At 44.0% G+C, this 69,796-nt stretch overlaps 3 protein-coding genes and 1 pseudogene across 3 annotated transcripts; 2 read left to right on the top strand and 2 right to left on the bottom strand.

The window, feature by feature from the left end:
* Positions 1-12,547, top strand: part of LOC146202449 (cholesterol 7-desaturase nvd 2-like) — a 42,960-nt pseudogene extending 30,413 nt beyond the window's left edge.
* LOC146202450 (uncharacterized) lies at positions 2,768-7,410 on the bottom strand. The gene is made up of 2 exons (XM_084588193.1): positions 6,454-7,410; positions 2,768-2,996 (listed from the first exon to the last, which is right to left on the bottom strand). Exons 1-2 carry the CDS (start codon positions 7,384-7,386, stop codon positions 2,967-2,969), a joined length of 963 nt encoding a protein of 320 aa, XP_084444319.1. The 5' UTR covers positions 7,387-7,410; the 3' UTR covers positions 2,768-2,966.
* An 11,296-nt stretch (positions 12,548-23,843) lies between the features above and the next one.
* Positions 23,844-37,638, top strand: LOC146202448 (cholesterol 7-desaturase nvd-like). Its single transcript, XM_084601297.1, has 5 exons — positions 23,844-23,996; positions 25,059-25,185; positions 27,398-27,586; positions 29,750-30,354; positions 37,327-37,638. Exons 1-5 carry the CDS (start codon positions 23,844-23,846, stop codon positions 37,489-37,491), a joined length of 1,239 nt encoding a protein of 412 aa, XP_084457423.1. The 3' UTR covers positions 37,492-37,638.
* Positions 37,639-41,764: 4,126 nt separating this feature from the next.
* On the bottom strand, positions 41,765-64,399 carry LOC146202447 (cholesterol 7-desaturase nvd-like). Its single transcript, XM_084584659.1, has 5 exons — positions 64,276-64,399; positions 54,177-54,365; positions 48,234-48,661; positions 43,436-43,609; positions 41,765-41,929 (listed from the first exon to the last, which is right to left on the bottom strand). Exons 2-5 carry the CDS (start codon positions 54,274-54,276, stop codon positions 41,765-41,767), a joined length of 867 nt encoding a protein of 288 aa, XP_084440785.1. The 5' UTR covers positions 54,277-54,365; positions 64,276-64,399.
* Positions 64,400-69,796: the final 5,397 nt, after the last annotated feature.

Here is a 69,796-nt window from a genome sequence, read left to right as displayed (position 1 = left end):
GTTTCAAAACGCCTTCAATCGCATTGCAAAAGATAGTGGTGGTTGGGTGTGTGTGCGTTAAACGATCGAGGAAAAAACGAACCATTGCTTTTTTTTTTTTTTTTTGACAGTTATATATGTGTAACCAAAATCAGACTACTTGGCTCAGCCAGAAGTGCGATAAGGGTTCTGTCTTGAACGCGAGTCTGATCGGTAGTGGGCAATTCACGCAGACATATTTATGTACAAAACTACAACGCTCACCTCGATCAAATTTATGTGTATGCGGTGCTCAATCATAGGCACATTTAGAGTGAGGTAAAGCGTTTTTTATTTACTGGACTATTACACAGCTATTGCATGTATTGCAGAAAGAGGCTGTGCTATATTCCAACCAAAATGAGATCTTTGAAATCTTAGTCTTCGCTCATAAACGAAGGGAATTTAAAGAAAGTTTGAAGAGAGCTTTAACTCACAAGTCGGTATATTACGTGAAGTTTTGCAAACGATGTTGAGACATACTAATTATTATTGCTTCGATAATGTTTTATCGAAAGAAGGCACAAGAAAAGCGAGCAAGTTCAGGATTCAGCTTTTAATTGTGAGGCTGTTTGACATTATAGGATGCTGTCATGCCGGCGTTGGCGAGAATGGTCTAGCTTCAATCTGTGGCAAAAAAAAAAAAATGTTTTAAATTACTCTGCGTTCGAACGGGGATGATAAAATTGGCGTAGGAAACCGTCAATGAAAATAATTGTGTGACAACAGTCAATTACTGCAAGATGCCTTCTGTGAATATATTCATAAAAATGGTCTAAGCTTGATATACGCAGAAAAATGTTGCTTCTGAAGTTTGTGCTGCGCTCACAACAAATAATTAAGACTATCATAAAAACTAGTGATGCGCGTTTTTAAGTAAATGTGAGGAGACTCTAGAACTGGGCAGATTACCTTTATCAACATACTTAAATAAATTTATAAGGTATAGATGCACCGAAAAAACATATTTCTGAAGTTTCTCCGGCGCTCATAACGAGTAATTAAGACTGTCATAGAAAGTCAATGAAATATAAGTTATCCCTTTGGCTCGTAAAAATACGTCTCTCTACGCTCATTGTCCAACTCTGCACATAATAAAGATATAAATTGGTTATTACTCTTCAATTAACAAGGCCCCAGAATGCCCCTGCGCCGCCTTGGAGCGTTTCTGTGCTGCCTCGCCAAGCTCCACGCCTAAACGCTTATCGTGAATCCCATCAATACTGGGACGTTGCGCGTAGAAACGTGGCTTCAAAAACTGCCATGTTCGTTCTGTGCTTGAATAGTCTTTGTGACAGTTCTCACGATATTTCACTTCGTTTATCAGGGGGAAAGATGCTATGCTTTTTGTGGCTATCTTCGATTAGGCTTTGAAGAAATACGTCAACTTTAATTCACATACGATGAATTCTCTCACTGCACAATCCTGCGTTGATGGACCCCTAGACATCTACTTCCTTATTGAACCTCTAATGGCCATTAAAACTCCTACGCTCAACTAACAGTGTCAATCGCTTGCTTAATGAATATCATGCCTTTACTAAATCAGTGCTCCACTCACAGATGACTGAGGCCAAACTGACTCAAAAAACCGAATCGGTTGCCTGCCCCCTTCTGGTCACCTACTTAGCCTTTGCTCCCTTCTAGTTTGTGCATGTATATATGTATTCTTGATATGTGTTTCGTGTTGTGAGGCTAATTTGGTGTTGCTTATTCGTTTCTTATAGATAGCTCTTGTAGTAGACACATTTTTTTCCACGATAATAAATACCATAGTAACAAAAAACGCCGCGGCAACATAGCAGCATTCTCCTCATATCCAAAAGCAGCCAGGTTCGATCACCAATGCCAGCGTACACAATAGTACCTGTCGATTTTTCCGTTGGGTACACCCAGAGCACTCTTTGGAAAGCGGAACTTGCACCTTCAAAATTTAATCACCAGTTATAAATTTAAACCTCGGCTTATGGCGCGAAAAAGGAGCTTCTTGGTATGTGATGGCTTCTCTTTGCATTGGATTTTTGTTGCTGCAAAGACGTTACACGAAAAAGCGAAGTACGGTCGAAGTTTTAGATTGAGTTCTCTATCAAAGGGTCAGGTGATCGCGGCGATCACCCAAACCTTCTTATAATGCATATAACTATTACTCAATTATTACAGCACTTTGCTGAACCATCAATTATTGTTCATTTCTTATGCTAAGAGAGTGAGAGAGAAATAGAAATAGACAGGGAAGGTAACTAGGTGATTCCCAGTAGGCTACCCTGCACGTGGGGAGGGGAACAAAGGGAGAAAAAGCAAAGAAAGAGCACTAAGGAAAGTAGTCTGTTACATGTCCAGATGTCTATAGTAAAACGGAGTAGAGAGCGCACACTTAAAAACTAGAACTCAACCCCGAGTCCTTTAAAAACTTAAGGAGCACCTGCACTGCTTTTTTTCTGATGAAGGTGTCGTCCAAGGGCTCAGAATTTTAGCTTCAGTAAGAGCGCCAGATTTCTACAGTGGTTACGACGGGGAAAATGTCGCCATTCTCGCCCTTCTGGTAGCCGTCCAATATCTTCTACATGCACAATGATTGCCACAAACGGCCATTGATCGTAGCAGACAATATGACCTTGCTCTCTTTATTTATTTATTTATTTATTTATGAATACTGCAATCCCATGCGGGATTTTAGCAGGGTGGGATACATCCTTATAGACAATAACATAGGCAACAACAAGAAGAATACAAAGTTCAATAAGAGGCGGAAACAACAAACAAAGTAAGTCATGGCAAAACAGATGGTTGTAATGATTACACAAAACCGGACAGATTAAGGCGTGAACAAAATAAGTTTACAGATGGCTGTGAAACAGTGTCATTGTCTAATTTATTCCATTCGGTGATAGTCCTGGGAAAGAAAGAATATTTGAAGCAGTTATTGCGAGTGGAATAAGGAGCTATTGTTAGGGCGTGTCTTTGTCTTGTGGCATATCCTGTAGAGAAAGAAATTATATGTGACACGTCAACTTTGTAATCACCCTTTATCAACTGAAATAGAAATTTTAGGCGCAGTGCTCTGTTCCTTTCGGTAAGAGAAGGAAGTTTGGCCTTTGCTAAAAGTGTTGTCATTGAGGTGCGCCCAAAGCTATTGTAAATAAAACGGACTGCCCTCTTCTGCAAATTTTCAATCATATTGGTGTGTTTTTGTGTATAGGGATACCAGATAATAGAGGCGTATTCTATGCTTGGAAGGACAATGGTTTTATAAGCCATTAACCGGACAGCGGGTGTGGATAGTTTTAATGCTCGTCTTAGAAAAAAGAGTTTTTGATTAGCATTACTTTCTACGTATTTAATATGATTTGTCCAGCTAAGATCTCTTGAAATCCAAAGACCGAGGTATTTAAACTGCTCAACTTCAGATAGAAAAATATTCCGGGCTGAATACCTGAAATGAAGAGGGTTCTTTTTATGGGTTATTTTCATAAATACTGTTTTCTCAAAATTAACCTCCATTTGCCATTCTTCACACCATGAAACAGCACTTTGAAATGATTCATTTAGCTTTAACTGATCATTAGCGCTGTTAATTTCAGAATAAATGACGCAATCGTCGGCGTACAGGTTAATCTTAACATCAATGTTATTTGTAATATCATTGAGAAAAATCAAGAATAAAAGAGGTCCAATAACAGAGCCTTGCGGCACGCCGGAGTCAACTGAAACCTTAGAAGAACTCTGATTCTTAAAAGAAACATATTGTTGTCTGTTCGAAAGATAGCAAGAGATCCAATTAATGAGCTGTGGGTTTGCTAATATTTTATCTAACTTGAATAGTAACTTTTTATGTGAAACTTTGTCAAAAGCTTTTGCAAAGTCATAAAGATTGCATCGATTTGTTTACCTGAATTTATTGTAGCTGCGAAATCATGTACGGTAATAGCTAACTGTGTGGACGTGGAAAAACCTCTTCTGAAACCATGTTGAGCGCTTGATAGAATGTTGTACTTGTCAAGAAATTCAGAAATATGTTTGTGTATTATATGCTCAAGAAGCTTACATGATGTTGAAGTTAATGAAATGGGGCGGTAATTTGTAATTTGATTTTTCTTACCACTCTTATGGAGAGGCTTTATTTTTGCTGTTCTCCAGTCTCTTGGAACTTGACTGTCACACAAAGACTTAGAGAACAAAGCACATAAATACTTTGAAGTCCAGGGAGCATAACGTTTCAGAAATTCATTGGGAATGCCATCTGGCCCGGGTGATTTTTTAACCTCTAGATTTAAAAGTAGATTGAGTATGCCTTGTTCAGTGATGTTAATGTCATGTATTGGTGGATATGAATTATAGAAGTTTGATAGAATGCCATTGTCTTTAGTGAAAACAGACTTGAAATGGGAATTAAAAGCACTTGCAATTTGACAACCATCTTCACATTCAACACCATTAATTTCAAACACTTCATTCGTTCTACATGTAGGTGTAATCAGCCTCCAGAATCTCTCGGGGGACGATGAAATGAAATTGGGAAGTTTTACACCATAGTATTGATGTTTGTCAAAAGCTACTTGTGCCTTTAGCTGAAAAGAAATTTCAGAAATTTTCTTCAGTAGTGCAGGTAGATCCTTAGCAGTACCTTTCTTATGCTTTAAACGCTTAAGTTGCCTTTTCAGTTGCAAAGTCCCACGAGAAATCCAAGGGTTCCGACTTTTCTTTTTCAAAATTTGAGGAACAAAACGATCAATGCAATGGTTTATGAGGCACTTAAATCTTTCCCACAAAACATGAATATCATCGGTGCTGTTCAAAAAGGACTCAAACTCAAAAGATAGCATATCTATTATTGACACATCATCTGCACGCGAGAAATTGGGCACGGATATTTTCATAGGCTGCTTACGTAGAGAGACATCGGAAAGCGTTAATAACACAGCCTGGTGATCTGAAATACCAGGGAGAACTTCACAGGTGCTGTTTGTTCCAATTGCTCCACTTATGAAGAATATATCGAGTATTGATCTCGAGTTAGTTGTTATTCTCGTAAAATTTTCAACGACTTGAAGTAGATCAAACTCAAACGCTATGTCTATCATCATTTCGCCACATTTATCTCCCCGAACATTTTGTGAGAAGGAAAGCCAGTCTACGTATGGCAGGTTAAAATCTCCGGCCAAAATAATCCGATCACCAGGCTTCACATGTTCAATCATATAGTTTCTAAGACCATCTAGTACTTCAGGGGAAGAGTTAGGTGGCCTATAAATAGCACCTATAATATACCTAATGTTGTCATGATAGGCTTTGCAGAATATTCCCTCGACGTTTTGTATGTCGGGCATTCTTGCCATCGTTAGACAGGCTTTGAAAAGGACACCCACCCCACCCCCTTTGCTACCACGATCTTTTCTATGGATATAGTAACCGCGAGGCACAAATTCGCTATCGTAAACGCTTTTGCTTAACCATGTCTCCGTTAATATAGCAATGTCCGGGTCACAGGCTTCCAAGAGTCCTTCTAATTCTGTGCATTTATTAACAACGCTCCTACAGTTCACGTTCAGGATTTTCAGTACGCGAGTGTCACGCATATTCCGTCAAACTGCCATTTTTCTTTACTTTGACTCGCATGCCCTTTACATCATCCCAGTAATAAAGCACACCATTTACACTGAGCTTGTCGTAAACTAGCTTTACTTTTGCTTTATCGCCCCTTTCTTTTTCTGAGCTCTTCCACAGGTTTTTGCGCTTTTCACGAATTCTAAGCGAGAAATCTTCTGAAATAGACTCATTAGAGCCCTTCAGCTTGTGTGCAGCCGCTAATACCGACATCTTTTCACGATGATCGAGGAATTTCAAAATTACAGGTCGGTCTTGATTTGCATCGTTTTTTCGCCCAAGTCGGTGACATCTTTCAATGCTTGATGCTTTTATCTCTAGCTTAGTTTCGAAAAGCACACCCACTGTGTTCAGGAGTTCTTGAGGTGTTTCGGTGCAAGGTTCTTTTATTCCATAAATAATTAGATTATTCCTGCGACTAAAATTTTCCAAGTTATCTATTTTACTTGTTAGGGAAGCTAGTGCAGATTCAATTCCGTTCATATTTCCTTCCATATCTTTTACTTGAGCAGTTACCATACTAAATGCGTTAACCTGTCGCTCCACACCATCGACACGTTCCGTTAAAGAAGAGATTTTATACACTATGTCTTTCTGGGTGGTTTGTATATCCTGGATAGCTAACTGCATTGCGTTTTGACCAGCTAGCAACTGTTCTAGCATTTCTTTTTCACTAGGGCCAGGATTAGATTCTATGTCCCCACAAGCTAACAGGTCAAAAGGAATCGAACGAACACATGTAACAAGGTATTTCACACATGGTGGGCAAGGCAGCAGCAGCAAAAATCTGTTGTCATTACGATAACATTTGACCGGTAAGTACCTACTGACCTGGATCATGAAGCAAAAAGGGTTGCTAAGCATGTTGCCTGCACGGCTGCTGCCAGGCCCACTGGTTCGATGCGGCATCCACGGTTGTTTTATACCCATCGGTGAGCTGTCGTAAGGTGACGTCACTTTAGATTGGTCCCAGGGGGGCGCTACGGTGGTTAAACTTGGCTGTCCATTGATGACGCAGCAGTTGACGGGAGGGGACGGTGATACCATAGGCAAGCGTAGCTTCTCGGTGCAGATAGCGGCAGGATAGCAGGTGCACGTGGAAGACGCCTCCCAGCTGATAAAAGCCACGACCTGGATCATGAAGCAAAAAGGGTTGCTAAGCATGTTGCCTGCACGGCTGCTGCCAGGCCCACTGGTTCGATGCGGCATCCACGGTTGTTTTATACCCATCGGTGAGCTGTCGTAAGGTGACGTCACTTTAGATTGGTCCCAGGGGGGCGCTACGGTGGTTAAACTTGGCTGTCCATTGATGACGCAGCAGTTGACGGGAGGGGACGGTGATACCATAGGCAAGCGTAGCTTCTCGGTGCAGATAGCGGCAGGATAGCAGGTGCACGTGGAAGACGCCTCCCAGCTGATAAAAGCCACGACCTGGATCATGAAGCAAAAAGGGTTGCTAAGCATGTTGCCTGCACGGCTGCTGCCAGGCCCACTGGTTCGATGCGGCATCCACGGTTGTTTTATACCCATCGGTGAGCTGTCGTAAGGTGACGTCACTTTAGATTGGTCCCAGGGGGGCGCTACGGTGGTTAAACTTGGCTGTCCATTGATGACGCAGCAGTTGACGGGAGGGGACGGTGATACCATAGGTAAGCGTAGCTTCTCGGTGCAGATAGCGGCAGGATAGCAGGTGCACGTGGAAGACGCCTCCCAGCTGATAAAAGCCACGACCTGGATCATGAAGCAAAAAGGGTTGCTAAGCATGTTGCCTGCACGGCTGCTGCCAGGCCCACTCTTTCAGCACTCCATATCACCAGGACAAACTTTTCTGCTTCATTTGTTGCCCCGTTGGACTGCTGGGACTGTAAAATTGGCTGTACCACTTTCTGAATTGCTTAATACTCTCGTCTTCTTCCACCAAAACCGGGTTGTTGAACGCCTTTTGATTCCATACTGCCACATCCCGATCCATCTGGAAACGAAGAAGCAAGAAAAATGGTAAGCATACCGTCAGGGCTAATTGCGCTTGTTGTAATAGAGCACTAGGACAATATTACCGCTGATACTTTCCGATGAGAATGGTGCGGCTATTAAAAATGTTCCAAAGCTTGCGAATGGAAGGAACAATGTGTAGCAGCCAACCTTAAAGCCAAAGCAACTGCCAGTCAGACTGAAGCCGGAAAGCTGCGCTCGCAAGTTTTCATTTCACGATACTCAACATCAAGAAACTGCAGCCTATTTCATCCCCGATAATATGTTTGTGAGCATTAAATTCACTGCAGGACAGATATAGCACATTAAGGGCCAGGTCATCGATGGTGATTGCTCCTCCCTGTAAGAGGAGCAATCAGGACATTTAAGTACTTGGTTAAAATAAATTAGTATTAATTATGCAAGTATTTGGGGCTGTACCTGGGACTTCTGGTTGCAAGACGGGCATACTATATGTATACGCATATGCCACGAAAGCTTTTTTGGTTCAAGCGTGTAGAGAAGAATCTAGTGAATATGTCGTGATGTATGAAGTAGTAGCGTGCGTTCGAGGTGCAGTGGTTGCACGGCAATTACCAGCATGCTAATAAGCGTTATGTAATTGTGCGAAATGAATGGCGGTTTTACGGTGATTCATTGTACGGAAACTAATAAGCGCATAGGTACGGGTAATGCAGCGCCGTAGTCGTTTTGCAATTTAACCTTGTGTGCAACTGGCATTTGTGAAGGGTAATCGGTAACCGTGAGCGGCACTCGGTAATTGTGATTAATTAAGGATAACTGCGGTTTGTAATTGCAAGTCTAATATTGTGTTTGCTGTTCGAACCCGTAACAGCTATCTCCTTTTGTTCTACAGACGTAGCTGAAGCGTCTCCCAGGTTCTTTTCTTTTTGTGTTTCGACTCCATAAAAACATGATTGCCGCGGCCTAGACTGAACTCACTGCCCTGAGGTTAGCCGCCGAAAGCCAACGCCACTCAGTGTCTACGGTGGGTTCAAGCAAATTTTATTTGTGGTATTTCTTGTATCCGCACTACCAAGAAAATGGCAAATGCTGATGCTGCCGTTTTGCAATTTTATAATAAATGCGAGATGGTTGGAGGGTGAGGTTACGGACCCAGCCGCATATTAAACATATTGCTTCGTGTTGTGTCGATGTCGATTCGTGTCGATGGAATTGCATATTCCATTCGTGTCGATGGAATGTTCGTGTCGATGGAATTGCATATACAGGTTTGGGGTGCGACCTGATGCCGGTGAACACCTCCGGCAACGCACTCCCTCACCAGAACAGGAGTTGGCCACCCTGGTGCAGTAATTGGCCACAACCTCCTATGATAAGCTCCATAAAACCCCGGCCCTCAGTCACCAGCGGCTGCGGAACAACTGACCACGGCGGCGGTCAGACCTGTGACGCAGCAGGGGGTGCTAAGAAAGCCTGGCTCCGCTGGACAGGCCGCCATTGGAAACTGACCCTGGCAACGTTTAATGCTAGAACCCTAGCTAGTGAAGCTAGTTTAGCAGTGCTGTTAGAGGAACTAGAGGGCATGAAATGGGATGTCATAGGGCTTAGTGAGGTTAGGAGGCCGAATGAGGCATATACTGTACTGAAGGATGGGCATGTACTGTGTTATCGAGGTTTACCAGAGAGGCGACAACTAGGAGTAGGTTTCCTTGTCAATAAGTATATAGCGGGTAATATAGATGAATTCTATAGTATTAATGAGAGGGTTGCAGGCATCGTAATTAGGCTTAATAAGCGGTATAAACTGAAGGTTGTACAGGCCTATGCACCTACATGTAGTTATGATGACCAGGCAGTTGAAAGCTTCTATGAAGATGTAGAATCGGCAATGCGAAAAGTAAAGACGCAGTATACTGTACTAATGGGCGACTTCAATGCCAAGGTAGGGAAAAAACAGGCAGGAGGCAAGGCAGTAGGTGACTATGGCATTGGTTCTAGGAATAGCAGGGGGGAGTTACTAGTTGAGTTTGCAGAGCGCAATAACTTACGAATCATGAATACCTTCTTCAGCAAACGGAAGAACCGAAAATGGACATGGAAAAGTCCTAACGGAGAGACTAAAAATGAAATCGACTTCATAATGTGTTCAACCCCCGCCATTGTGCAGGATGTAGAGGTAATCGGGAAAGTTCGATGTAGTGACCACAGGATGGTGAGGTCCCGAATTAGCCTAAATCTGAAGAAGGAACGCAATAGATTAGTAAGAAAGAAACCCATCAACGAATTAGCGGTGAGGGGGAGGGCAGAAGAGTTCAGGATCTCGATACAGAATAGGTATTCAGCTCTAACTGAGGATGGCGACATTACCCTAGAGGCAAGGAACAATAATTTCAGAGATATCATTACTGAGTGCGCGGTAGAAGTAGGCGGTAGGATAGTTAGAGAGGATACCGGTAAGCTGTCTAAGGAGACAAAAGATTTGATTAAGAAACGGCAGAGTATGAAAGCTTCCAATCCAACAGACCAGATCGAATTGGCCGAGATATCAAAGCTAATCAATAAGCGCAAGGTGGCCGATATAAGGAAGTATAACATGGAGAAAATTGAGCATGCTGTAAAGAACGGGGGAAGCCTTAAAGCGGTAAAGAAGAAATTGGGCATAGGCAAAAACCAGATGTATGCGATAAGGGACAAGGCGGGCAACGTCATCACTAATATGGACAAGATAGTCAAAGTAGCCGAGGAGTTCTATACAGATCTCTACAGTAGCCAAAGTAGTCAGGACCGTAATGAGATTGGCGGTGGGGAAAAACAGTCAGATGTTCCACCAGTGACGAAGGACGAGGTCAAGAAAGCACTAGAAACTATGAAAAGGGGGAAATCAGCTGGAGAGGATCAGATAACTACAGATTTGCTGAAGGACGGGGGGGATATCGTGCTAGAAAAACTGGCCACCCTGTATACGCAGTGCCTGGTGTCATCGACGGTACCGGAAGCATGGAAGAATGCAAACATTATCCTCATTCACAAGAAAGGGGACTCTAAGGACCTTAAAAATTACAGACCAATCAGCTTACTGTCTGTTACGTATAAGGTATTTACTAAGGTAATCGCTAATAGAATCAGGACAACCTTAGACTGCAATCAAGCAAAGGATCAAGCAGGGTTTCGGAAACGGTACTCTACTATCGATCATATCCATACCATCAATCAGGTGATAGAAAAATGCGCGGAATATAACCAGCCCTTATACATAGCATTCATTGATTACGAAAAAGCATTTGACTCAGTTGAAACCTCGGCGGTGATGCACGCATTGCGAAATCAGGGGGTAGACGAGCCATACGTGAAAGTGCTGGAAGATATATATAGTGGCTGCACAGCAACCATAGTTCTGCATAAAGAAAGTAACAAAATTCCCATAAAGAAAGGTGTTAGGCAAGGAGACACAATCTCCCCAGTACTATTCACAGCTTGTTTAGAGGAAGTATTCAGAGACTTGGAATGGGAGCAGTTAGGGATAAGGCTAGATGGAGAATACCTCAGTAATCTGCGATTTGCTGATGACATTGCCTTGCTAAGCAACTCGGGAGATGAACTGCAAATAATGATTGATGACCTAGACAGGAAAAGTAGAAAGGTAGGCTTGAAAATCAATATGCAGAAGACTAAGGTAATGTTCAACAGCCTCGGGAAGGAACAGGAGTTTACATTAGGTAGCGAAATACTGGAAGTAGTAGGCGAATATATCTACTTAGGACAGGTAGTAACCGCAGATCCGGACCATGAAAAGGAAATAACAAGAAGAATAAGATTGGGATGGAGCGCATTTGGCAAGCACTCGCAGATTATGACTAGCAGCTTACCGGTATCGCTCAAGAGGAAAGTATACAACAGTTGCATCTTGCCTGCACTCACCTATGGGGCTGAAACGTGGAGGCTAACCAAGAGAGTTCTACTTAAGTTGAGGACAACCCAGAGGGCTATGGAACGAAAAATGGTAGGGGTAACATTAAGAGATAGAAAGCGTGCAGTGTGGGTCAGAGAAATAACTCAAGTTAACGACATTCTAGTGGAAATTAAGAAGAAGAAATGGACATGGGCAGGACATGTAGTGCGAAGAGAGGATAACCGATGGTCGCTGAGGGTAACAAACTGGATTCCAAGGGAAGGAAAGCGTAGCAGGGGGCGGCAGAAAGTTAGGTGGGCGGATGAGATTAAGAAGTTCGCAGGGGTCAAGTGGATGCAGCTAGCACAGAACCGTGTTAAGTGGAGAGATATGGGAGAGGCCTTCGCCCTGCAGTGGGTATAATCAGGCTGATGATGATGATGATGATGTCCGTGAAAGCCACTCATTTCATCGCCGATGGAAGCAGCTGCAAGTCCATCTTACGTCCATGTCCGGTCTCATGTCCAGCAAGCTTTCTGCCCAATACCTAATGAAAAAGTGCGCGTACCACCATCGATGACCTGGCCCTTAATGTGCTATATCTGTCCTGCAGTGAGTTTAATGCTCACAAACATATTATCGGGGATGAAATAGGCTGCAGTTTCTTGATGTTGAGTATCGTGAAATGAAAACTTGCGAGCGCAGCTTTCCGGCTTCAGTCTGACTGGCAGTTGCTTTGGCTTTAAGGTTGGCTGCTACACATTGTTCCTTCCATTCGCAAGCTTTGGAACATTTTTAATAGCCGCACCATTCTCATCGGAAAGTATCAGCGGTAATATTGTCCTAGTGCTCTATTACAACAAGCGCAATTAGCCCTGACGGTATGCTTATCCATTTTTCTTGCTTCTTCGTTTCCAGATGGATCGGGATGTGGCAGTATGAAATCAAAAGGCGTTCAACAACCCGGTTTTGGTGGAAGAAGACGAGAGTATTAAGCAATTCAGAAAGTGGTACAGCCAATTTTACAGTCCCAGCAGTCCAACGGGGCAACAAATGAAGCAGAAAAGTTTGTCCTGGTGATATGGAGTGCTGAAAGAGAGCAAGGTCATATTGTCTGCTACGATCAATGGCCGTTTGTGGCAATCATTGTGCATGTAGAAGATATTGGACGGCTACCAGAAGGGCGAGAATGGCGACATTTTCCACGTCGTAACCACAGTAGAAATCTGGCGCTCTTACTGAAGCTAAAATTCTGGGCCCTTGGACGACACCTTCATCAGAAAGAAAGCAGTGCAGGTGCTCCTTAAGTTTTTAAAGGACTCGGGGTTGAGTTCTAGTTTTTAAGTGTGCGCTCTCTACTCCGTTTTACTATAGACATCTGGACATGTAACAGACTACTTTCCTTAGTGCTCTTTCTTTGCTTTTTCTCCCTTTGTTCCCCTCCCCACGTGCAGGGTAGCCTACTGGGAATCGCCTAGTTACCTTCCCTGTCTATTTCTATTTCTCTCTCACTCTCTTAGCATAAGAAATGAACAATAATTGATGGTTCAGCAAAGTGCTGTAATAATTGAGTAATAGTTATATGCATTATAAGAAGGTTTGGGTGATCGCCGCGATCACCTGACCCTTTGATAGAGAACTCAATCTAAAACTTCGACCGTACTTCGCTTTTTCGTGTAACGTCTTTGCAGCAACAAAAATCCAATGCAAAGAGAAGCCATCACATACCAAGAAGCTCCTTTTTCGCGCCATAAGCCGAGGTTTAAATTTATAACTGGTGATTAAATTTTGAAGGTGCAAGTTCCGCTTTCCAAAGAGCGCTCTGGGTGTACCCATCGGAAAAATCGACAGGTAATATTGTGTACGCTGGCATTGGTGATCGAACCTGGCTGCTTTCGGATATGAGGAGAATGCTGCTATGTTGCCGCGGCGTTTTTTGTTACTATGGTATTTATTATCGTGGAAAAAGATGTGTCTACTACAAGAGCTATCTATAAGAAACGAATAAGCAACACCAAATTAGCCTCACAACACGAAACACATATCAAGAATACATATATACATGCACAAACTAGAAGGGAGCAAAGGCTAAGTAGGTGACCAGAAGGGGGCAGGCAACCGATTCGGTTTTGAGTGAGTTTGGCCTCAGTCATCTGTGAGTGGAGCACTGATTTAGTAAAGGCATGATATTCATTAAGCAAGCGATTGACACTGTTAGTTGAGCGTAGGAGTTTTAATGGGCATTAGAGGTTCAATAAGGAAGTAGATGTCTAGGGGTCCATCAACGCAGGATTGTGCAGTGAGAGAATTCATCGTATGTGAATTAAAGTAGACGTATTTCTTCAAAGCCTAATCGAGGATAGCCACAAAAAGCATAGCATCTTTCCACCTGATACACGAAGTGAAATATCGTGAGAACTGTCACAAAGAGTATTCAAGCACAGAACGAACATGGCAGTTTTTGAAGCCACGTTTCTACGCGCAACGTCCCAGTATTGATAGGATTCACGATAAGCGTTTAGGCGTGGAGCTTGGCGAGGCAGCACAGAAACGCTCCAAGGCGGCGCAGGGGCATTCTGGGGCCTTGTTAATTGAAGAGTAATAAGCAATTTATATCTTTATTTTGTGCAGAGTTGGACAATGAGCGTAGAGAGACGTATTTTTACGAGCCAAAGGGATAACTTATATTTCATTGGCTTTCTATGACAGTCTTAATTACTCGTTATGAGCGCCGGAGAAACTTCAGAAATATGTTTTTTCGGTGCATCTAAACCTTATAAATTTATTTAAGTATGTTGATAAAGGTAATCTGCCCAGTTCTAGAGTCTCCTCACATTTACTTAAAAACGCGCATCACTAGTTTTTATGATAGTCTTAATTATTTGTTGTGAGCGCAGCACAAACTTCAGAAGCAACATTTTTCTGCGTATCTCAAGCTTAGACCATCTTTATGAATATATTCACAAAAGGCATCTTGCAGTAATTGACAGTTGTCACACAATTATTTTCATTGACGGTTTCCTACGCCAATTTCATCATCCCCGTTCGAACGCAGAGTAATTTAAAACAATTTTTTTTTTGCCACACATTGAAGCGAGACCATTCTCGCCAACGCCGGTCATGACAGCATCCTATAATGTCAAACAGCCTCACAATTAAAAGCTGAATCCTGAACTTGCTCGCTTTTCTTGTGCCTTCTTTCGATAAAACATTATCGAAGCAATAATAATTAGTATGTCTCAACATCGTTTGCTAAACTTCACGTAATATACCGACTTGTGAGCTAAAGCTCTCTTCAAACTTTCTTTAAATTCCCTTCGTTTATGAGCGAAGACTAAGATTTCAAAGATCTCATTTTGGTTGGAATATAGCACAGCCTCTTTCTGCAATACATGCAATAGCTGTGTAATAGTCCAGTAAATAAAAAACGCTTTACCTCACTCTAAATGTGCCTATGATTGAGCACCGCATACACATAAACTTGATCGAGGTGAGCGTTGTAGTTTTGTACATAAATATGTCTGCGTGAATTGCCCACTACCGATCAGACTCGCGTTCAAGACAGAACCCTTATCGCACTTCTGGCTGAGCCAAGTAGTCTGATTTTGGTTACACATTTAACTGTCAAAAAAAAAAAAAAGCAATGGTTCGTTTTTCCCTCGATCGTTTAACGCACACACACCCAACCACTACTATGTTTTGCAATGCGATTGAAGACGTTTTGAAACATGAATAGCCATATGTCCACTCGGTACACAAGGTTGTACTATGGGACAGTCGTTTGTTTTTTTGTTTTTTGTTTTTAAAGAAAGAAACTGCCGTACCGCAGGGAGTGACACGCAGACATTGTCATCTAGTGAAAAAAAAAAAGAAAAGCGTTTTAGAGCCCCCGCTGTCGCCTTTTAAATTTAATCTCTCTTTTACGGCGGCAAAGCCTGGCCAGCTGTCTGAAACCAACCGTCACCGCTGCACGTTTTTGTGCCGAGAACGGAATCCACAAACATTGAAAATTGCGATGTACTGCTGCAGCTCGTTTCCCTTGATGGCCACTTTGCTCTTAAGTCAGACAGTTAGGAATTCTGGCAGCGAACGAGAGGATGGGCGCACTGCTCCCCTATCTCGAGCACCGGCATATCTTCTTATTCGTCGATTTCACATAGCCAGGTTTGTACCTGACGCAGGTATTACCAGATTCACGAGGAGAAACGGAGATAGACGGTTCGAACACTGTACTAGACACTGCGTCAAAAAATAGGCTGTGTACTGCAGTCGGGACACTAGGGTTGCATCCTCGCAGTGCCAGCCGCATTTCAATGGATGCGAAACACAACAAGCGTTCGTGTGACGTGCGATTTCAGAGCAGATCAAAGATTCTCAGTTCTTCGAAATTGTCGGCATCTTTCACTACGGCGCTCTTGATAGCCCGTGTGCCGCTAACGAGCATTGCACAATATATACCCTGCCACGTCATGCCATATACCATACCATACCATACCATACCATACCATACCATACCATACCATACCATACCATACCATACCATACCATACCATACCATACCATACCATACCACAAATAAATAAATAAATAAATAAATAAATAAATAAATAAATAAATAAATAAATAAATAAATAAATAAATAAATAAATAAATAAATAAATAAATAAATAAATAAATAAATAAATAAATAAATAAATAAATAAAAGGAAACTTAATTTATGTAGCCTTTACAATTTGGTAGAGTGTCGCCCGGCAGCAGCGACAATTATGTGCTCAGTATGCTTGTTACAGACCGAAGCAAAGCAAAAGAGAGAACACTACAGGTGCACTAATACTTGTACACTAAAATATGCAATGCATAACCAATGTAATGACTTTATACATAAAGTGGAGGAAAGGAGAAAAAAAAAACGCATGCAGCTGCAAAGTTTGAAGCGCTTTCCTTACAATTGTTCTAGTGACAATGCAGCATTTCTTAGCTCATTGCGAGAAGTCTAAGAGAATACCTATTCTGGTAGCTAATTAAAAATAGAAGGGACGTAGTACCATCATGCTGCTTCCCCGAAATGAGTGCGCACCCTTAGTGCAACGTAGCGTAGTATGTCGTAATGGTATAGCTTCAACTGTTTTAATAACATACAAGCGTTCAAAAAATTATTTCAAAACTACTATGGTTGTCAAATGAACGAAGTCTTGTGGCTTTAAGCACACCCTCCAACCGTTGCTTATTGGGTTTATTAAGCACTTTCAGCAACCATGCCATACGATACCGTACCATACTGTACCGTACCTGATCATGTCAGTTGATGCATATGCGTTAGAAGCCCTATTTGGAAAAAAAGCCAGCGTCACCTGTCACCTGCCATGTCGCGGTTGACAGGTAGCTAACTGCAGAGAGAGAGGGAGAGAGAGAAAACTCTATTGTCGGGAGTAGTCTTAGTGGAAAGGCCAAGTGGCCTGGTGGCTTGCGGCGACTACTTCAGCGCGGTTTACGGCGCCCAATTGTATATCGGGGCTTGCGTTACGCAGCACTTCCTCCCAGGATTCAAGTGAGGGAGCTTCTATGAGAGCCTTGGGAGGTGGGTCCTCTGAGCAATCCCACAAGATATGATTAGTTCGGCTTTCTCTCCGCACTTAGTGAATGATGAGCTTATGCTGTCCGGAAATATGTGTGAGTAAACCGCAGGGTTGGGAAGGAGTTCGTTTGTAGTTTACTCCAAACAATTTCTTGTTGTCTTGTTAGTGATTAGTTTGGTGGTGGGTATACTCTCCTAGAGAGTTGTGTAAGGTCGCTGTTTGTGAGCAATCCTTCCATTTCAAGTTGAAAACATCCCCCCTCTTCAGTGGGGGAGAGGAGGGAAAGTAGCCAGTCAGTGGCTGCCACGTGAAACCCCCCCCCCCCCCCCAAGAAAAAAAAAAGTTTCAATTTCTAAACTTGGTTATCAAGAATAGTGACTACGTAGGAATAAAAAATGATAATGACAAATGATTATTCAGCAAACAAAAAGGCAAAGTTGGTTAGCAGTTTGTTCAGAATTGTTGAGCAAAACATTTACTGTGGAAATAATATATGGCTAGGCCGGAATATAGGAAAATATGAAGAGAAGATGAAAAGTTGAGAGACATTGTATGTACGAATAAAATGTAATGCTAACCCATTGCAGTCGTGTACGAAAATTCAAAGCCCCCACCATTTTCTTGCGTGTGTGTGTGTGTGTGCGTGTGTGTGTGTGTGTGTGTGTGTGCGTGCGTGCGCGTGTGCGTGTGCGTGCGTGCGTGCGTGTGTGTGGGCGGGGGGTAGCTGATGGCAGCGAAAAGAAATGCTAAAAAAAATAAGTTTTCGTGCAGAGAGTAGAGAAAGAAGCAAATGAGAGAAATAGAGAAATAGATAAATAAATGACAGGGTGAAGGACAGCAAGAAGCAAAAAAAAAAAGCCCAAACGAAACAGTACAGCTGCTTTGCCAGTCCAGATGCGGCATGCGTGGCTGCATAAACGCAATTCGCTTGAAGCAAAGCTTACTTCCTACGTGCCTCCACTATCTGCTCGTCACACCGCGGTTGTCCAGCGCATTCAAACCGTAAAATATACGGCGGGTGAATATACTGGCGTTGCATACCGCGTTTTCGTTTGAAGCCAAGGAGGTGTTCGCCTTCGACTGTGCTTGATGTAAGTTTTGTTTTAAGATGCCCTTCTTGAGAGCTTTGAAGCTCACGTACACGATATACGCCCTAATCGCCGGCGTTTGACTTACTTGCCTGCGCCTTTATTTGGATATACGAGATCAGCGTGAACCGACCTATTCTCTACATGCTAAGAAAAAAAAAAGTATCCTATAGTTTCCTGGTCACCATACGAAACATTTTATCTGTCTGACCGCCTTCATTGTTACGTGTAGGAGCTGCACCCAGGAGCGTAGGTTTGTTTACTTATTTTTCATTGGCTGGTCTGTCATAACGTCATCGCTTGATCGGATCAAAGCTTCGGTTCCACTCATCGTTCGTGCCGTTATTAAACACTTCTATCCGGTATTTTGAAAAACCAGTTATTTTCACACCAATGAAATCAGACTAGGCAATTTGATTATAAAATTAAACACCTAAAAGAACCTCAGAACTAAACTGTCATTTGTAAAAAAAGGAATAAATACCTTAAAGATCCCTCTCGTGCCAATGACTTCTGCATAGGAGAATATATAATAGGCTGTCTGACTGAAACTGATGACAATGATGTCTGCGTCCCTTGGGACCGCTTTAAGCGGGTGAGGACTATGTGCCGATAAAAGGAAAGTTAAGAAACAGGCATTCTGGATGACACGCAACATTATACACAAGAAATGCAAAATAAAATGGTTAAAAAAAGCGGTCGCAACCTGGCGTAATCCAAAATTTATAGGAGACACATGCCCATTTAGTCAATGCATCCAAACATTTCTACTTCAGGACGTCTTTGGCAAACTTCATAAAGAGCACATCAGAAATGTTTTGAGATTACATAAGTGAAAAAAAAAATGTGTCTAAGATATCAGTCAACAATTTCATAATCACTGAATAAAGAGCTATTTTAGAGCATTGTAATACGCACCTTCAAAGTGTACTTCCAAATTGTAGCTCAAGTACCCCTTAAGCTGCGCAGTTTCATGACGCAGAAGTAAACATTGTTTCTTACACTAGAGCGTTTTCTACGGTCCTTTATACCCACGATTCATCCATTTACCCACGATTCATCCAGGTGAATGATTGTCCTGCGCGAAATGGACAAGCTTGAGAAAGCGTCTAAACTTTAGGGACAAGAAAACGTGCAAACAACAAATAAAACGCTCATTAAAGCGCGTATTGCTGGACCGGAGCCATTAAATTTCAGTAAAGTTTCCTCTCCTACCTTTTAAACGCTAATGAAACTCGGTTTGGTGTATACGAGTGTTAGCGTCCCCCAATGACTCGGACTATGAGGATCGCCGTAGCGGAGGGCTCCGCATAATTTCGACTATTTGGGGTTCTTTAATGTGCTCTCATATCGCATAGTACAGAGGCCTCTAGCATTTCGGCTCTATCGAAACGCAACCATCGCGGTGTGTATCACACCAGCGTCTGACGAGTGAGCAGCCGAGCGTTACTACCTCTGAGCCTCCAAAGCGACGTGGCTAAAAGGGCTGGACTCATTTAATTAGGAACAAAAATCTAAAGCACGCTGCGTATCTGCCATGCTACCGGAATTTCTTGATGGGTCTCAAGTACCTCCAACGTCAGGCAATATGTCGTCGCGCTCGGTGAGCGCACACTTCGTTTTGTTCTCTCCAAACTGAAGCTGATGTCACGCAGTATCCTCCATATATTGTTGTCTTCCGATCTGCGGAAGGTCGTCGTCTTTGTTAACCGCTTTGAGAACTTTATGAAACGTTGGAATTTCTTTTGTAGCGTAAAGTTGCGCTACGCGGGTCAGAGCCGAGTTTCGCGCGAGCGTGCCCCGCCCGTTATGCGCATGCGCGAGAGCCGCGTCTAATTGCGGAGAAGCAGAAGCAGAAGTAGAAGAAGAAGAAGTAGAAGAAGAACGCTCGGTCACCCGCAGCTAATGCTTTCGCTACATATTCGGTTCAGCAGCGTTGAACCCTTCTAATGTTTTCAGCGAGCATGCGATGCAATTTCAAACGAACGGCGTGTAGCGTAAGGATGTCGTGTTTGACAGAGGGCGAGCTTGACAGAGTCACTTTGCGAGATCGTCGCTTTGATAAGGTCAGCCGTCCAAAGCAGAGAAGAGCATTTGACCTCAAGCACCTCGGCTTCAAAAAATAAAAAAAGGTGACTTTGCTCAAATTCAACAAATGAGGTTGAGGTCGCCTCAGATGCTTTCACACCATTTTTACGGCTGCTGGCAATCAATCTACATCAAACTAAAATTGTAAGGTTGAGATCGGCCGCTCGACTGCAGAAAATGAAAATAGTAATGAGATATTAAAATAAATCACAACTGAAAGCGAAATTGCATTAGGCGATAAATCGTGGGATATAGGCAAGCCAAATAGCTATGTCATGTGAGGGTTCTGACTTACTGCTAATTTTCTACAGCAAAGAACATCGGCCTAGCTAAAAGCAAGAAAACTTAACGACTTCATGCCCAACTCTGTGGTAAGCCGAGCCCTACCCAGGCGTTGAACAAAAGACAGCGTAAACACCCTTACATACTGCTCGGCACAATTTATTCAACAGTCTCGGACGAATTGCCTTGAAGCATCCACTCGTTTCCCTGCACAAGTAACGAGGCACGCCGGCACCTTCGACGTTGCTCAGCCGCGTGCATTGTGTAACGCCGTTTACTCCGTTAGGGTGGAAAAGAGAAAAAAACACCAACGAGCCCCCCTACACTTGCGGCAGCGTGACTCATCATAGGTTTTACTTCCCCCTTCCTTCGCATTTTTTTTTTTTTTCACAATCATTATACGCGTCACTGCTGTCTAAGGCTGGTTAAAGGGGCCGTGATACACTGTCCATTCTCACAGCCACTTCTGCGAGGAATCCGATGAGATATTTGTCATGATTTATCACGCATACGTCCATCGGCATACGCTGGAAATGATTGTGCTGCACTCTTTTCATTGAGCCACGTTTGTCACAGCGCGGTATGTTCACTTGTCCTAAACCGAACCATAAGCCATTTGTGGACGGAATAAGCCTCGAAGCATTTCTGTCTTGAAGGATACCATGCCCTGCATGCGTTTAGAAAACATTTGGTTTGTGGAGGGCAGATATCGATCACGGGAGGAACTTTCTCGTGAAGTTGAGCCATCATGAAAAGTAAAGCCGCTTGTGGCTTTTCGCATTTACATCTTGCATCTAGTATAAACTGCTTGCTCTTGAGAGACGAGCGAGTCCAGGGAGGAAATGTCGAAGCCAGTGATGTTCTTGGCTGGGTTACATTAGGGAGGCGAGAGAGTTGTACAACTTGGCCAAAAATTGAGTTTTCGGGGGTTGCATGGACCTGGTATGTGAGGTGTTTATTTCCTTGCAGTACATGGTCGAAGGTGGAATCACACAGTTTCCCGGGAGGAGATGAGGTCAATCGCGAGGCACCCTGCTTCCGCTGCAGTTTGCGAGGCAGATCAACCTTTGGGAGGCCAATAGAGATGCACAAACAGTTGATGCGCGCTGCGTCCAGAGACGCCCTATATTCTGGAGCTAATGCGAGTAACTGGTAGCAGTATCACAATATTCCTTCAACTTAGGCAGCGTGAAGTAGAATCATGGAGTGGTGGTCCCATCGTGCTCCTGTGATGGATATGAAAACTTCGAATTTTGTGGCAATTTTTACGCGGAGTATTTTATTCTGAGATGTAGGGATTGCTGGTCATCATAAGGCCAAATACGCGATAGGATCGTGCGTAAGGTAGCACTCATAAACCTAGGAAGAGCGGTTATCTGGCCATTTTTCTTCCTCCTGAGAGACACGGCCGCACACTTACTGTTTTTTTTTTTTTTTAATTTGCAAGAGAAGACTTCGGATATCAAAACACATGACTATGTTCAGTTGTGCCGCAAGCACGCAAGGCCGTGCTGTGATCTCTCTCTCGAGGTGACCAAAGGGTTCCTTTGAGAGAGTGTGGGCAACCACCGCAAGGTACGCCTGTCGCGGATCATTGGATCACGATCGACAGGCTCGAGTTGCGCTCTCAGGTACAACCCAGAGCGGGCGAACTCGTATACCCACTGGTCTGCGCGGACAAAGGCCGGCAGACAAGAACAGTAGTGTACGCACCTTGCGATGTCTCGGAGGGGTCTCTCCCTGGGCCCCGCTCGGACGGTCGTGCGAGCACGGCCTTCGAAGCGGTGCCGTGTTCCCGCCAAACGGGGTCAATGAGATAAGCCATCGGGACGCAGGGGTGGAGCTTTGGCCGAGCTACAGTGACAAGTCGTCCGTACACCCCTCTGCCGCTTGATACGGGAGAAAGGGTATGAGTTACGTAAAGAACAGGGGAGCGGGGGCGGATGCGCAAGGGCAGCCGCGAAAGCCCGAATCCCAGAATGGTTACGCTCAGTATGGATGTCCTCCTGAAATGATGAGACGAGCGCGACGACTATATGAGTCACAGACCAGTTTTGACGAAACGCGTTGATTTCTTCTCAGTTTGTTTCTCCACGAGCCATGTGAACCGTTTGCAGATCATGCGCCGCATAAGCTGACCTACACAACTCAATATAGCGATGACCGTAGAGAAGCGTAGCTTGTTCGCTGCCAAGTTTCGAAATGGGCTACAATTTTCGCCAGTTTGCCATTCGTTAATCGACATGTTTGTTATATCCCGTTAAAATATTAGACGCTGAGTGCCATTGATAAAATTGACGTGCTGAGTGCATCCCTACTGCAATCACTAGGTCCTGGCGCTTTCATATGATGTTAGGGTCCCATTCAAACCTTGTGCGTGCCTGCAATATTTTTATAATTTGTCGTTTACCTGGCGGGAGAAGCAGCTAATTATGGCAATAAAAAAACCCAGGAATGTACAAAAAAATTCAGGACATAAACGGTTAATGTCGCTAAGTGTCAAGCAGGTAGCAAGCGATATTGTAGTAGAGGGATAAATGCTAAATTTAGACCACCGCGCGGTTCTTAAACGAACCGACAGCGAACCGAAAACAACATTTTTTACGTTTAGATTGCGTACAAAAGCAGCAGCTTTCGCCTGGATTTGATTCTGCTTCATTGAGCTTAAAGCTTACGCCATACAGCCGCTGAGCCACCTGGACAGGTAAACTATGGCATCACTTCTCTGCAAAGAGTAAGCGTTGTTTCTCCTACCCTCCATTCATTTGTAGATAAACGTATGTCTGGTACTCAATGTTTTAGCCATATAGCTTAATGTTTAGTATACCATAGTGGTCAATATTGGTTTGTGTTCTATGCTCGACGCTATGCTGTTCGATTTTGTTACGAGTTTACTAACGGCTCGCGACAGCCTATCTCGCCTTATTGCGCCGCGCCCTCCTCTCGCTGCGAAGTGGGAAAGTACCGTTTTGTGACGCGGCCTTGGGGTGCAAGGCCGAGTGGCAATGCCCGCTACCTAATGGGGCGCTTATCTCATGAGCGGCAAAACATCGCCGTTATTCCTGCTTCATGCTGCGCCTCCGGTCACTTGAGCGACAAAACAAACATGGTCGTCACAACAAACAAACAAGCAAACAAACAAACAAACAAACAAACAAACAAACAAAACAAACATGGTCGTCATTTACCGCTGCGTGAATGTTGTTTTGTTGGTTTCTGCATGACGCTGTTTCCACACCCAGACTGGTTGAAAGAGGCTGGAAAATTCGATGAAAGAGTCATTGCTGTATTCCTTTTTTTTTTTTTTTTTTTGCCCCATCCGGCAGCAGTGAGGCTGTGACATGGACCCGACGCTGGGGAACGGTCGCACTTGCGGTGAGCCGGGAATATGGCTTGCCGAGGACTGGATCCCTTTCGTTCCGTGGACTGTGCTGGCAGTGGTTCTCGTCTGGATCGGTCGCCGCTTTTTTACGCGTGAAACAGATCTTCGAAAGGTACGATGTTTGCAAGCTTTCGTGCAATTTTTGGCGTCAATGCGTTGAGCTGGCGATCCTAAGTGCAGATCCTTTCCGCGAAACCAAATCTTTTTCCCACTGTTCCTTGAGTCGCAAACAAGGCTGTTTCCACTGCGAGTTATGCTGTCTGACCTCTGTGGCATGCAGTTAATCGGTCTGTCTTAGTCCACGTGGGGGATTTTCTTGAATCCATCTCGTGCTTGGGACGCCTAAGCTAGGCTTCAGCTACAGGCCTGGTCAATGACGCATCATCGCAGTCACCTTGCAAACCTAAGCAAGGCTCCGCTAACCCCCCCCCCCCCAATTGATTGCACAAAGCTGTCAGCCTTCATTTCATTTCCTATGTGTCCATAAAAACCTACTGTTTCTTTCGTCCACGAGAGCTGGTGCGAGCTTAGGTTTCTATATAGATGCATAAAGCGAAACGCTGATCAGCCCCCCCCCCCCCCCCCCCCCCCCCCCCCCACTGTCGTCGTCAGAAACACTAGTCTAGTCGCCAGCTTTGTATGAAGCTCGCCCAGCTTCTGCTAAGCCGCCTGTTAACAAAACATCGATGAAACACTAGCAAGGATGTTGACGCAGGAGGGAAGAAATCAATGTGGCGCGTTTCGCTTGGCTCCATATTGTCAGAATTCAGTGTTTCAAGAGCCATATGTCAGCTCGATATTGAAGAGCGAAAGTGTGGTGCTTTTTCTGAAGGCGACACATTTTTGTTTTGGCTTTTTACTGTGTCAGCTCTGTCGCTATAACACCTGGTGGCGATTACGGTGTCAAGTGCGTGAACCGCCAGCGCACAGCACGATATGGTTGCCCTAACCGAACCCTAGATGCTTTTTTTTTTCTTTGGATCTATAATGCTTAATATAATTTACCTGATAGATACTCTAAAGAAACACAGGAAATGAATGCTACATTATTCATTTTTTTATTGTCCCTACAGCAGGATATTTGTAGAACGAACAAATGGTTCCGTCAACCGTACCCCATTTTTTGCTGAACTTAATTCTTGGGAAGTGAATATGTATTGTTTTCGGCCCTTAGAAACCATACAGGCACGGAAGAAAATGCATTCCTTCTTCGGCTCCTCCTGTCTTCCCGAACGGATGGATTCCACTGCTGGTGTCCGCGGACCTTCGAGTCAATGAAGTGAAGCCGATTGCTGCCGCAGGTCAGTATAAATTTCTAAGCCATTTTGAAAGTCGGCTGAGCTGTGGAATGATTTACATTTGTTTTTTCTTTTAAGTTGGCTTGGTTTGCATTATAAGGCTTAACGACCTAAACCGACTCACACTATGGAGACGCCGTATAGGGAAGGGCTCTGGAATTTCCGACCACTTGGGGTTCTGCGACGAGCACTGGCATCGCGCAGGACACGGGTGCCGTGCTTTTCGCTGCCGTCGAAGAGCTCTCACCGCGGCCGATAGAGATTTGATCGCCCGTCCTTAGGGTTAGCAGTCAAGCGCCCTGGCCACTGAATTTTCGGCTATACAGCAAATTAGTTTTCTTTTTCTTTTGGCTAAATGTACAACCTTTCCTGGGAACTTTAGCTTTCAAGTCTTTAATATGGACTTTATGCTCTTTAGCATGGAGTATGTGTAAGTGGTGTGTGTTAGATTAAAATTTGGTTCAACTTGCTTGATATCAGATCGCAACATTCTGGATAGTACCGGAGACCAAGAAATCGTGTTTGTTATATTTCTGTTCTTACACTTTCAATGTGATTATGCGCGTCTGTTGAATCACACGCCAGATTAACCGGCGAGTATGTATTAACATGGCCGTCCATAAAACAGGCATCTTCCGCCGTTTTTTTACCTCTCTAAATGTGTTTTGGTGTCCGATCCCCTTAATCACGACTGATGTCTCTATATGGTTCGAAATTATAAAAGTAAGCTTGAAATACCGCCGGGAAGAATGCAGTCCGTGCATGGCAAAATTTGTGGCTTATTTAAAAGGCACGTTTCAAGACAATAGAACTGATGCTAACTATATATCGATCACGGAGGTGGTAGGACAAAACTGCGCCATTTATTTTCACTGGACAGAACGTTCGTCGCTATTAACTTCTTGTTTTGACAAACCACTAGAATTCTATGTTAGCGTTTTATCTTGAAACATTTTTGCGTTTTTCAATATTTTTCATTTTAACTGTATCACCAATCCGCAGATTTCTCTCACGCTTGTGAACTCTTGCTCTCGATTTGACACAAAGACGTAGTAATCATCTGCATTCATCTGAGTAGTGCTTTACTTTAATTGCCTTCATGGCTGCCAAATCCAGGTGGCATTTACAATGTTTCTTGTGAGGCTTTATCTTAAGTTGCGGTCTCAAATGCGACGATTAGCAGCATGCTGTTGGGTGCAGTCAATATTGCGCGACCACACTGTGCCATACTGAGTTCTAACATTCCTCTCGCGGCATTATAGACGCAACTTAAATATAGTGCCGCTGCTTCTATGGAAGCCCGCATGTTCAAAACACGGCGGACTTGGGTGGGCGAACAGAGGAACGGATGAAGCGTCCAGTTTATTACGGGGGAATCACAACTGCGGTCTTCCGAAGTTTCAGTATTTTTTTTTCTTTATTTTTTCTTTAACCAATCTGTCATATCGACAATAATATCCATAGACAGTCAATTTCTCTTTGCATATAAATTCTATGAGAACACCGGTTTTTGATCCTAACCTATCTCTACGTATAGTTCCTTTGTTAAAGCCACCGATCTGCACGTCGCCTTGTGCAACGTCTACTGCAGATCCAGTCACGTCACTTTTTCCATCTCTAAATTGTAGTGCCTTCTGACAGGCAGCTTCTTATGTAACGACATCCGGGTGGATTAAGCCTACCGACTGCCCTCGTCTGCAATGCGGAAACGAACATTATGATCATCGTATTGAGTGATTATTTTATCATGGTTGGCAGATAACAAGATTACCCATGTTATAATAAGCAGTGGAAAGTTCCAAAGCAGCGTTAAATGCCGCTTCAGTGGTTGGTAGGCTAGACCAAGCAGCTCCAATGCAAGCAGTGCTCCACCATCCCAATGGCTGGCGGCTCGTCGCTGCAAGACACGTGCTGCCATAGCGTGAGTGCTATGTATTGTTTTTTTTTCCTGTTGGTTACAGATAAGCTTATTTAATGGCATTTTTTAATATAAAATTATTGATATATTAAGCGGTTTTGAAATTACCTTCGAGTTCGTTACATCCGGATTCGACTGCGTTCGCACGCCTCAATGAAAAACCCTCTGCTAATAAATATATGCTCTGCGTATCTTCTGTTCCAAGTGAAAAGCGGACTATTGCGTCTCCTTGGTGATTTGTTTCCGTGACTATATTTGCTTCCATTTCTCCTCCCGCTTCTTTTGTGCCATGTTTAGGACAGGACCTGGTGACCTTCCGCACCGGGGACGGCGTGGCGCACGTGATGGACGCGTACTGCCCGCACCTGGGCGCACACTTGGGCGTCATGGGCCGCGTGGTGGGTGATTGCATCGAGTGCCCTTTCCACGGTTGGAGGTTCCAGGCGGACACTGGAGCATGCGCACACGTGCCTTATGCCAGCAAGGGTACAGTACACATGGAGTGCACTTATCAAGGGTCTTGTTGAGTATACGTATTTTAAAGCAATAGCATGATGAGGATAGTCGGCGGCGTTCGTCTGTCGTGCTCGCGACATGGCCATAGAAATCGAAGCAATGGCAAGAGAAATACTCTGACGCTATCAAATGACGCCCAGAGCAAGCCGGACATCCGCGATGGATCATTAGTGGTACCCAGCCCCATCCTCGTCCGATGTCACCAGCCCTTCAGACCATCTTATACTTGTAGTTCGTTTGTATATATTCGCCACTCACTGACCTCTACGTAGCGCAAGTTTTCCCTGTTATGGTATTAAATTTAAAACGCAACCGCGTATCATGCAGCGTTCGGGGTGGCGTCCTACAATTCCTTATTGCATATAGCATAAATCTATGCGTAAAAGTGGAGCTCGCTCCGGTATTTGAACCGACGACATATATATACACCTCAATAAGCATGCCTTCAAACCGAGGTTTCGGCGAATACGACTCCTAGACGCGCGGGAAGCATGGCTGTCTGCTGTGTCTAGGTGGAATAGGCAAACACATATACATCGAATACAATGCCAACAGAATTTAGTGCATGTTGAAAACCTTCCCCGAAAACATTTCGCCCGCGGAACTGTAATGCTTTTGCATTCGTGTACATAAGCAGTTTGAAGCATCTCTGCTGAATTTTAGTTACCGTGCCTATTGTGTATTTATGTATTCAGACTTAAGTGTGCCTGTTTAGGCATGAAATCCATGCGCATATTTTCGCAATGAAGACTATAAAACGAGGTCATGACCTCGTTGCTTACTTGATTAGCATGATTTGAGCAAGAGCTTTCAAGAACCAAATTGAAAATTGAGCTTAATAGTTGTCTCCACCCGATTACCATCTAGAGTGAGCAAGTCATTGCGCATTTTCCTTGCCTGAAAACCAATTTCCAGAAATAATATTCGGACAGAAATGATTTCTGCGAATGCTGTTGATGACAAATGTTCTGCAAAGTCGTGATGCCCGCAGGATCCCAAGAAAACGTTTTACAAGATTGTTTTAAATGATAACTACCCAAATCACACTGATAGTTATGACGCCTGCAGAGCGCAACCCATCGATAGTTGGCGGCGGTGGTGAATGCGCCGTTTTCCGCTCAAGAGTGGCACTATTTTCTTTCAGACGCGAGTACGGCACATGTACTCACCTATGAGGCTGAAACTTGGAGGCTAAAGAAAAGGATTCTGCTTAAGTTGAGGACAACGCAGGGGGCTGTGGCACGAAAAATGGTAGGTGTAACGTTAGGAGATAGGATGCGCGCAGAGTGGCTCCGAGAAATAACTCGAGTTAATTACGTTCAAGTGGAAATAACAAAGAAGAGGTGGGTATGGGCAAGGCATAAAGTGCGTAGAGAGTACAACGAATGATCGCTAATTAGGGTAACCAAGTGGATTTCAGGGGAAGGAAAGCGTAGCAGGGGGCGGAAGAAGGTTAGGTGGGTGGATGAGGTTAAGAAGTTTGCAGCGGTCAAGTGGATGCAGCTAGCACAGGACCGGATTAATTGAAGGATAATGGAAGCCTTCGCCCTGCATTGGGTATAGTCCGGCTGATGACGATGATGGTGATGATGTTGATGACGGGCACAGGAGCTGTAGTTCCCGCCAGGCGCCGATGACGCTACAAATCCGTAGAGCGCAAGGTGCCTCCATAGGCCAGCGTAGTATCGTAGGGAATGACGCCTCTCCCTTTCCCCGTTGAATTCTTCACTGTGTTACGTCAAAGCAGTGGCCTAGAATCGGTAAACGTATAATGATGACGAACTTATATGGTGCAGGGCCAGCTTCCGCCAAGGAAATCCATGTCAGAAGGTGTCTAGCTCTGCTCAAAGACCCATTGCCCAAGCATTTCGCCCCGAATAAACCGAGCAACAGGTCTGAGGATAACTTGTACCCATTGCATCCCCAAGGGTACCTACTGTTATTGAGGATCGAACCCAGCATCTGCCGTATACGAGGCGGGTACTCACACAACTAAGTTATCACTGCCATACCAGGAAGCGTAGCGGCGCCTTTAAATGTGTACACGGTTCAGGTGCTTCCTATTTATTTTCCTTTTGTATGCTTTTCCAAACCTCACATAACCACATAGCCGAGATTCTATAAATATTTCAGTTCCAGCTTTCGCCAAAGTGAAAACTTGGACCTGCCGAGAGATGTACGGCCTGATCTTCGTATGGTTCCATGCTGACGGCGAACAGCCCGAGTGGATGCTCGAGGATATCACAGAGCTGAGCAGCGGTGGTTTCAGAGAGATGTCGCGCTTCGAGACGACCTGTTACGGCCACGTGCAGGACATCGCTGAGAACGTGGCGGACATAGCGCACCTCAACTGCGTCCACCAGGCGTCTTGGCTGCTGTCGGCCGACGAATACGCCCGTCAGGCGGCCACGCCTGACTCTTTGAGAAGCCGCTTCATGTCCGTCTTTTGGGAAGCATCCTGGGCGCCGAAAGGATTTAGTGCGTACGCTCCATTCACTTTCGACATGTCACTCTTCGGCTGGAAGCCCCGACTCTTGCGATGTGAAGGCATCATCACGCAGTGTGGCCCGTACCTGGCCATAGTGCACTCCAAGACGAAGTTCGGCAATTTCCTCTCGATCATGTCTACGACCTCTGAGGGACCCTTTCGCCATCGCATTGTACATCGAACGTACGCTAAGCCTGGTCTGTTCTCGTGGTTGGCCTGCCAAGGGATGGAAGTTGGATTCAAAAACATGGTGAGTGCTTAGGTTGCAAAGGCTCCCATAATTTAAATTCATCAAAAGAACCAATTCTGTGAAGCAATGTTGCGGAAATGAACATGAATAGGCGGTTAAATGTGAGGCACATAGCGTATTCTTTAATTGTGACAAGCAGCGACAAAAATACAGAAATTAGAAATGAAGAAAGGAAGGAAGGAAGGAAGGGCGTCCAATCCAAAAGTGTTTCGGTTGGTTACCTTACTCTAGAAGAAAAGTAAGAAAGGTTGAAAGCAGAAGACTGAGAACATGATATTGTAACAATATTGAAGTACAAGGCTTTTACGCCCTTTTCTTTTCGACGACTCATTCCGTCCTTTTATTTCGCCCTTAATTATGTTTTCAGAAGAACTTCAAATAATGGCGCGCGCAGTACAAATTCATAAACTATAAAGCAAGCTTGACAAAATGCGTAAATGCGCTACGCAGAAACAGCGCGAAAGGGAACAGGAACGCGAGTAAAGTATAGTAAACTTCAGTTGAAAGGCAGCGCTCGTCTTTGCGTTCTTCCTGCGTACCTGTTTTGTTCCGCGCGGTTTCTACGAAACGAATTACCAACTCGGCCAGGTTTCTGTTCTAGCTTAAAATTCCTTCGTAAACAAAAATAACTCAAGTTTCCACACAGCCGCTGAGATGGACCGTCGCCATTTTTTATAGACGGGTCCAGGAATACAGACCGCAAGAACCGGATGATTACAAGAAGCTGGACTTATGATTAGAAGGGAGGAAAACCTAACTTGTGACTAACGAACAAAGCTAAGAGCTGCAGTCTGCTGCGGTCACTGGTCGGTAAAACATTGTAGCGTTTTAACGTACTTAAACCGAATAAAGTTCATGGAGACGACGGTGTTTAATGCGCCGCGCGAGGGGGTGTTGCAGTCAGTTTTCCATGCAATAAAGAAAAAAAGGACGCGGGGCGATCGGCTGCAGTGATAGCTGTGAAGTTCCGTATTCGCTTCCCACGAGGGTTCGATTCCGCTCGGCTCCAAAGGTTTTTTTATGCGAAAGCGTATTGGTCTCGTGCGGCCGAAATGCCATCGCCGTAACCCGGAATTGAGAACAGAAACCCAGAAACGTATCGAAAAACATTACGCACTTTATTGAAATAAATCTTTTGCGTCTGTGGTAGGAACCAAGGCCGTCTGCTTGACAGGCTGGCATGCAATTCATTGGTCACGAAGGTTTTTTTTTTTGTTTTACTTTGAACCTGGTACTTATTACACCGAAAATGACCAATGTTGAGAGTAGTTGCCACCAAACGTGTTAGAGTGGCACCTAATGAACGCGTTAGGGTGCGTTTGCAATATGCAGTGATGTTAGAGTAATAATGATTTAAAAAATGAATGGTTTAAACAAGAGAAAAAAAAAATTGAGGAATTGAAAGGTGCTATCGCGTCTACGTTTGAGACGAAGCGTAAGCGTCTCCCTAATTTTGTTTCGTCTGATCTCGGTGTATGCGAGCCAAAATATTCTTGGTTGGGTTTGGCCGTATGAATTACAGCCTTTTCGCTCTAAAATTATCTGGTGTTTAACCTGGTTAGACAGACGGCACCGTGCGCAAGCAATGTCTGAATTACCCGCGCCAGGACACGTGGATTGTGACGTCACGATCTTACTTACCAACCAGGAGTCAAGCTCAAGCAAGATCTTTGCTTTGCTCTCAAGATCGCATTAGTGTTTTCACACTGATAGCCTCCACCTCGTACTCCACCACGTACTGCAGCTTACCGACAACTTCATTCTATGCAGCATAGTAAGCATTCAAATAAAAAAGGAAAGCGAACTAAAATTTTTGCAAGCTGCGGCAAAATTTTTGGGTGTACTGCGTTAAGATGCACTCAATAAAATTCTAGGTGAAATTATAAAACTGAAGTTAGTTTGGCCACGGTATACAACACGCATAGCAGACACCCAGTGCCCCCCTGAGTAACTGTAAGGACACTAGAGGAACCCAACCGTAGTCCAAGCGGGTTTCGCCACGGTCTGTTGACTGCAGAATAGGCGAAGGAGCGGTAAAGGTAGACTATTAGGGAAAAACGCTTTGTTTCCGGCCAAGGGCTTCACACCTGACAGATTGTGACCGCGATATTGAGAAAATGCATCAAAAAGTGCTTATGACATTACTTTGGGTTCCTTCGGTCCTTGCCGGCACCAGGCCGGACACAGGAAGGGCACCCAGCCTGGCATTCTATACCGACTGGAATTTTGTTGCTTACTTTGTAGAGGAGCTGTGCAGCTGCTATAGATAATTACAGATGCTTTTAGATACGCCACCTCTACACCCTCACCGCGAAATTCCAGCATCACTGCTGAAGTTTCGATTGAGTAAACTGCTTTCTCTTGATTTATAATGGCTAATGGTTAGCTATTGGCTGACTTTTGGTTGGCGCATTTCTTTGCAATCTGATTGATGGTGTGAATATGGTGTATTTTCTAGTAGCATTTATGGTAGGTAATTTGGTATTTTGACTTATTATAGTTGCTGTGATTATATTAGCGATGACGTTAGTAAATACCACGCAAGTGGTGGCTTGTAGTTAAGGATCTCGGCTGGAGATTCAGAGCACACCAGTTCGATCTCGACGGTGGCTGCCGTATTTCGACGGAGGTGAGAAGCGAGGCACTCGCGTACTGTGCAATGTCAGTGCAAGCTAAGTGAGTCCAGGTGGCCGAAATCACTTCGAAGCTCTCCACAACAGCATCACTTCAAGCCAATCTCACTTTGTGACGCTAAGCCCCATATATTATACCTTTGTAAATCCGCTTTCGGCAATGGAGGCTAAGCTGATCGGTCTGTAATTTTTCAAGTCCTTGACATCCCCTTTCCTAGCATTAAGATAATATTACCATTCTTCTCATATTCCGCTACTGTCGATGTCACGAGACATTGCGTGTACAGGGTGGTCAGGTTTTATGGAACAATCAGCTTACCGTTTCTTAGCAGACCATGCCATTACATTATCAGAGACCTCAATGCGGTAAAGCACCGTGCTCATAGCACGGTATATTTTATGGCTATAGTCTGATACTTTACCCCTCTATGGTCATTATAACTCACCTGGCTAAGCACCTCTACGCCCTGCACTATGTGAATATTCACGCATTGCATGAAGTCTATTTCATTTACTGCTTAAGCAGCATATAGATGCCACACAGCTAAAATTCCGGGGCGTGTCTACGTGGACACTGAGTAGATTGCAGCTTTCATTGCTAGCAGCAAACCGAGTATGAGTACCTAAAGCTATTCCCTGAGGTGCACTGCTCGAATTAAAAAAAATTGTCAGACAAGAGGTGAGAGGGAAAACCTGTATCGGTGGAAGTGGAAAGACGTAGTTTAGAGAACCGGGCAGCGACGCCGCCAAGCAAGCGGCAAGCGGCGCCGAAAGCGAGTGCCGCTTATATATATATATATATATATCAGCGCAAAATTTATTAAAGAGCAACCAAGACAACCGCAGCAAAACGAAACGTAAGTTCAGAAACTTTCTAAGCATAACATATTTAACGATCCGCAATTCCATGCAAAGTAAAGCAAAATTAACTGGCGCGACTTGAATTGATTGGTTGTACCGAAAGAGAAAGAGATGAAAAGGATCAAATAGAAGGAGGTTGAATGCAAAAGCAAATCACCCTAAAAGCGCATTCCGCTTCGGCAGACATTCCCAGATCTAAACTTTGGAGGAAGTCTGCAAAAAATTATGAAGCTTTTTTTTTTTTTTTTTGCGTTTGTTTAACTCGCCATAAAATCAATATGTCCGCAGACCCCTCCACGCAAGATATGTATTTTCTGGCTATTTATTTTGCTTAATTACTCGTCGTGAGGGCGGGACAAACTTTGGAAGCAAATTTTTGCCACGCATCGGAAGCTCCGACCATTTCTATCAATATGTTAATAAAAGTGACTGAATAAATCCACAGTTTCCTCACAAATTGTTTTCAAAAACTCGCCGCTTTGGTCATCTATGGCTATCTTAATTACTTGCTGCGAGCGCAGGATAAGCTTCAGTAGAAACATTTACGTGAGCATTGGAAGCTTGACTAATAAGTGTGCATAAGGGTATCTTATCTTATTCCACGTTCGCCTCGTAATTATTGAATGACCCAGAAATCTGGACTTGTCATCGCATCGGACCATCTGATCATCTTCCAATTTTTTTTGTCTTATCGATCGGACATCTCCACTTCCGGTTCTCTCGTTTGCGTAAGACGAAACAGATGAAATTCAAGAGTTCGAACTCGTTTCTTCCGCGAACGCTACTAAAACGTCCCCCTTCCTTTTCCTAGAACCTATGCCTCGGACACCCACGGCCTAGTGTCTTACTTCTTGTCAATACCTTGGCATTGAAATCACTCGTTCTCACCTTTCTGGTTTTGCCAAAGCTTTCTCAACGTATTCATAAAAGCTTTCGCCTATCAGGCTATATGGCTCGGTGTAAGGGCGTATACACGTTTACCACCTTCAATTTATTCGTCATATAAAGCTTTACGACAGTTACCACTCTGCCGTCCAGCCTACAGACTTCTTCCGAGTCGTCAGCTATTGTGTTATCGATGAGAATCTCGCACCCAGTTCTCCCCGATCCTCTAAGCCCAGATAGCCGTAATACGCATGCCCACATCTAACACTGCGTGTGCTTAATCTGTCCTCTTAAGTTCACTTATATCAATGATCCCCCATTTGATACCTGCGAGTTCTTCGAAACGCACTACTAGACTAGCTTCAATGGATAAGATTCTTCCGTCAAATACCGTTAAACGTTGTAAGGGTCCAATGGTGACCTACGCTCGCCAGAGACCCTTATTAACGCCCTTTGAGTCGCAAGCCTTACGCAGTTGCTGGGGGCTGAGGGCTGCTGATCAATTTTTGCATTCCTGTAGGAGACCTTGGCTAACTACGATACTCTGCTTCGCAAGCTGTTTGCTGCACTACGAAAGATGAGGGCGCTCTCGGCCAATTGGGACGGCACGCACTGCATGTCTGTTTTCCTACGCTCCTGCCTGTGTAAGAATGAGGTAGGAGCACAATAATGTCGTGCGCGCCGCCCAGATTGGCTCAGATCTCCCGTACCTTTTGTAGCGTTTCATAATGCTTGCGGAGCGGAGTATACAAGGTGCCTAAGCTAACTTAAGACAAGGATTAAAAAATGAAACATTTGAGGTAGGCCAGGGAAACCACTTGTATACAGCTGCCAGCCATGTGGCACAACGCAAGAATTTATTTCGCAGTTAAGTAATTAGCAATTAAGATCATTTTTCTAATGTACCAACTATTGCCTTTAGAAAATAAATGTATTTGAAAAGTTGGAGAGCACCTTCTAAAACCCCCATTCCATTTATTTCCGACAATGAAAGCCTCACGTGTATCGTTTCTCTAAGCTCTATAGAAAGCCCGCGAAATAGAAAAAAAAATATCACGTGACTGGCGCGTTCGTGCGCCACGATTGTGCTGCTCTCAACCTGGGTTTCAGTGAACGAAATCTGCTGCGGCCTCGGATCCACGACCGCGTTGCAGCAACAGGCCAATATGTCTGCGATGGTTTCTTGGTCCGCTTCAGGCAGTCGGTGCACGTGACCATTGCTTTCCTCCATGCACGTGACTGTGCAAGTCGCAGAGAGCTCACCGCGCTGGCTGCGACCATCGCCAACATATCGGCCTACCGCTGGGACTGGACCACCGTGGACTGGACTCTCGAGTCACGGCCGCAGCTAATTTCGCTCACTCAAACCACAATTGAGAGCGCCACAATCATGGCGCACGAATGCCTTCGTAACGTGATATTATTTTTGTATTTCGCAGGCTCCCTTTAGAGCTTGAAAAAACTATACACGCGAGGCTTTCTTTACCGGAAAGAAATGGAATGGCGGTGTCAGAAGGCACCCTCTAACTTCGCGAATTACATTTATTGTCTGAAGGCGATACTTAGTAAATTAGAAAAACTGTCTGAATTACTATTAGTTACTGCAAAAAAAAAAAAAATTCCTGTGGTGCGACTCATGGCTGACAGCTGCATTCAAGGGGTTTCCCCGGCCTATCTAAAATGTTTTATTTTTTAACTCTTGGCTAAAGTTAGCTTGGACACCCTGTATACGCATCAGCGTGGTGAAATTCTGTCCCGATGAGAGGTGTGCTGCCCTTGTATCATCACTGCGGTAAGAGCGGCTAGATGGAAGTGTCACATGTTTTCAAATGTTTAAAAATATTACAGGAGTGCCAAATCCCCTGCTTGGCAAACCAGAACAATGAGGCTTTAAGTTCATCAGCCAAAATTCCTAGTTGACTTTATGCGGGATTACTGTGAAACTTGGCCCGCCATTTTTGCAGGCGCACTAGCGAGCAAACGAGTGACCGCTACGAGTATTAGGGCTATACGGTCTACTGCTCCTGCTTTAAGACGTTGGTCACCATAGAGTGGAGCATTGAGGGCCAAGTCGGGACCATGCCGCGCGTTAGTCTTCAGCGTTCGCTGACGATGTGCATTTGACTTCTGTAAGACATTACCCCCCACCGGGCTCAACCTTTCTCATACAAGGTTCAAGTGGCAGACTAACAGAGAAGGGAATCGTCACTTCGACGCTTGTCCACTGCTGGTACATATAACTACGAAAACGCGGAAAGAACTGTAAGAATATTGCCAGCGCGTTTAAAGATATAACAAATGCAGCCAATCCCCATTAGAGCGACGGGTCGCCGCCCCTTTTTGTCGGCTACATTTCCCGTAAAGATAGGCACTGAGCCCATGTAAAACATTCGGTACAAATTTGTGACCAGAAAAAGTTCGTTAAAGACTCCCGCGAAGACATTCATTTAATTCCCTGAATAAACTTTATTGACGATAAAAAAGTGCCGGGCATAGCGAAAGTTAAATAGAAGCAGGTGTGCTGGTAGCCACGTAACGCAGGTAATTAGTGCTGCTTAATAAATGTACACTCAGTTTAACTTCTTTTTTTCAGCTGGAAAGAGACTTCATAATCATGGCAAACAAGATCAGTCTCAAGAACAGGAGTCTCGTCAAGGAGGACAGCGGACTAACAACCTTCATGAGGTGGTACGAGCAGTTCTACAGTGCTAGCAGCCCCAAATTGCAGGATGTACGAGATCAAAGTTTGGAGTGGTAACTACGGAGCAAACTAACGTGCCCAGGAGGAGATGAATTACAGAGTGTGATTAACTATTTCCACATTTCCATATGGACAGTGTACCTTTTTCCCCTGCTGTAGCCTGGGTGTATTTGCGCGCTCGTACATTGGAAATAAATAGCAAAAATCTCATTCAGAAATGCATGTGTGCATGGTTTTTGACTTTCGCCTCTTTCTGCTCCTCTAACTGAACCGGGAAAACAAAACGTTCAAATAATATTAGCTTTGCTGCGCCACCGTTTAGGGCAAGCTATGTTAGACAGCAGAGATGATAAAGGGAATAAAGGTTAACACTAACAAAATGGCCGTGAAATTTTTATTTTGGGTCTCGTGGGGTTGTTACAGACTAAACAGGATGTCGATAAAAACTAAGGACTTGTGGAGGGACATCTAATAAAACCCTATAATAGCCCCCCCCCCCCCCCCCAAAAAAAAAAAAAAAAAAAAATCATGTGGTTTCACTACACAAACTCCGTTGCACGTGCGCTTCAAAGTTCTTGATGTGGTCTCACTACAGAAATTCATTCCACACGAATCTTTCAAAAATTTTCAATCTACCTTTGATATAGAAATTCCGTCCGCACGAACTAATCTAAGATCTTGAAGTTTCACTACAGAAATTCGTTCCATAGGAATTCCTCCTATTTTTATTGTTGCATCTTCACTGCAAACGTTCAGTACACACAAACTCATCAACGACCTTAATGCTTGAGAAATTAACTCAATGCAAATTCATCAGTTATTATTGCATGGCATCTCTACAAAGATTTAGTCGGCAGGAACTTCTCTAATGTGTCTGTGTTATATATCCTTGGTAATGAAAACATGTGGTACGTAATATCCGCGATAACGAAAATGCTGATCTCCTGTCGTAGAATGGGTCAGCTAGACGTTCATCTATCGTTACATACATCCTGATTGCCACCACGTACCACCCTGATATATATGTGAGACAACAATGATCAGTACTCCTTTTGTTTCCTTTTATTGCTGCTTACTTTTCTTTGCGTCTCACCCAGCTCTGGTGCAGTATGTTTCATCTACGCAGACAACAGAAACCTCACAGGACTACTGCGACTAATAACGCGAATGTTAGAGCATCAGTTGTGAGATAGCGGCAAATAACTCTTCACGAACATGCTGTAGCGCTACTATCACTGCAGAGTCTTGAAGCGCTGCCAAGTTCTCCTTGCGAGGCAATTCCGCCTTCTCTTGCACGAAACATAAAAACCAAGGGCGGTTAGGAGTCTGCGACGGGAATATTCCAGCTTCGTCTGACTTCTCAAAGCGAATGTCTGCATACTATAATGAATATGCTAGACAATAAGCTACCGCAGCAGTGCCCTAGTAGTGGTTGGGAGTAGAGATGAAAAATTTTCAGAAATTTTGAAATTTTCGAAAAAAAAAAAACATTTTCCTATAGTATACTTCATGCAAAGGTCGAAATTTTGGAATAAGGAAACACAAGGCTGGATTTTTTATTTTCTAAAAAGCAACATCATCAAAAATCAATTTAGGTTTATCAGATCAGTTATGAGCAAGCTTAGGCCATGAGCTGCATATTCAGTGCATGCGACATGTGCAAATTGCTTGCAACATTACAACAGGCTGATTTTATGTTGCTTGTACGGTCAGTGGCTAATGTCACTATACCTTGTCGCTTGCGAGCATTTCAGCCACTTGGCGCATCTCTATAGCAGCATACATCGCAGTCCAACGATTGTTGTCTATTTCGATTGGTCAATAGATTAATTGGTTTGGCCATAGCTACGACCAAGTTCATGAGCGCTTCGCCCAGCTATTGGACCATTCTCTTGTCAAATGTGGGAAACACGAATAATATGTTAAGGTGTTTACATTATCATTCACTCTCGTGTACTTCTATTCGAGCAATGAGCTGAAGCAGCGTCAATCTGGCTTTGGAGCTCTGGAGTGACATGGTCTAGAAAAGACAAGCCCCTGATTTGTTTTTTCCCCCTGGGCGCTGTTTTTCGTCTCTGCAAAACATTTGACTTGATGATTGCGCTGATAAAAAATCGTGATGCTTGTCATTTATTTTTTTTTCGTCATCGACGCTAATTACCTTCGTGCTCAGCCGAACTCTCTTAAACGAGAACAGATACCTTGCCAAACGCGTCGCATTGCCAAATCCGTGTTTAAAGTTGCAGTACTTGCATACTGATCGTTTTTTTTTTTCCACTAGGGGTCGTTTCGCAAAAGAAACTACTTACAGGAGTTAAACCGCGATCGAACCTTTCCCAATATTGTAACAATCGTTCTTTTTTTTTTCTTTTGCTCTGTCTGAGAGTACATGCCAAATATTTGCAGTCGTACTAATTTACGCTTTTGTATTACTGCAAAAAGCATTAGATGTCAGCTCGACATCTCGCATAGAATTACTGTAAAGCCTCACCGAAAAACGTATACAGCAACTTATCTCGCCCTAACAACGCTTGTAATCGGTGAAAAGATCTGACACAGAAAAACATCCATGCTTTTGTGTCGTGTGCATCGCGCGGCTGCACATTTCCGCCGTTTTGTTCGATTTAATCGATGAGCTACTGTGATAAATTGGACTTGTGGACAGCCTGGCGCGCCCGTGGGATATGCCCCCAACCCACGTCCTCACAACCCTAACGCCTGAAAGAGGCTGTCTCACGAAAGCGATGCTATAGGCTCTCAACTACTGAGTCGGGGAACCAAGGCTCAATACCAGCCGCAACACCGTTCGATGGAGGCGATATCCAAAGCACTCTTCTGTAGTTGGATCTCAGTGTACGTTAAAGAATCCCCTATGTATTCGAAGCTAAAATAAAAATCTATAGCACCCCCCCCCCCCCCTCCTCTTAGCCTTAGCCGTTTGGGAGTTTCAACCTCCCAAAATCAGAACAAGCAAGAAGGAACGAAGATTGTTGTCTAGGCTTTCGCTGAGGCAAGTTGTAGTGATTTCCAAACTGAAAACAAAAACTCATAAAACTTTGAAATCGCGTTTGGAAATTTTCGATATCATGTTTTATCTTTTAGAGCGTAACTTGTATGTACCCGTCCGGCGGTTGAGCCGCGTCTCCGTTGCTGCATAGATGTAACCGAGGGAGCGAGAATCACAAGCTAAAGAGAATTTCTCAGAAGAGAAAGAAAGAAGCTTTGGGCTCTGCGCTGTGGTGCTTTAGAATGTTCTAGAGCACTGTGTTTGCGCCGCTCGCTCGTGGCTCTTCTTTCTCTTCTTTTGAGAGCTCCTCTTTGGCTCGTGAGAAAAATAGTGTTTTGGCCGCGTCGCTGCTGCTGTTGGTATAACCGAATAAAAAGAGAGTCGTGAGCTACGAGAGAGTCACGAGCCAAAGAGCATTATTGAGAAGAACCACGAGCTCTGCGCCGCACGCTCGGGGCTCTTCTTTCACTTCTGAGAAACTGTCTTTGACTCGTGAGATAAATGAGTGATTTTTAATGGGGCACATACATACATACAAGCGTCGCTCAAATTCTTTGCCTCATAATATAGCAAAACGCTCAAATGGCTGCACTCAAACTTCACATTAGGCAGCATCGTAACTGCCTTGAGATGTTTCCTCGGCTGGAAAAAAAAAATTTTCACAAAAAAGAATGCATAACTTTTTTTGCCTGCTTTCACCTTTGTAGTAAGGAGCTACTGATTGGTCTGAAAGGGGCTTGGTTCGCATGTAGGAGATGCATTTTTACCGGTAGGTGACTGGATGTGCAACCACTGGACTTTGCTCTCTCTAGAGGATGCTGCGGAGGAGGCACTTGCCGGACCTGGTGAGTACCCGGAGGACTGTGGGGATGGCGCCCAAAGCGAAAGCGCAAATCGTAGGGAACAATAAAAGAAAAGCAAGTACTCTAGAACTTATGCATGCATATGTGGCTTATGCATATTCGATTTTGTTGTTCAGCGAACTTCTACCGCCGATATACTGACACGAATAAAATACAATGAACCGCAACCTCAGGCCAGACTGACGTTGCTCACGCTTGCATGAACGCGCACACAAAAGAAAGCTGCCGCCGAAGCGACAAAATATTTTTCCTCGGGAAATAACGCGCGCTCTGGCGCATGCAGGTTGGAATCGCTTCCCTGAAAAACCCTGCTGTGCAAGATGTCAGGTCGCAGCGTTGTTTTAGTGCGCGCACAGAACGACGCCGTATGTGGCGGTAACAGAGGAAGGGCATCTAGGTCGATATATCACAGTACAGCTCAGATGTAGCACCGGAGTCCAAAGCGTGGAGTTCTTGGGGATCACCAGTCCAGGGACTGCTCTCGTATCTCCTGCCACGTGGGGCTGCTGGAGCTGTAGAACTGCGAGTACCACTTGCGGTAGGCTGCGATTGATTGGTCTTCCCTCACAAGCGCAGGCCTCTTCAGGTATGTCTTGTAATTCCACACGGCCACATCTCGATCTACCTGCGATGGGCATAACATGTCGGCAGTGTTTGTTATGTGGCACAGAGTCGAACACCGACTTCCTGTTCTCTCTCTATGTTACATCCAGCCACTCGAACGAGGGAAGAGCAGAAAAACACCATGGCAGTATTTAAGTGACTTTATTTTAGATTGTTTTCAAGACTTCTCCCGTATGAATTACACGAATGGACTTAACACATGTTAGGGCTCAATTTTTTTAGCTCGATTGATTGATACAGGTATTTGTGTGAGTGCTCTGAAGTTCGAGCACATTTTTCTTGCGCTCGTTTTGGTTCGAGATTCCTTATAAAAGCTTCTTCCACGTTATGATGACCATCCTTTCACTTGTGGCCCCATCCTTTCTTCGACGAGCAAAACATAACACAGAAAGAAAACTCGGTACCCGATCCTGCTCAAGGTCTTTGGGCGCCGCGTATACGTGACAAAGTAACCTTTTAAGCTAGAAAGCAGTGCAGGTCTCCTAATTATTGTTCACCATCTGTAGTTCGTTGTGTCAACCGGTACCTAAGTACACCTTATCTGGTCCCAATCATCTTTATCATAATGTTTCTTCATTTGGTATGATAAATGTCTAGTATCTTAGGTATCTTTATTTAATGGATGCAGATGATATATTGGCATGAGCAATGAAAATAGACGATAGGCGCCAAGATGCAGACAACTATGGGCGAGACCTCTCAGTGGTGCACAAATATTGGCCTAGTGCAGTAAGCTGAAGAAACGAGCTTAATGTCTATCACAAGCCGATGATAGGGCAGACTCCGGCTTTTGTATGCACATATGCAGTTCTTGTTGAATGGCAAACTCCTAAATAACACCACGTCGATGCCGATGCTAGGCGTTGAACTGGACAGCCCTTAATTGACGTGGATTCGCTCTGCGGGCCAGGGTGCCTCGTGTAAGCTGCATATATTTCGCCGCATTGCGCTGAGAACGAAGGGGGGGGGGGGGGGGGGGGGGGCGTGCTCTGAGTGTTACAACATCGGTTTGTTTACCAAGCGCAGTCCGAACGCCTAATCCTGGAAGCTTTCCTTGCTGCACATTTCACCCACTTTATCATACGTAGCTTTCACTTTTCACTGACGGACGCGCAGCTCTCTCTCTCTCTCTCTCCCCCAGGTGAATCAGCAGGCGTGTTTCAAGCTTGCGTGGACGCACGCACGACATACCCTGTTTTGTAAACCAGTCTCCTTTGTCCAGATCCTTGATGTGCGCCAGGAAAGTGCATAAATCACATAGACCGCGCTTTTCTCGGTCATAACAGACGTCATGGCTATTCCTGACGGTTTATTCGCTTCGGCAGATTATCTCTGTACTGCACCGCCAATACGTCTTCTGCTATACTTATTCAGACCCCGCAGCTGCAGCTCGGTGCTACGGCGAGCAGTGGTCGATCTCTATCACATAGTGTAATCATTTCCGTATCCCCTTCAAATTATCCCCGACGCACAACGCCCCACCCTAGGGAGCTGACAGGGAGCGTACCATGTTGCGGAGCGTCATGGTGTAGAACTTGCGGAAGATCCAACTGACTTGTGGTTCGAAGTACAACCTGTGCACAACCCTGATGTCGAAAGGCGCCTCGGGCCGCAGTGATTGGATGGCGACGTAGTGGCCTGTGCGACCCCAGACGCAGATGGCGACGAGGGCGGGGCCGACCTGTAAGGCGTATAGAGCGGCTAAAAGCGCTTGGCTTCCGTCATTCATTGCAAATATTTCAATTTCCCGTCAGTCACTTCTAGAAATATGTAGCAATAAGCGAAGTGAGAACAAGTTGCTGGTTATATTCACATTTCTTACAGGATACTTTGTACTCCTTCATATCGTTCATCAGATTGTTTCTTTTTTCTATAGCCTACAACTAAAGACAAGCATTAAAGATGAATATCGACCCTCAAGCCACCTCCATTACTTGTTGGCATATACGTCCCGTAAATAAAGTGTCGCGTATTCGATCGCGTACATATAGAACGCGGATATTTCGCATAATTGCCTAGAGCGAACACGCAGATAATGCCCGGGAAAGTTCGATGTAGAAATATAAGGAAGTCGCAGAGTACTACACAGAGCTACGATTTCGCCCGCCGTTCGATGTATTGAACGGAACGCCGCTCCTCTTCAATTGGCCTGATAGATAACGAGTCTTAGCAGTATTCCAATAACGCTCCTAACCTACCCCGCCTCAACCGTCGCTGACAATGCTTTGCCGATGAGTGTTCTGTTGTAACCCAAAAAGCCTGCATTTGCTGACAGACTAAATACCCTGTAGTAGTTTCATTATTCGGCAATTTACTAACATTACTGTATGACAGCGTTGACGCTGTGGGATTTCATGCCGTCTATCGAAAATTAATGGAAAGAAAAAGTGATGGCTCCCGTTCTTCTTTTTGCAGACATTTTTTTTTTATCTGAACGAAGATTCACCTCTGTATCCAGCGGAGCGTTTCTCTTGGGGCTGCTGCATTAGCGATATCAGAGTTGTGTCGAGGATTTAGCTGGCATTTTCTTTCACCAGTGGATATTTTCTTCACGCGTATTGTGCTTTATTGTTCTCCTATTATTATGTATTTCACCTTGACATACACATGTATTCTCACGCAGGTGAGTTTCCATCCTTCGTGTACAGCATCGATACCATTTCGTGACGCTGCATGGCGATTTGTTGTGCCGTCCTTCAAATGGCAATGACCTCATACTTTCTTGCAGTGCTTCAGCAGTCATTCGTCGACATTTGCTAAGTCTGTAGCCATCTTTCTGAGCTGAAAAGTTCTGAATGGCCGCTAAAATTTGCCGAGTTGCGATGGCGCGCACGAATGGCCTTCTAAGATTCCACAGGAATTACTTTCATGGGCTTTGAGCTTGCACATCCCATCACAGGTATTGTTAGTACAAAAGAGTAGACAAGGAAATGAGAACAGTTGTGGTCAAATATTTAGGGGAATCCCCCAAGGTGGAGTAGATTTGTAGATTTGTACAAATCTACTCCACCTTGGGGGATTCCCCTAAATATCTGACCAACACCATTCCCACTTCGAGTTATAGATCGATTCGCTCTCGCCCTACCGTCTGTTCTGCTGACCGTCCTGGGTAGCTCAGTCGGTAGAGCGACTGCCCCGGAAAGGCGGTGGTCCAGGGTTCGATTCCCGGATCAGGACGAATTTTCTTTAACTACGAAGTTTCTGAGAAAGCTGTATAGCTTTCCTTTGTAGCCGTATGGCTGCGCTTGGGTGGATGCAATGAGTAATTACTCCCTTATGAGAACAATTGTGGGACCAATTTTTCGGGCAATGCGACCTTGAGCAATTCCAATTCGACCTTAAGCTATGTGACAGAAAGCCGGTGCTTTTTATCACCCCTCAAAACTGCGCGACTAGATCAATGAAATCATGTGCAGACTGCATTTCGCGGTCAGGTAGGCTGGACCGTCCCCACCGAGAATGAAAAAAGGGCGGTGCATTAACATCTCTCCCAGCGCGGAACGTCACAGTAGTGAAGGGGTGAAATGAATCCTCGCGTACGGGCTTGGGTAAAGTGGCGACGGGACACCACGTTACTCGACTTAGATCTGCGACACCTGCACTCGCAGCTTCATTTGCTGGCAATCGCTCATCCGCAGTCGTGAAGTAGGCTGCAGGAGTGCGCTGGCCTTTTCAAAATCTCAATGGTGACGGTTCTACTCGTTAGCGATCCAGTCACTCATTTTTCTGGCAACATCAAGCCATCACTCCATCCGCAAACAGAAATTCCGGAAGACACACATGCACGTTGAGAAAGGACGACCATTCAGGAGGTTCATTGTGCGCAGAACATAACCCCCCACCAAAGCGCACTGCTCACTCTTATGGCGTGTACAGCCGTGCTGATCTTTAATAACATAGCGCGAGCGTCCACCAAACTGCTGGTCAGCGCCTTATAACGGCGATAAGCGTCTATAACGGCGAGAGTTCGCCCAAACGCACGAAGGTGGAGTATCATCTGCTAGGCTGTTCCGATCGCGAAGAGACATGCCCTGCCACAATATCTGTTCGAAAAAAAATCAAATGTCGGTCAGAAGGGCACAACACGTGTGCTGTTGCCTTTTTTATCATGTTCTCCCCAAATCACAAGGTTCGCGTTCTAGGCAAAGCTTTTTGCGAGCTGGTTTATTTGCTTTCTTTATTTATTCTTACCTAAACTCTGTTTTGCCACCGTGGCCCGACTTAATAGGAAAAAAAAGAGGAAAATCATATCCATCACATCTTATTCTTGCGCATGCACTCTGTTGTCCGTCGGGTTTTCGCGAACAGATATTGTGGCGGGACGTGTGCCCTCGTCATCGGAAGAGCTTAGCAGACGATGCTATCTCTTGTCGTGTTGTACGCTATCGCCGTTAAAAGGTGCTGACCAGCAGTTTGGCCGGCGCTCGCGCTATATTATTAAAAATCATGACGGCTGTACATGCATTTTAATTCCCTGGCATTTAGCCGCGCAGCGCGATATGTAAAGAATGTATTATAGAAACGTCAATTTCTGACTATATGTTTTTTACTTTGCTTCGTAAAGCACGGCGCTGAATAATGGAAAGACCAGTCCTTGTCTACATGAAGCCGCTGCGAAAATTGACTGTTGCTGCAGATTCGTAAAAATCACATTTTTGCCACGCAGAAGTGCTTCATGTTTTCTTTGCCTGCATATACCCCCATTGCTTTTCAATGGATTCGGGAGAACTGTTAAGCGATGCGTTGAGACGCTACTGCTTTTGGCATGTGCGGCCGGGAGATCGCATAGAACCACAATCCTGTGGCAAAATTGAGTCCGTTATGTGTATTATCCTTTATACCAAAAATACGACTTCTACCATTGAAGTGGGATAGGCCGCAACGTACTACGTTTAACTGCGCCAGCGAAGAACTGTCCAGAACTTTTGACAATACAAGGCTCTACTACTTATATGTCGAAAGAAAAAAACCATATCTTTAAAATAATAAAAGCAATCCTCGTTGTGCCTTCGAATATAGTACGGGACACCATCAATTAAACGGGCACTGGCAATACTTGCATCAAAATGACGTACATACACTACTTTTCCGGGAAGTATGGATCGGCAAACAATTCGTCTTTACAAAATCGGGTAATGAACTAACTCCATGTCCGTGTGAATGCACAACTTTATATTCAGTTGTACTCTTCCACTGCACAGATTTTTCAGCGGTCTCTCTCGTACTCTCGGTAGTTCTCAACAGGAGCTCAAAACAATATTAGTTGATCTGCCATGCTGTCTCAGTCAGCAAAGCAGCAGTAATTTACAAGGGTTCTTTTAGTGTATTAGAGCGGTACTCCTCTCAATGCAAAAGTCGACCAACGGCAGACTGCATCCGTTTGACCTTCAGCTCAGCTCCAATGTCAAACTTTCTAGTCAAGTCATAGCAACAAAAGTGCTATATTGTTTGTACTGCTTATGTCCTGCCTAACTGAGCTTTACTAATTACGCGTCGCTGTCAGTCACAGTTAATTATGTAAATGGGATAAAAATTTGACTTATACTACAGCATCAAGTTATATATCAGTGTTTAGCTTATGTCGAGTAAAACTGCACTAGGCTAATTGCAAGTCGTTCGTAGTCAATTACCGTTAATTAGATCATCCAGGCTTAAAATTCAACTTTATGCTACATCATCATGTATATATCGTTGAAAGGGTTTTCATGAGTAGAATCCTAAAACAAACGCTAAACCGCGCCAAAATTAAGCCATGCAAAACCTAGCTGCCCTCGTCTAACTCGATCGGTTCAACTATGGTTAAACGACTGCTAATTTCTTTTTTAGAAGGACCTTCTGCTCACTCATTGCGGCTGCAAAACAGCAGTTCGCCATTTTTGTGTCTCAGCAGGACACTATTTGCATTTAAAAACTTGAAATGTTGGACATTTCTTTATCATTTGGAGATCAATAGTTAACTATTATTTGTTGGCGATAGAAAATTCTTGCGAAATAAAAAGACGCAAAAGGTACCAGATAATGTGTCGCCTACATAAAGTTGGAGTGTCGTAGCAAACCTATTACTAGGAAGTCATAAACAGGCGTGCTCGCAGGCAGAATAAAACAAATCTCAGCATTCCCCACTTGTACAAGACAACGCTAGCCACCTATTACAAATGGTTTCTCTGGTGAGGAATGCATGCCCTTAAGGACATATCACTGTCTTGGGTTGCCGATTTATGACTTTCTTTTTAAACGGGCAGGGGAACCATATTATGAAGGGCTAATAACGCGGTCTGAACTCTGCGTCCATGGTCCCAACGTACCTGCCGAGCTTCAATGTGGTGACGCAGGTAGTTGGGCTTCCAGCCGAGGATTGACACTGATGATTCAATCATCACCGCAGCCTCATGTTTCTTGTTCGTGGGACTCCAGATGGCCTCCCAATGGTGCTGGAAGAGGCGTCCCTTCCACGACCCACCCAGGGTTTTCCTGAACTCGGCGCCGCCGACGAAACTGCTCGCCTTGTGTATCTTGTTAAAGTGGCCAATATCGGCCCCATTCTCAGCAATATCCTGGATGTGGCAGTGAACTAGGTGCTCGAAGCGCCCGGTAGCTTCTGGCTCTAGAGTCTCGCCCAGTAGATCCTCCGGCACATCCCACGACGGTTCTTCGCCATCCGCATGGTACCAGACGAACACCAGACCCAGCAGCTCCTTGCATGGCCACGCTTTTGCCTTGACGAACGACGGGGCTGCGCAGCACATGCAATTCCAAGTTGATGAAGGCTGAAATTCTCCAGCTGCCCGCTTTTTTAAAGCGAAAGCCTTTCTATGCTCATGGAACGAAATCCCGTGCGCGAGATTTGAGCGCGAGATTTGTTCGCTGGATTTGTTTGCGAGATCTGTGCGCGAGACCTGTCATATTCCGCGAGAATGTTCTTGTCTAGCGTTCCTGCCATTTGCAATCCCACAATTTAACGCACGACAAGGAACGCCACGTGATAGAAGTTATATGGTGTACCGTCCAAACCACCGCGGTTCAAACTAACACTTGCCGGAGGAAGTTTGACAGATACTGCGCCTTTCCTTTCCTGTACACCATTTATAATTATAGGTAGCACTGCAGCGAACACCAATAAATGGCCAACGTTGAGAAGGCAATGATAGTATAGGCTTTCGCCATTGTCGTCTTAAGACACATCTAAGAGACCCTCTATTTTTTTTTTTTTATTTACCAATCCCTTAAGGCTATATTTGAATGAAGCGACCCAGTGAGGCGATTTGACGAATTACTTGCGGTTTTAGGTAAGAAAATTTCCAGCATCTGCTTGGTTCCGTCGTGTGAAGGGGTATGGTTTTAACGTAGTTAGAGTAGGACGTCCGTACATGCTTGTGCGGATATAGAAGTTGATAGAGACGACGGCGCACAGTGAGAGGGGGAGCTGCAGCTTGTACGTGGGCGATTAACTGCTATAACTAAGATCTGTAGATTATAAAAAAAATTCACGGCTAAACCTACGCAGACAAAGCGAAAACGCCCGACTCCTCCATGGATGTCTGCGAACCTCAAGGACATCACAGTCGGGTCTAGGCGACATGAAGGTGTCGTGGGCATTTTGAAGGGGGAGGTCCCAGGAGGCAAGCCACATGGGCAGTGGTGGCAGTAGAGGGAAAAGGAAGGGTAGGCAGTGCACTAGAAATCTGTGTGGCATTTTGTCAGGCAATGTTGTATATTTGTAAAGATATACCGGTACGAATGATATTTACCAGGTGTGTGAAGAATAAGAAAAACCGGTGCGAATGATGTTTACCAGATATATGTAAAAGAAGGAGTCGAAGAAGAACGACAAGAAGAATAAGCAGGTGCGCGAACTAGAAAAAGAAGCGAAGCAGCAAGAAGTGAGTGCTGCCGGCCGCGAGTGACACACGTGCGAAGAACAAGAAGATGCGAAGCAGCAGCAGCAGATGAAGAAGAAACGAGCGCCGGCGGCCCCGAGTGACACACGTACGAAGAAGAAGAAGAAGAAGCGAAGCAGCAGATGAAGAAGAAACGAGCGCCGGCGGCCCCGAGTGACGCACGTGCGAAGAAGAAGAAGAAGCGAGCGTCGCCGGCTCCACGTGACATGTGCGAGAGGTGGGCGGTGTGGAGGCCGCGCGCCGTTAGGCGCGTTTAAGACCATATGACCCCACGCCAGCCAAGTTACGGAAGGGCGTAGTAAAGCTCACGCTTTATATAGGCTTTAAATAGTAAAGGTAGCTCTTTGAACAAAAATACACCAATAATAGCAAAGTTTTCTGATTAAAAAAAAAAAGAAGCTATCATGTCGAATGCCAAAATCCTTAAAGGTGCTCCGTACTCGATATCAGGAGACTACTCATCCAGAACACGTTTGGCCCGCAAACACCTCCTCGAAGTTTCGAAAACACAACCCCAAAAATCGCTGCGCTACAACAAGCTCACTGTAGATGATTGCACATACGTGTTCGATCACCCTTCACAGACAGTTGTCCCACTCCAACCACAACATGACACCCCTATTCCACATTCACCATAGCTAGACGCTACACCAAGCCCTAAGTCTCAAACTAAATCCGTCACTTTCCTTCACACTAATATCCGTAGCATTTCAACAAAACTGGATCCCTTACAGAGCCTCATCTACACAACAGATAGTAAAATAGTTTTCCCAACTGAAACATGGTTGAATCCTTCAGTCGCTAATGCCGAACTACCCGTTACTTTCCCCAACTATCACATTTTTTGTCATGATCGTGCAGACAGGCGAGGCGGCGGCGTTTTGATCGCCACTCATGAAAGCCTGCTCTGCTGCCCAATAAATATTAGCTCAAGTTTGGAGCTAATATTCGTTCATTCCAAAGCCACAAACCCACCTGATAATCGGCAGTGGTTACCGCCCGCCAGATGCGGACGCTTCATTTGTAACGGAATTTCACAACACGCTCCATTCCATAACCGAATCACACGTAAACACACCCTTACTCATACTCGGTGACTAACTTTCCTTCAATAACGTGGAACAATCTCGGGATGACATTAATTAAGCAGAATGTCGAGAGCGATTTTCTTAACACGGGTCTCACATTTGGTTTATCGCAACTCTTTACTATTCCTATGAGACAAAATAACCACTCGTCTAACGTCCTCGACCTCGTGCTTACATCTCATCCTGATAATATTTCACCCCTCACGCATCTATCAGGCCTCCGCGACCACTCTGTAATTCACGGCACTTATTATACCCTGATACAGCACGCTAAAAGTAACGAAAACATTAACGCTCTATGATAAAGGCGACTTCGATACCATAAACAGCAAACTAACAAAATTTAGTCATTCTTTCTTTGCTAATTCCTCGCATCGCACTGTTGAAACGAACTGGTCATTGTTCAAACACAAAATGGAGGAACTTATCCCCCTGCACATTCCTACACAAACAGTCATCATGCACCGTCATCCCTATGGTTCAACCAAACATTACAAAGACTGCTGAATAAAAAGAAAAGGTTCTTCCGTTATGCAAAACGCACCAACAGTTCCTGCGCGTGGCAACAGTACCATTATGCGGAAAAAAATTTACTTATCATGCCGCTAACGCTAAAGAAACATTTTACTCAACCACCATCCATGCTTCACAATAACCCTATACAGTTTTGGAAAGCGATAAGTCCTAAGCCACTCAACTCATTATCACTGTGTGACGACCTAGCTTCACCCATATCACAAAATCCTGTGAGCGAATCATTCAATCATGTCTTTTCTGCCAACTTTACTAATGAACCCCAATATTGCATGTCTCACTATCCACATTTTGGTTACCCACCTATGCCAAACTACAATTCGAGCGTAACGGAATAAAATTGCTAATCGAATCTCTGAAACTGTCATCATCAGCCGGAGTCGATAACATCAACGCTGAAGTACTTTGCAATGCTAGATACTGTCGCCATCATTCTTTCCCACATTTTCCAGCAATCACTCGAACACAATGCCATACCTCATGACTGGAAAGTGGGAAACATTATTCCAGTGCATAAAAAAAAGGCTCACCATCGCCCCTAAAAATTACCACCTATTTCTTTACCCAGTGTTCCCTCCAAGCTAATGGAGCATGTAATTCAATCACAAAATAATGAAGTTCCTGCAGTCCGTCAACTTCTTCTATCCCAGTCTGCACGGGTGGAAGTCAGCACACTAACACACCAGTGGATGCGCTGTTTTTAGATTTTGAAAAGGCGTTTGACAAAGTTACCCACCGAAGGCTACTGCATAAGCTCTCACGACTAAACTTAAATCCACTAGTGTTTGAATGGCTGCAAAATGTTTTGACTAATCGCCAACAGTTCGTATGGGCCAATAACTGCGCATCTTCCTTGTCCCCTGTCACTTCTGGCGTACCGCAAAGTACTGTTTTTGGGACCCTTACTATTTTTAATATACATTAATGATCTTTCTAATAACCTGTCTTCTACCATTCCATTGTTCGCCGACGACCTGCGTCATTTACAGAAAAATAACAAACGGCATGGGCCGTTTGTTATTTCAGTGGGATTTGAAATAAACTTCAGTGGGATTTGAAACTTGTTGAAACATGGTGCACTAATTGGTTAATGAAGCTAAACGTAAACAAAACTACTCTAGTTTGGTTTTATCGTTGTGCATCAAATCACACCGAAAACTATACTTTATGTGGTGACCAAATATTGCATGTAACTACATATAAATACCTGGGCATTTCATTTACTCAAGATCTTACCTGAACATCTCATATAAATAACATCACTAACGAAGCTAACCGTGTTCTATGTTATCTTAGGCGAACACCATACGACTTGCTCCCACTCACGTAAAACTGTCCGCTTATTTAACCTTAGTCCGGCCCAAACTAGAATATGCTTACTCGATCTGGGACCCCCCACACCAATCTAACCTAACAAAAACACTCGAATCCAACCAAAACAGAGCGGTAAGGTTTGCCTTTTCAGACTATTGATATCACACAAGTGTTTCATCACTAAAAGATAAAGCTAACCTTGCAAACCTAGAATCCCGCCGTAAAATCACCAGGCTCTGTCTTTTCCACAAATTCTATCACTCACCCCTGCTCAATGCCGTTATCACCCCTGCGCATCGCCACTCAGCCCGGATCAACCATCAACAAGCCGTCCAACCCCCTCATGCATATACGTCATCTCACCTCAAGTCATTTTTTGTGCTAACAGCAAAAGATTGGAACTGTTTGCCTGCCGAAGCGCTTCAAACCCTCATGTAATGCCTCGCGTGGGCCTTTGTGGTACTAATAAATAAATAAATAAATAAATAAATAAATAAATAAATAAATAAATAAATAAATAAATAAATAAATAAATAAATAAATAAATAAATAAATAAATAAATAAATACACACCGACACATTGCTCCTCAAAACATGGTTAGACAGAAAGGGCATTTTTATGTCTACAGTAAATTACCACCTTTGTGATGTCACAGAACTAAGTGAGCATTGCTTCATTAACTAAAAAGATGCAGTGCTTTTGTGGGGCATAATGCAATGAACATTGAAATTGAAGAAGAGGCCCAGGTTTACACCGCATTCTATACGATATCTATCCGCACTGCCGTTATTTGTTGATGGTTCGTTAGACATATTATTTCTAATTAGCCTCCACAGTCTCTGGAGTCTCCACCTCTGTGAATCAAAAGACCACTTCAGAAAGATGGTTGATCAACTAAACGAAGTATACACGCACGCTCTAAGTTCGAACGAACCGACTCCCTCTCTGTGATTTGATTTGTTCTGCACTGCTTATAATGCCGAAAGTTGTTGCTTAGTTGTGCCGCATTGTGCATGGGGTTAATTTCACATTGATATCGTAAAATATAGTTTATACAAAGTTCATGTATATAGAACCTTGTTTCCCTGTAATAAATACCATGTTAAAAAAAAAAAAAAGACTAGCAACCATGCTCCGCGCATCCTTCCCACACGACATTCCATTACACGATTCTACTCCATGCTAAATTATTTCTTTTTTTTTCCTTTTTTTACTGCGAAAGAACTAAAAGTGGGCACACATGCCTAAGGCGATTTTCTTAGCCCATGAACCTCCGCATTAGTGCTCTATCACTAATATTATACTAAACTCTGGCAAATGCGCCAGGCAAATGCGCCAGGTGAAAACTTTGCAGGAAACTACAGTCTAATGGTTGGTTCAAACATTACAGTAGAAAAACGCACACGAACTCACCTTTAGCTGAATATGGTACGTTAGTGCATGCACCGTCCTTACAGTCAAACCTCCACCCATGGAAGGGGCACTCGATGCAGTCTCCCGTCACGCGGCCCATGACGCCCAGGTGGGCGCCCAGATGCGGGCAGTACGCGTCGAAGACCCTCGGCGTTCCGTCTTCGCACCGTACAGCGACCAACTCCTGGCCTGCGCGAAGTGTCAGTTTTATGTTTAGGTGTCATCACTCGATATATTTCGTAGTTTCATATCTGTGTTTCTAGTTCGACTTAGTTTACAGGGTTTGACGTCCCAAAGCGACTCAGGCTAAGAGGGACGCTGTAGTGGAGGGTGCCGGAAAACTCTTGTGGCTCCTTAACGTGCACTCACATCGTACAGTAAATGGGTCCCTTGGGTTTCGACTCCATCGAAAAGCAGCCGCTGCGGTCGAGATTGTACCCGCGTCTTTGGGCTCAACAATCGAGCACTGCCCTAACCAATGAGTAGAAGCGGCGAGCTATATTTGTATATGTTTGAGGAATGTTCTGTTCTGGATTTATGGTGCACCTAGTCTTGTTGTGGGCAAACAAACATTTAGGTAGATACTGAGACGCTAAAGCAGCCTAAAGGTCCTGCCCGAGCAACTCATATGAGTTCAGACTGCAGGGATTCCTGTACTTCATGTACCCTTATTAAGAGCATAATTCTTGTTTATGGTTATAGGCAAATGTAGTTGGCGCCGAAATGCTTCCGTGTTCTGATGGCTCCTGATCGCTAGTCTGTCCCCCGCAGAGCGGCAGCACTATTGAATCATCTTTCGGTTCGAGAAGAGCCAGCGCTCAGTCCGCACTCGCTCCCTTTTCAAAGCGCAGGAAGTTGGCATATTGTGTACCCCTAGTCAACCACTTCTTTACATACATGCGTAGAATACCATCTACATTTTGCATTAGCCCCCCCCCTCCCCCTCCCCCCCCCCATCCCCCCCAGAAATGAGGCGATTGCTCTCTAGTTTTTAAATTACTACCGAAATGGTAACAAAATCACGACAATCTTGGTACGCCAGGAAAACACAAAGAAAATAAAAGAATTGGGAAATGCAAGAAGAGTAGTTTAATTTAGATCGGACGATGTGCACGATAGGGCAAGCGATTAAGACTTATCCAGGAACGCAACGTAAGCTTCGTTTAAAACGATTAGGATATGCCTTGTACAGACCAACACCATGTTTACAAACAAAGGGGGCGCTCGTGGACGCCGCAGCATACTAAGGGAGAAAAGTACGCTTAGCACCCACAGAACTAGGTGGAAGCGAATGGTTTCAAATTAGTTTCCCGATTTTACAAGGCACCTATTGCATTGTCCTTTGGTTCAGAGCAACCATGACATCATAGAACAGATTGTGAAAGTTTGAAGCGTCATATAAAAGTAGATGTACTTTAAACACCGCGATCCGCAGGAGTGTACGAGCCGCGAAGGCGCGACCTAAAGAAATATATGTAAGCAACATTCACTGTAATAATTTACCCCCCGGGGTGGCGCAATGGTCAGGGCGCTTGACTACTGTGCCAAAGGATGCGGGATCGAGTCTCTGCCTCGGCGGCCGCTTTTCGACGGAGGCGAAATGAAAGGCGCCCCTGTGCTGTACGATGTCGGTGCACATTACAGAACTCCAGTTCAGTTTAGTCGTTCAATCGTGTCCGACTCTTCGTGACCCTATGGACCATGTCACGCCACGCTTTCCGGTCTATCACTATCTTCCTAACATCACATAACTTCATCTGCAGGGCCTCGAGGATGCCATCTAACCATCGCGTTCGCTGCCTACCCCTTCTCCGGCGACCCTCAACCTTTCCCAACATCAAATCTTTCTCCAGCGACTTCTGTATTCTCATCAGATGACCAAAGTAGCTGAGCTTTAACTTTAGAATTTGACCCTCCAATGAGCAGTAAGGGTTTATGGTCGACAATATCGACTGATTTGATCTTCTGGCAGTCCAAGGAACTCTCAAGAGTCTTCGCCAGCGCCACATTTCAAACGCGTCAATTCTTCGGCGGTCAGCCTTCTTCACAGTCCAACTCTCGCATCCATACATCACAACTGGAAAGACCATAGCACGAGTTATACGGATCTTGGTTGGCAGACTAATGTCTCTGTTCTTTACTAGGCGGTCAAGGCTAGCCCTGGCTCTCTTTCCCAGAAGTAGGCGTCTTCTAATTTCATGGCTGCAGTCTCCTTCCGGAATAATCTTGGAGCCCAAGAACAGAAAATCTGTCACACCTTCAACTTCTTGTCCATTGATGCTCCAGGACTTGATAGGGCAAGACGCCATGATCTTTGTCTTTTTAATGTTCAGTTTAAGCCCACACATCTCACTCTCTTCTTGTACGCGCATCAGAAGTCTCTTGAGTTCCACTTCACTTTCTGCCATTAAAGTGGTATCATCCGCATATCTAAGGTTGTTGATACGTTTTCCAGCAATCTTCACTCCAGCTGAAGACTCGTCCAGACCGACTTTCCTCATGATGCACTCTGCATATAGGTTAAATAAGTAGGGCGACAGTATGCAGCCTTGTCTCACTCCTTTCTCAATCGGAAACCAATCACTAAGACCATGCCCAGTTCTGACTGTGGCCTCTTGCCCTTCATACAGGTTCCTGAGGAGACAGATGAAGTGAAATGGAACTCCCATCTCTTGGAGAGCTTGCCACAATCTGCTATGATCTACGCAGTCAAACGCTTTCGTATAATCAGTAAAGCAGAAGTAGATGGGTTTCTAGAACTCTCTTGCTTTTTCCATGATCCAGCGAAGGTTGGCAATCTGGTCTTTAGTTGCTCTGCCCCAGGTGGTTGAAATTTTTGGTGCCCTCCGCTACGGCGTCTCTCTTAGCCTGAGTCGCTTTGGGACATTAAGTAAAAAAAAAAAAAAAAAAACAAAAAAAAAAACATTATCTCGTTTCGTGCAGCACGAATGGAGGCGGACTGTCTTTAAAAGTTAGCGAAGGCTTTGAAGAAATGTGTGACAAAGCAGGCTACGCCATTCCGAGGACAATCTGCATTTGAAACGCTGCTACAAATATATGGTGTGAAGCCAGACATAGCATTGAAAAGATCACTATCCGCTGGGCGTTTCTCCGAATCACACAAGCTTCTCGTGCAGCCTGGCATGTTGTAAAGTTGCCTTTTATACTGTCTTTCAAACTTTACAGGCTTGAGAAAAGTGCCTTCAGAAAGCAATCCTCAAACGCCATGACAAGAAAACGAAAGAGAACGACGCATTGTACGGCTTTGGAGCCCGCGAACGGCACGGGACTTCTGTGTACGGTTTCAGCCGTCCGCTGAATAGCTCGGCTTTTTATCGTGTGCAAAGGACTGTCTTTAGCGTAAACGTTCGTGTTGTTTGAGGTGCAATATTTACGAGGGAATGCAGCCTACGCGGCAGCACAAAGGGAGGAGCTTCCAGGGGATAATGAGCCTTTCTCTGGTATGTCCTGCAGCACAACAGAGATTTATTGGAGAATTTTAAAAATAGAATCACTTCCAAATGACACAGAATACTTGACCACATTTTTCTTCAAAGCACTTGTGCTAACCCCTATCGACCAGCCGCATCTATTGGTGTTTTCTGAATTCCAGAAAATATTTCTGCAAGTTTTTCTTACATGTACTTCAATATGTCGCGATTCTTACTCTTAGCCAGTATACGGTTCCTGGTTTAAAAAGATACTTCACCTCTTAATGAGCCTCGTAATTTCACAATCTCTTCTAAGATATTCGAGATTACTCTGTACGGAGAAAAAACATTGAGGCACCCTATGAAATCAGAAACTGTTTCGAAAACATTTGATTTTATGCATTTCTATGGGTGCTAAGGCCTCTTGCGTTTGAATATTACCGCAGCTAGCATTTCAGGGCTCCTTTAAAGCTAAGGTATAGAATATGTTGCTTCTATCGCACTGAACGATAACTATATCGAATTGTTAGTGCGTGCTGCCACTTCCAAATTAGACTCTTTTGTTCCTTCTGGGGCCAAGGACTAGGAACCTTGGAAAAAAAAAAAGTTCTCAGTGTCCACGGTTGCCTGATCAAGAAGCATCCTTGAACTTTGCGTCATGCCTTGATCACGATATGCACTATGGTTGCGCCGGATCTATTTTTTTCCAAAGGCAAGTTGCAGTGTCCTGTGCGCACCAACTATGGCGAAATTGCAGCAGCCTATTTATGGAGGCACAAAGAATTAATCGCGTGTCAAGCTATTGCTCTGTTTGGTTTTATTTAATGGCGAAAGTTGCCTGACGGTATTTGTCACGTTATCGTGAAACCCTATATTTATTTTCTCTTTTACTTTAGCTTTAAATTACCCCTAATTTCTTTCCATACTAAAAGTAGTTTTCCATGTTCGGTTTAGAACTGTGGGAAATGCTTTGACGCACATCCACAACAGAATGTGCGTCCTTGCTTCATAGTTTTTTTTTTTTTTTTTTGAGCTAGCGAGTACCTGGTTTCAGATCACTTTAAAGTAGAGGACAAACGCGTACGTATTAAACCTTCAAACATTTTAAAAATAACCTTGCAGAGGTTTTGAGCATAATCAGAAGAATAGAGACGTGCACTTTTAACAAGGTTGAGTTAGACAACAAAATACGCGTCAGATATGCGCATTCTGGTAATCAATTCGAATTGTCCATTGTTCTTGCGGAAATAAAGCACCGAAGACCGTTAGTTCGAGTGAATTTGAGAAACACTCAGCGTTCATTGTTGCTACAATTTATTACTTGCTCTTCATGGTAAGACATTGAAAACACCAGGGCTGATACCTAAGTTTCATAGCGAATATTAGAATACCTACCTGGTCTGGAAATTGTGAACGTAAACCTGCAGAGGAAATATGGCTGCGGATTGATTTAAAAAAAAAAAATAAACAATCGTTCGACGTTCACGTAAGAGCTTGGACAGCTGCGACAGGAAGGCGTGATTCCTTTCGTTCAACGTTATGGATGGATGGATGGATGGATGGAATATAGGAGCGTCCCCTTTGAAACTGGGTGGTAGCAGTTGCTATCATGCTTATTGTTTCCCCCTACGTTTAATTATTGTTTTAGATTGGTTAACTATACCATCATTCTATTTATTGAATTTTGTTTCTACATTACTAACATTATGTCACTTTCCTGCTTTTAAGCCACCAATCTTCCAATCGTTTTTCTTTTTTTGCTAGTTTTCACCGCAGTTTCATTCACCCGGCCACTGGTATCTCTAAACCTCTGAGCTTCAGGAAGAGTGACTGTCCTGCATCGACTTTCGGATGTATATCATTACATTCGAGTATAATATGGTTAATTGTTTGTGTGGATTTACCACATACTGCACATGTGACATCTTTATGGTTAAATTTCTTTTTCTAGCTGTCTGTTCTAAGGCACCCTGATCTAGCTTCAAAAAGACGGGCACTGCCTCTTGAGTTATCAAAGAAAGCTTCTTTCCTGATCTGCCTTTTCCACTTTCGGTATAGTTCCACACTCTGTTTCTTTTCCACAGAATTTATTCAATTTTTACCTTATGTGTTTTTCACCTGTTGCTTAACGCTCTTTATTTCTTCTTCCTTGTGACCAGCATACTTAGTGGTTAGTTTCCTAGTTCTTTCCCTCCATTGTGAGTCAACGCTTTTTTGGTACAAATATTAAAATATTTTAGCTGCCCATCTGTTACAGTCCAATTTCCTGAGGCGTTCCTCATATAATATTTAATTCTGAGCTTCCCGTACTTCGAAAGATGCCCAGCCCACATCTCCCTGTACCGCATTATTTGTGGTTTTGCCGTGGGCACCTAGTGCTAATCGTCCGACGGCTCTCTGATTTATTTCTAATGTCGACTGTACCTCTGATTTTAGGCACAAAACCGCATTTCCGAAAGTAAGCCTGGGCACCATAATTCCTTTCCAAATACCCCTCAAAACCTTATACCTGTTGTAGCCCCACAATGCGCTATGCTTCATTATTGTGGCCTTTCTTCGCCCTTTTGCCTTAAGTGATTGCTCATGCTTTTCAATATATGCCAATCCTTCATTTACCCATACCCCGACATATTTATATTCTGCTATTCTGGGTATTTCATGGCCTTGTATTTTAAGACCTTGATCAGTTGAGCTGTAGAAAATCATCAGACCCGACTTAACTGCGCTAAAACTGAAACCTAGAGCGTCACCTTCGTCTCCGCAATACTTAGCTAGAGTTTGCAATTCTTCCTGATTAGCCGCTAGCAGCACAATATCGTCTGCATACATTGAACCGGGGAGGCGCTGCTCTACCACCTTTCCACCTAATCTATATGACAGGTTAAAACCTAGGTTACTTTCTTGTAGCCTTCGTTTCATATTTATCATATAAAGCATGAACAGCAGCGGGGATAGAGGACAACCTTATCTTAATCCTTTGCATACCTTGACAGCTTCCGTACTTCTTATCCCTTCCCATGTAGTTTCTACTTTGTAATCCCATATGGATTGTATGGATGGATGGAATATAGGAGCGTCCCCTTTGAAACGGGGTGGTAGCAGTAGCCATCATGCTTATTTTTCTTCCTGTATCTTAATTATTGATTTAGATTGGTTAACTAAAACATCATTCTATTTATGAAATTTTTGTTTCTACATTACTAACATTATGTCGCTTCTCTGCTTTTAAGCCACCATTCTTCCAGTCGTATTTTGCTAGTTTCCACCGCCGGTTTATTCACCCGGCCACTGGTATCTCTAAACCCCAGAGCGTCAGGAAGAGTGACTGCGCCTGCATCGACTTCCGGATGGATACCATTACATTCGAGTATAATATGGTCAATTGTTTCACTGGAATTACCACATACAGCACATGCATCATCTTCATTGTTAAATTTCCGTGGATGAATGGGTGGAATATAGGAGCGTCCCCTTTAAAACGGTGTGGTAGCAGTAGCTATCATGCTAATTTTTCTCCCTATATCTTAATTATTGATTTAGATTGGTTAACTAAACCGTCATTCTATTTATTAAATTTAAGGGTCCTCTGAGCAACGTCACCTGGCGACAGACACCGGAAATATTGTAAAAATGAATAGGAGCGCATTTAAAACCTGCCGTACTCGTACCAAAATTTGGTATTTGTTGCATTTTTTTTCGCATGTCTCGCTTGAATGTGCAGAAACTGCATAGAGTATTCACATTTTTTATTTGAAGCTCAAATTGGGAGTGAACCAGCCGCACTAATTTGTTTCATCCTATGAAAAGGGGTGGCCTTGGTTTTTCGAACTTGTTTCTGAGACAAGTTGCATCGCGATATTTTTTTTTTCTTTTTGCGCGATCAAAGAGACCCTTTGTTGCGCACATTGATGCTGATGCGCATACGTAACGTGATACCCGACTTTGTTGTATTCAGTTATCCGGCCAGAAATCGCGCTGTCACTGGATTTTTAAGAGGCGTTTTTTCTTTACAAATTTTGCGTGCACATTTTTCGATTGAGTATCTTAGTACTTGTATCCAGGAAAAAGATAGTATAAAGACTCGCTCAACCTGTTTGTACCTGTACCTCTACACCGACCCATATATTGTGGAGGCCGAGGACAAGATGTCCTAAAGAGAGTTAGGAAGATGCCGGTAAAACCAACCGTCAAATCGTTTTTCTTCAATCTTCCCACTGGTACCCTTCCCGTAAAAACGCGGCTTAAAGATAAAGGTATATTTGTACCTTGAACCCTCAACTGCACAATCTGTAAAAAAAACAGAGACCATCGATCACGTTTTTCTAGGTTGCTGGGATCCCGTTTTTTCACTCGGATATATAACAAAGAACTTTAAAAAAAAAAAAAAAAAAAAGAACTATCCGTTATTCCTCACGGCATCCGGTTTCTACCCGTACAAAGTGACGAGGTCCCATACGACATCATTAGGGTGCTGGGCCTCCACAACATTTGGAAAACGTAGATGGCATTTAGGCACGCTGAAGAAAATGTACGATCGTTCAGGGATAACTTCAATGAAATTGTAACATTTCTCAGAGATGTTCTCCGCAGTTTGCCTGAGCAGCCTCTGTGGATGGATGTGATTGGCGCACTGATCACAATAAAAAAGTTTTAATACATCGCTTAAGTCAAAGGTAGGCTAGTGATTTCTATGCCAGTATGTAATTTGTTGACCGGCTATATATATATATATATATATATATATATATATATATATATATATATATATATATATATATATATATATATATAAATATATATATATATATATATATATATATATATATATATATATATATATATATATATATATATATATATAAATATATATATATATATATATATATATATATATATATATATATATATATATATATATATATATATATATATATATAAAGCCTCACTGGCGCAAAAGATTAACACTACTGAACTGAGTACTGAGCGAATAAAACATATGTTTCAATCCTGTACGTGCAACTTTCTTCTATTTTTTTTTTAACTGCAACATTAAAATAAGCTACCAATAGCTTTCCTGGGGCGGGCGTTCCCCTTTAGGTCACATTATGTGATGTTTTTAATTCTTAACAGCCGCAAAACCAGCCGTGAAAAGAGCCACGAGGGGCCGGCATGACAACGGTAACACTATTCAACTGCCTTCACCGTAATCATTTTCTGCCTTCAGTGAGTGTCTGTTACCTCTAGGTTGCGTTCAGACACCTCTCGGTAACAATTGCCGCTTAACCCGCTGAGAAGCAACCAGTGAGGAGAAAGAAGTTGCGGGACCATACCGCTGTGAAAACGGAATCACTCGACAGCAAGAGTCGAGGCGGAAACGATACAGAGATACGTTCATCAACAAGCACAGTCAAACATCGTCAATTCATGATGAATTCGCAGCTGAAACTAACAAATAGAAACTATTCCAGGGCTTCGAGAGTTCGAGCCATCGCCTGCGCGCAGCGAGTATCTTCGGCCTCTGCATGTTCTAGATCGCTCAGCCATTGCCGCGACACTGCGCGCAGTGTTTGAGAGAACTTCTGTAGGATGAACTGTGCTACTTCCGTGAGGTGAGGTGGCATCACTCATAGAAGATGATGGCGGTGTTCACAGAACTTTTTATTTAGGCTATAGTTATAGCTCTCCGTTATGGATGGAGTGCTCAGTCCAAGACCTCAATGGGTGATGCCATTCGCAGCGCCCCTCACGTAGTGTGCGAAACAGTGACAGCCCATTGGCGCGCGGGCAGTTGATTTCTCACTATGCTTATTTTTTTTTTTTAAGGAGTTTGACGTTTCAAAGCACCCCGGCTATAATGGACGCATGCTATATTCGTGTGAATGTGCATGTAAGAGTAATTTTGCACATAGGCGAGTATATTTTCCCTCCCCTCTGCTTTCTCACTATCCTTCCTCTATGTTTCGCCTTACTGTCTTCTTCCCTGGCCTTACTATTCCCGCCGACCGTAGCTCAGGTGCTCGAGATAAACGAGAACAGCTTTGCGCTAAGCGCTCATCTTAGTTTTGCTTTTCTTTTTTTTTCTTCAAAAAAAAAAAACAACAACTGCCAGAACCACCACTTGAAGGGCAATATTAGAGGCTGCGTGAAAGCCAGTGCCTGCAGCACTGGCGCTAAGAGGCAGAGTATATATATATCACCAGCACAATATGGGATTCTCCTTAGATTATGCTATGTTGATTTAGAGAGTATATTTTGCCTGCATTCATACTATTAGCGATGAGAGAGACCACCTTTTCTCATATAACGAGCTCATTCTGCTTGCCTCGAAAGTTCTTTTAGCTCCTTTACTCCAAAGGACATGAAATTACTGTAAGGTTAGAGGTAGCTTTCACGTGGTTTGGGAACTTCAATTAGAATTAAAGCTGAAATGTGTTTCAGGTAGCCATGTGCCAATAAATAAAGCAAAGCGACGGCAGCGCTGGATTTCTGATTTTTCTATGTCTTACCTCTTTTTTTCTCAACTACGTGATTACAGGCCACAGCATGGTCTTCAACTAATTATGCTGGAAGCTTTATGTTTTATAGACGTTTTCGTTCTAGATTATATTGAAGCAGACGTAAGCATTGCAATCAATAAGCTTACAATTAGGAATTAGACAAAAACTCACCCAGGACACTGATGGATTTAACCTTCCCGACAACAAGCTCTGTTGACTCAAGCACTGGAATCCATCCATTCGGAAAAACTGGAGGAATTTCTCCTAGCACCGCCCTCCGTGACTTTGGTTTTTCTCTAGACTGAAAGAAAGAAAGAATAGAAAATCAACAAAAGTAATACAGCCTGAAGTACACAAAAAAAAATAGAAGAAAGCATTCGCATTTAGCGTCTTTTTTTTTTATTGTATAGTAACATTTTCATCCGTTTTACGTTCTTCAACATGGGTCAAGTCAATCATAAGTACTGCAATGAACCGATTTGAGAATGTTTTTTTTTTTTTTTTTTTTTGCTCCATCATCTCGGATCGAAGTGTGGAACAGCGCGAGCTGGTGGCCGAAATATCTTTGCATTTATGATATTCGTTATTTCCATTTCTTTTTTAATTTACACCACGTATACACCCGCTAAAAATCATACCTTCTCCGTCTTCTTTCCATACTTGAAATGCGTGACCTTCCAGAGGATCGTCCACATTATCAAGGCAACAATTACCCTCGGGGCGAGATCATAGTCCATGCTTTCTAGGCCAGTTCTTGGCGCAAGTAGGCAGAATTGTCTTCTCACCGCATCGAGGGTTGTATTCCTGCAAGAGGTTAATACACCGCACAATCAATACTACCTAGCAACGAACGCTCAATCCGATCGAGCGATTTAGGTACAATTACGTCTTAAAAGCTGGCACCTGCACACAAGCTTAATGCTGCACATGTTTTACCACGCGAACAAAAAATAATAAATAAAATGCTCCTTCAAAAAAAAAAAAAAAAGCTACTCAAGTGGCGAAAGTTTACGCATTCCAGAAAGAGTTAAAGAGAAAGGCACGAGACGGGAGAGCTGCAGAGATGCCTTCGAAGATGCCTCCGCATGATGAGGCACGGCCACCGAAAGTTACTACACTGAACACGCTGAGGGTGAATTCTTGTTTAAGTAGCAGCAAGCAAAGTCGGGCAGTAATAATGTGGCCGGATGTTCCAGTGACATCATGGCACGCAGGAGCTCTGTCTTTGTAATACTGCAGCAGCAGCCGCGTAGGCTGAGGAATTTTGACGTGCAAAACGAAGACGTTATATCGTTGAAAAAATATGGGAGCTTTGTCGAGCGCCGGATATAGTTTCAAGCCGCATCAGCGCAGCATTTTTAATGAAAAATATTAACTGAATGTTGCCGAAAGCAAATTCGTCGTGTAGTTTAGGGGCTGGAATCTTCTCTATCGCACTTCCTTCCATAAGTGAAACTGAACTAGCACGTTACACACGCATGTTATTTTTTGTTTGGGTGTTTGGTACAAGGACATTTTATTACGAAGTCTTATAAGCGGTGAATGATTGGAAGAGTTGGAGGTCGCTGGAGGCTCTGCGTAGTACTCGTTCTCAACTTTTGTGCAGTACTGCGTGTTTGTAAACCGTATCCGTTGTGATTTTTTGCTTCACTTTCAGGTGATAATCGCGAAACAACTGTCTAAAATCAAAGAACGCGCGAATCCATTCGGGGAAAGGTAGCCGTCGCTTGGCTAAAACAACCTTTTCAGCAGGCGCATATGGCCTCGTTGCTCGCGCACTATCACGATAGTACAGATGTGTTGTCACAGATTCAATAGAGTTCCGGTATACTAAGGAATTGTCATCACTGGAGCTACGCGTCGGCGTTTTCGAAAACATCCGCTTTGACACTTTGGCGCCACGTACGTTTGCTACGTACAGACGCCTCAGTGATTGACAAACAGCCGCAGGATACGACCCTACAGGAGGAACATCATTTTTTTAATTGATTTCTTTCTTGCACCCGAATGAAATGAAAGCTATATAATTAGGATTAAAAAAAAGTATTATATGGCAAACGAACACCGCATTGCTTATTACGAATGTCCCCATGGTGAATAGATTTCAAGCACCCTGATCTGTTATTCATCGAGGGACCACGGTAACGTTGATAGCACTGCATGAACCAGATGCTATGGGCAGGAAACCAATTGTTTGGTTCACAGGAGTAGCTAGCCCCCATGTCGGGTAAAAGGTGCACGTTCACAACGAGGTCATTCAGACCGCAACTAATATTTATAAAGGCCAGAATAATAACACCGAAACCGGCAACGACGCTCTCGGGAGCGATATCATTTCTCGTAACGCTAAGAACATTCCATGAGCCAGATGTTAAAAAGAACTAAACTAGCTAGTGTATGAAGGCACATTTAGAGACGACATTAGCAGACGCGCTGGATGAGAAGAGAAGAAACAAGGGCTGACTCCATGACTCTGTTTTCATGCTGCCGTACTACCTGTGCTGCCTGGCTGCCTGTGAATGTTTCGTGGAAGAGAAAAATAGGTACTGAAATATGCGAACTGTGTCTGAGCCAGCATTTTTAGTTATGGTTCTAGGAAAAGAGCCTTTGCTGAACGTCGCACAGTGGGTAACTTTCTTTACAAAATTAGCAGCAGCCCTTCGTCCCAAAGAAGGCTGCTGATGCAGTGACGTACCGCGGCGACAGTTTTCACCAGACTGCTCGATGTGTTTCGAAGCAGTGCACTTCGCATCAACACTTGGAGAATAAGCGTTATTTTAGGCCACTGCATGTAACACTTTGAGACATCGTGCAACGTCCGGTATGTTTAAAGGGGAAGGATAGACTTAAAACTGAGGTCCACCTCTAAGGTGGCAAGTTAGTTTTTAATTTCCTTTACATTCCAATGGTGCCACGCGTTCCGGGTGACTTTGGTCAGGCGGATTCAAAGCGCAATGACGCTAGCGTTGGCACAAGCTTATTTATAGGCGCTTTATGCTTGTGGCCATCGCAACATAAAAAGAACGCGCACACAACATGCTGGTGCGAACGCGGACAAGAGGTCACGCAAGAGAGACTACAAGCACGTACTCGAACGCTAAATAATACGCATCACAAACATAGCAACCACGTAAAACATTGCAAGACAAGTATTCCCAATGGCCAAGCACTCCGCTACAAACAACTCTGCTCCGATCCAAGATGCAAAACCTGTGCACAGATGACCACCTCAGTAACAGCTACTAGCACCGCCTCCAAGCATCAGATTAAAATAAATGTTACCTTCTGTAGCGATACTTCAAACGTAGTCTATCCGTTGGAGTGCTCAGTGTGCAATAAGCAGTAAGTAATACATAGGGCAAACCGAGACTTCCTGCCGTTTACACTTCAACAACCACAAGGCTCATTGCACATCTCTCCCCAACCTTCCGCTTTCCGAACACGTCAGCATCCCCGGTCACTCATTCGACAAAATAAGAGTAACCATTTTACAGTCAGCCTATAGGAGGCATCATGATAGAGAAACCCGTGTGCCATGTCTAATTTATAAATTTGATGCCAGCTCCGCAGGTTTAAGCGAAAGCCCAGGTGCACTGTCTTTTTTGCTGCGCTAACTAATTGGCTTTTGACTTGTGTGTTCGCATTTATCATTTTTCGGGTTTTCTTCTGTACCTTTCATTATCATTATCGATTGTACCGAAACAGCCAAGTGTGTTTTGTGCTCTGTTACGAGTCATATTTCGTGATAGATGCTGACTTAAAAGCCCTTTTTTTTTTTACAACTGCAGATTTGCTCACTCCGATGAAGGCCGGTCCCTCGGCCGGAACGTCAGTTATTAAAGTAAATTATTTTCGTCCCAACGGGCCAGACATGCAATCTATAAGGCGTAATATTAGAGCAGCTAAACTTTATCTCGCAGACCCCAGATTTCGACGAACACCAATGTGCTGTTCGCTGTCACAAGTTCTACATTTTAGCTCTCACCAACGTCAGGTAGTGGTTTACACTGTACAAGATGGTGCAAGCACTCACCTGCAGTAAGGAGTCGACTGCAGACCGAGGCTTCGGGCTGATGAGGTGTTCTCAATCATTTTGCTCTTTGCACGCTCTAGACAACACGCACTATTCGCAAGAACCATTCGATGAACTGGCTTCATTGGGCCTCACCGACCTCCTATATGCTTAACCTTTACCCTGGCAGGTACGTTAAGAATTTGGACGCCCTTTCCTTTTTCCTACTGGTCTTTGCCTGCCAAGAAACTAGCAAAAAGAAAAATGACGATAGGATATCTGCAACGGTATTCTACCCTATTTGACCGTTTGTTTAGAAGAAAAAGTGTAGAAGGCGACCTATGACCGGAGTGTAGCATTGTCAAGATTGATATCAGATACCAAAGACAGGTGGCTATAATCACTGGTATAGGAAAAGGTAGTCTAAGTTGCCCGCTCAGACAAATTCCCGAGTAGTATGCGAAAGCATAGGAGAGACGAGCTCAGGTCCCTTTTACGTGTTCCAGAGATGAATAGCGGGATTAAAAGTCACAGGAAGCAGGTAGGTTCTACTGATTAACAGAAAAGAGTGTTATCTATCTTGGCTAAGCAAAAAAAAACAAAAAAAAAAAAACAAACTAAAGCACCACCCATAATGTCTCCAGAAGGTGAACGAAACAGGAAAGTTCGAGTGCAAAATTATTTGCCCTGCTATGTCAGCTGTAAAAGGAGATGCCAAACGTCAACGGGGTGTGATGACGGTTCTGATAACGCGTTAAAAGGGCCATGTGATCATGCAAAAAGTGCGGCTACATGCGCCGCCGCAACCAAAAACACACAACGGGGCTAATACTGATATATACATATATATTAATATTAGCAGATGCTTCTCAGAACATGCATATTCATACATAAGCGCTTATGATAACGGCTGCTCCTCTCGCCCTGGCAACGACAAACGGAAACTGCCTAACCATTGAGCTGTTGGTCCGTATTGAGGTCCACACGAGGGACGAAGGCATGCGTTTCCACACAATCTCCCCATCTACCGTGCGAAACTTGATCGCGAGTGCGGCGCAGGCTTCACAAAACGACACGAGCGTTAGGCCGGTTCCTCTTCGTGTCACTGACCAGGTCGAACATCGTTGACTGGGAGCGCGAGCTCAAATCACCGGGGTCATCGTCGGCCAGAACAGGAACATACGTCACTTGGGCCACTAAAGCTCATGTGCATTAGTGCGAACGTCGCTTTCCTCCTACTGCATTAGAGGCTAGCCATTGATAGCGCGATTCTTTTGTGATGCGTCTACCGAACGTGCAGTATTAACGAAGCCTTCCTGTTCGATAAGAGGCCCTGCACTGGGCGCGTCTCTTCGGCGGAGACGCCCTACTGGTGCGGGCCTGTGTGATGACGTCAAAGATCGTTTGCACCGACATGTGTCATTGCCCCATGCACAGCTGTTTAAAAAAGCCGCACTATCCCATTCAGATCCATACCTTAGGGGTTAAAAGGAACACCGATCGCCTTCTATATCTGTAATTGCCAATCGAATCGCTGCAGGCTTGTTGGCATTTATAATGTGAAGTGTAGTGTTTTTTAGAGAAAGGGAAACCTGTGATTTCGGCTCTCCGCAAAGAGAGCAGGCATCCACTTTCAATGTATGGGAATTTTTTTTCCGCTATCATTTTGAAATGATGTGC

The sequence above is a fragment of the Amblyomma maculatum genome, chromosome 1 (assembly GCF_055883805.1).
Source record: "Amblyomma maculatum isolate TAMU_Amacu chromosome 1, ASM5588380v1, whole genome shotgun sequence".
In the NCBI taxonomy this organism is placed as follows: Eukaryota; Metazoa; Arthropoda; class Arachnida; order Ixodida; family Ixodidae; genus Amblyomma; species Amblyomma maculatum.
The sequence above is the reverse complement of the archived record's forward strand: the minus strand, read 5'-3'. Positions and strand labels throughout refer to the sequence as shown.

Excerpts from the sequence above, each read along its gene's own strand:
- LOC146202448 (XM_084601297.1), top strand. The coding sequence starts at position 23,844 with ATGGACCCGACGCTGGGGAACGGTCGCACTTGCGGTGAGCCGGGAATA. Across the intron at positions 23,997-25,058 it reads GTGAAACAGATCTTCGAAAG|AAACCATACAGGCACGGAAG; the intron begins GTACGATGTTTG and ends TTCGGCCCTTAG. Across the intron at positions 27,587-29,749 it reads CGTGCCTTATGCCAGCAAGG|TTCCAGCTTTCGCCAAAGTG; the intron begins GTACAGTACACA and ends TAAATATTTCAG.
- LOC146202450 (XM_084588193.1), bottom strand. The coding sequence starts at position 7,386 with ATGCTTAGCAACCCTTTTTGCTTCATGATCCAGGTCGTGGCTTTTATC. Across the intron at positions 2,997-6,453 it reads CTTTTTGCTTCATGATCCAG|GATATGCCACAAGACAAAGA; the intron begins GTCAGTAGGTAC and ends CTTTCTCTACAG.
- LOC146202447 (XM_084584659.1), bottom strand. The coding sequence starts at position 54,276 with ATGGGCCGCGTGACGGGAGACTGCATCGAGTGCCCCTTCCATGGGTGG. Across the intron at positions 48,662-54,176 it reads CGTACCATATTCAGCTAAAG|CCCCGTCGTTCGTCAAGGCA; the intron begins GTGAGTTCGTGT and ends TGTGCTGCGCAG. Across the intron at positions 41,930-43,435 it reads CCATGACGCTCCGCAACATG|GTAGATCGAGATGTGGCCGT; the intron begins GTACGCTCCCTG and ends TGCCCATCGCAG.